This window comes from Cyrtonyx montezumae, unplaced genomic scaffold (assembly GCF_038088225.1).
Source record: "Cyrtonyx montezumae isolate F1298 unplaced genomic scaffold, pur_monq_1.0 scaffold_3, whole genome shotgun sequence".
Lineage (NCBI taxonomy): Eukaryota > Metazoa > Chordata > Aves > Galliformes > Odontophoridae > Cyrtonyx > Cyrtonyx montezumae.
This window is the reverse complement of record NW_027072034.1, coordinates 1,474,875-1,546,963: the sequence shown is the minus strand read 5'-3', so window position 1 is coordinate 1,546,963 and position 72,089 is coordinate 1,474,875. Positions and strand designations below refer to the sequence as shown.

Below are 72,089 nucleotides of genomic sequence, written 5' to 3'. Positions count from 1 at the left end.
CCACATAGAGGACTAAATGCCCAGGATTAGCACATCTCTTTCTGCTTTACAATCACAATGAGTTTTTTAATGTAGGCACAAGAAACAGCTTGTTTCAGTAAATTAAACAGTAACCAAGACAGTGTAAGAATATGTGTTGTTTGGGGATGTCTTCTTTTTTCTTCCCCCTGAATACACTGGCAGCAGTTACCAATGGAAATACAGTGTTGGACTGTCTGGGGCTTTGTCAAAATGGGATGTTTTCAATGCATTTGTTGTGTGCTTGTATGGTCCTCTTATCCACAAAAAGGTCAAGTTTAAGATATATATATCCGTTAAGTGTCATAGGTGGTACTTTTGGTTAAAAAAGACAACAGTAAGTGGATCACTGACAGCATGTACAAATGTCAGCCCTCTATCTTGATAGCCTCTTACTCTCTGTCCCTGTGTATGGGCTTGTGGAAGATATGAAATAACATGAACCTCAGGCATGTGCTTTCTTGCCATATGACAAATCCCAAAGCCTGAAAATTTTATTCCTGGTCCCCTTTTCAACATTTCTGCTCTTTTTTAAATTAAAATTCTGCCTATGCAGGACAGTGTTTCCATCCTACCTAACTAACCCTAGCAAACAGCCCTTACAGGAGTTTGGAGTGTATTTTTCAGAATTACACAGCCAAGTGCTTCCATGCAGCATAGTCGTGTATGATCATATAGATGCAAACCACACAATTTGATCATGAATTTACAAAAATGTCCTTTCAAGATATTCATAAACTCTAACTCTGCTGTTTTGTTGTTGTTGTTGTTGTTTTCCATAGGCTTCAAAGTACCAGAGACTGATGATATGTTAACAATTTGGAATAAATATTTTAATTTTTCAGAAGTCTTCAGAAGTAGTTGGTAGTTGGCTGACATTTGCACTGATAGATCAGCCCAAACCTCTGCTAAGTTCTTCAAAACAGCAGGAAAAATCTCATTTCCCAATTCTCAATCATCAGAACTTTGTGACTCCCTCATTAGAAGGCTAACCAAACTGGGTAAGAAGTTCTGAGATAAATGTGAAACTTAAGGAAGCAGGAAGACTTACCAGCTCATCATGGTCTTTGCTTTTGTCCGTTGTGTAAGAATATGGAAACAGTACCAGCTGGGAGTAAGAGTGCATTGTTATGTATGCTTTAATGATATCTTTGTGATCTCTGATAAAGCGAGCCACAGCTTTCACTTCGGGTTCAGACTCTGGATAAGGTCCACAATATGTCTCATAGCACTCATTGGGAGATGCTCCTCTACCTGTAACAAAAGAGTGTACAGACTAAATAGAAAGTCCTAAAGGAGAAGATGAAAGCGCCCCCTATTTCTTTAAATCCACAAGGTTATGAGATGACTGCTTGAAATCTAAAAGTACTGCAGGAACAAGATTCATAATTCTAAGTTTAATTATTTGATCATTATTTAATCCCAGGGAGGAAAGCCAACTGCTGATTGAAAGTTGAAGAAACACAAATCAAATTAAAAAATGGTGTAACAAATGTCAAAGAATGAATAAAACTATGCACTGGAAGGAGCTAACAAGAAGACAACTAGATTTCATCATTTTTTGTATTTATACAATAAGACCAAATTGGTTCCTGGAATTAGCCAGGATTATTTATTGTTAGATGTCAACATTTGTGTCTGAAAAAAATGTTTGTCACAGGTGGTAAGGAAGCATCTTTATTCCCAGTTTAGCAATGGACTAACAAACCTGTTAGTTTGAGATATCACTCAGATATTGCGCAGTTAAAAACATACTTTATTCTGGTAAAATAGGAATTGTGGGTAGAAACATTAGGAATGTTGTTCCTCTCTTGAGTTTAAAGATCAGAGAAAATTCAGCAGTCTCCACATGGAAGTTTTTAATCAGCTTGCTAGAGGTCATGCAGGACGTTAGTGACAATATTGAGCGAACCCAGATGCTGATCTATGTTTTAAGATAGCTGTTCTGCAGAGTATTAAAAACCTATCATGTACTGAAGTCCTTGTGGATAAGTAAAATGATATAGCCTTGATAACAAATGCTGAGAGCCAAGAAATCTTGGTCGGTTATGCATTACTGAAGGTCTGAGGTGACCCAGTTTGTACAGTACTGGTGGGGCAGTATGTAAGCTCTGAGTGACATGGTAAGAACCACCTCGTCTCTCTGTCCTCCTTTCCCACCATGACCTGCACTGCTTGTGTCATAGTCTGAAAAGTACCAACCGAGTTGATGGGTTGATGGTTGGACTAGGTGATTTTACTGGTCTCTTCCAGCATTAGCAACTCTATGATTCTATAAAAGAGTATCTCAAGTTGAGGAACCACTCGTCAGTTTGTAAATGTTATTTAGATTTCTTTTTACAAAAACTTCTTCAAAATTAGGAAATCTTTAAGCTAAAACTGAGGCAGGGGTACAACAGAAAGGAAGTGAGGGCATACCACACCATTTTGCATCAAAATTCCTGTTCATGTCAGTTCCAATGCAGCCACTGTTACTGTGTGATGAGCGGCTCTTTCTCCACAGCCGATTCTGTGAAAAGAGACAAATAAAGCTGGGAAAAGTAAGGGCAGCATCTCATTTAGCTAAGAGTGATAACTTCCTACTTGCATTTCTACAGAGGCCACATGACAATGGAAGGATAAGAGACCAAGGAAGAAAATCTGGTTGCCAGTGAAGCTTTATGATAAAAAGAAGTGTTGGGTAAAGTGAGAATCGGTCACATCTCAATGGATTGAGACTGTAGAAGAAGGGGAGAAGTCACACTTTTTGGCCAGGTATGAGTTTACACGCCCGAGTCTAATCTTTCTGTAGACTGTGGTAGCAACATGTATAAAGTTGGGAATGTGTGCATATGTGAACATGTATATGTGGGGCCATCCAAATATGAGCCAAACTGGGTTGAAGATCAAGAGTGAAATAACTTTTCTTTTTAATTTGAATTTAGAATCTATGAATTTAAATGACAACAAATCTCAATGATTTTCTAACCAGTGAGTTAACTCGGTGAGTTTCTAACCAATAAGCAAAATCCTGGACCAGATATTTTTGTTGTACTTTCTTGTATCTAAAACAAAATACTCTCAGAGGACCAAAGTATTGCACAGGAGAAGTGAGTGAACTACTGGCTGTGGTCTCTGATGCAGCATGCTATTCAGTTGTGCTGGATTTGCAGCCTTGCAAAGGTTTTGCCTGACATCTGAATGCTTTAAAATCCCAGGATAAGATTCAGTTGTTTCCAGACGCATTTCCAGCAGCTTGGAAGTTGCAAAGGTACTATGATTCACACGTCACTTAGTTTCAAGATTTGTTGTGGTTTAAATAGGGCAGAGATGCAGAAATTCCAAGTGCAGATTAAGAATTTGGGGCATGCAATTCTAGGATGGAAGTTGTGCCCTGGACACAGTAGTGATAGTTCCCATAAACAGCATGTCAGTGTGTTGCAGTCAGTCAGAAAATCTCTACATACAGAGGGTTTGCTCCAGGTGTACTCATAGCCATCCACATTCATCACGGGCATGACATAGAAATCAAAGTGCTCCAGAAGTGTTGTCATGATCTGATCTCTCTCACGCAAATGGATTGCCTATAAAACACAGAAAGACCTTATTAAAAACATTCATAATGTTGGCTGCAGGTGCAGGAAGGCACCTGAAGGCCTGTGTAAAATAATTGCAATTATCACACCCATCATTTACAGTGTAGTCTTTTATTATTAACAGATAGTTTCAAGATAAAGTTGGAGCCTATTAATAGGAAGGTTTGAGCTTTTGCTGCTTGTATAAATGCTAGGAACATCCCCACTCAAAATGTCACAAAGGTAGCAAAAAATAAAGCAAGCTGAAAAAGAGGAAATAGCATTTCAAGTGGCTGCTATACATAACATTATTTGCACTGGCTTCATTATGGGTTCATTGCACTTGTATGCAATGAGCAAGCTACATCGCTAGTTTTTCTTCACAGCCTATTTTGAAGGTTTTGCTTTGGTAATACCTAACCTGGTTGGTTGTCTGCTACCCAGGGATGAATTTTAATCTAGATAAGTGAGTTTTTTTAAACTGTTGGAATAAATTAAGTCCCTACCATATATATATATATATTTCATTCTTCGTGCCTTACTTAAAGCACATTCTTTCATTTTAAACCCTTCCCAATTTTCCTCAGGCAATGGACTTTCTCTGGCTCAAATGAGAAATGTCAATCTTTCTACAGTGTAACAACAAAATTAAATGATAAAGAGTGGAAACATTATAAAGAATGTCTAGTATTTTCAGAAGAGAGCTACTGATTTTAATGCATGTCCAGATGCGTATTAATGTCAAGTTTCAAAATATTACTTCATGAAGTGATGTAGAAATAAAATTTGAATTTAAACGTAAATCGGGTCAAGGGGATGGAGAAGCTCAATGTTCAGCTTGTTAATTGTGAAAAATGCTGCAGGGACATGTCATTGGCAAACTGACAGTATAGCTGGTAATTATTTGGAGCAGCATGAAAAGGGCAGATACATTTCTCTGTAAGGGATCCTTGAAGGCTGGGATTATGAGCAGTTCATAAGGTATGTTCAAATTTGCCCATCCCTAACTTCTGCAATCTCATTTAAAATGTTATTGTCATTGAGGTTTTATTGTTGTGGCTAAGAACAGAAATGAAGACATTTCTTCTTATTATTATCATCATCATGATTTAGTTCCATCATGGACGAACCATGATTCATATTTTAAGAACTCATCTTTGCTGTTACTCCGGCTACAGTGCTGGCGATGATGAAACCTCAGTCAGATTTGATCTATATTGATTGTGAACTTTGCTTTTATGAAAAATAACAATAGATAATGTTTCAGCACCATAAGTGAGCAACCTTGGCAATCTTGCCTTGGATGGAAGGACTTCAGAAGACTTTTTCTAGACCATACAAAGAAATGAGCCGTCAGTTCTGCATCACTAGTTGAGATGCCTCAGATTCAAAAATTAAGATCTGGGGTGCAAGCCATGGATCTGGTGTCTTTTGGCATACTTTTGTTTAGTATCCTGAGCAGTGTAGATATTAAAGATACTAAAGATCAGATGTGACTGTGGGTCTGGGGCTGTAAGTGAGGGCTGGTCTTGCTAAAACTACAGTGTAGTGTCATCCCATCATGAATAGGTGCTATGCATGTAGCTAAAAGTTGTTCATACTCTAAAGTGACAGTGTCCCTTAACAGGGATGATGGCTTCAGAAGAAGGTGTCTTGTGTGGCCTCTTTCTCTGAATGAGGAAGATTCAGAAAAAATCATGCATACAAGTAGAAAAGGGGAAGGAGCAGGTGTAGGAGGTGTAGTTGCAGAGGACACATCACAGCAAGTACCGGGCAGAAATGGCTGTGTGAATACTGGTGTGGAGCTATGCCATGCTTGGAGGAGGTAGGTGGGGTATCTGTCACTCTAGGGATGCATGTAGGGAAGAACAAGGGTTGTAGGACAGTTTGAGCTCATACTAGGTGCCCTCCAGTCACTACTGACACTATTCAGTGTCAGTAGGAGTCATGAACTTGAATTATGTGCTATGTGACCCAGAGTCAGTCAGGATCTTTCCTTGGATATATGTGGTGATATGGACAAAACCCTAGCAGATTATTACATACTTGCTTCTCCTGGCATGCCTGCTCTATCCTTGACCATTCCACAACTGTAAAAATCTGGTGAATTTGTTCCACGTACTTCAACAGTCATACCTTAAAATCTATCTGAACTGTTCCACATTTGATCCATATGTCTTTCTCTCACACGTACATATATACACACGTTCACTGCTACATGTACATCTTAGGCATAAAAGTCATATTGGTGCTGTGGAAGTAAATGGATGAAGATATTACAGAGCTTAGAGCACAAATGGCAAGAGAAGATCATTGGCATCAGGTTATTTTTCTTTGCTCTGAAAATGGTAATCAGGTACAATATCTACTCACATGGCCTATGAACCACAGACAGAAAGCAGGAGAAATCCATTCTCTAGCGTGGATACCACAGTCAATCCATATAGCACTCTTGGGGTTCCCCTGTCTTTTAGAAAGCTGACGAAAGAGAAACTATATTAAAATGTTGCTATTGTAAGTGTAGTACATAAAAGTAGGAGTGAAAAGGATGATGAAGGTGGAAAAAGAAGCCTATGTCTTATAGCTAGAGCTTAAATTGCTCCTGGGCAACTTACTGCTCTCATGTGTGTTCACATATGTGCAGAAGGCCATATTCAGACTGTCAGCAAGCTTCTGACATAGATACACAGACAGCACCAGGCCTTCTTGCCAAGAAATCAGATCACCAGCTATGCAGATCATTTTGGTTTTGTAGTCAACAGAGGAAGATTATGCACCATGCCAATATTTCATGCCTTTGGACGATGGCCTAGATGTGGTAATTTCTTTGTGACCCAACTTCTAAACAAGACAAACATTTACGCATTGTTGAAGTATGCTTTTAAGCATAGATTTAAGAAAATGTTTTGGCCAAAACCCATCACTTTCTTACATTAGTACCTCGAAAGATTTCTCACTAAAACGAAACTGTACCTTCAAAACATAAAGTGGCCGTTTTTCATATGATGATCCAATATAGATTTTCTCAAGTAGGTCAGAATGGACTCTCACTGTTTCTTCCATCCAGTGATAGATCTGCAAAGATGAAGTGGAACAAGTAGTAAATGGACCTTCTCAATGTCATCTTCCTTCAGTACTGAAAGTAGTCTGAACCTGAATTCATTCCTCCACTCCAAATCCTGCCTCTCCAGCTGATTGGAAAGAAAAACTAGCAATTCAGACCAATGACCTCCTGCCAGCTGCTACTCCTGAAACAAACAGTGAGACATAGCCACAACACTGTGTATGTATAGCCCTTAAATTTATATTCATTTTTATTTGGTTAACATATTATTCACTTCACATTTCAAAAATTTAAGTATGTGGTACTTTGCTGCTGCATTTTCCTTCTGAGTAGACTGCATTTTAGTGGTGGTTTGAGGTAATGCATGTATAATAGATTTTGTCTGTTGCTTTGTTCTTCCTTTATAAGAGTATCACACTAATTCCAGTTCTCAGTGGATGAGCAGTACAATGATCATTAGTTACCTGTTAATAGTTCCTTTCCCTGTCTTCTGTCTTAACCTTGAGACAAATTTCACCCCTTAAATGAATCTACAGAGGATTACGACAGTGTCTTACTTCTGTCATAGAATGGTAGTTTTCATAATACGATGAAGAACTGCGTGGATTGACTGTGTCATTGAGTGTCTGTTTTTCAATAAGTCCTTGGATATCTCTCATCAAAACTCTGAGAAAAAAAAAAGGAGAAACAAAAGAAAAAGCACAACCTCCTGTTCCAAGTGTTTCCAAGCAAGTTTCCTGAAACATTATTAACAAGAAATAAATACATACTTGTGTGCGATGGTCAGTTGCCTTAAACTAGCTTTTATGCTGTTTGTACTGGATGCATTGACGTAGAAATGGACTTCTTGATCCTTCTGGATGTTTTCAACCACAACAGGTTGCCAGAGAATGACCTGCAAAGTTTCCATGAACATTTTTTTTTACAAAGGAAAGAAAAAAATACTAGTGTTTAGTAAGTATTTTGAAAATAATCGAAGCATATGTTTTCAATTTAAGAGACTGCGTATAGAAAGCAGTTTAATGTGTTTTGAGTTATAGCATTCTGCTACTGCTGGAAATGAAATGTGTGTATTTAAGAAATTTTTATAATGACTTCTGCACATAAATTCGTAAATCAAGAACAAAGACAGGAACATAACCTTTACCGAGATAGCATTTCTAGGATAATAGATATGTTTAGCCAGTTATTATGTTACACATTCTCAAGTCTGCTGAGAGTTATTCTCCCTGAGGGTATTTGGAGAATTAATGAAGATTAGACCAGTCTTTGTAGTTATTGTGTTCACTGATTACTTTGATCAGGGAGGAAATAAATGCCAGAAGGGGTTTGAGTATAAGTCAAGATGAAGCAGCAATACAGAGATTAGAAACTGGAAGAAAATAAGAAAATGAGATTCTTCTTGACAAAATTAAATCTTATACAATAATAAAATCAGAAGCCAACATTAAATAAGAGAATGAAACTTTAGAAGCAATAATAGCAAAAGATCTAGGAGTGACAGTGAACATGAATTTACAATGTGAATTTACAATGTGAATTTACAATGTGAAAAAGGTCACCATCATTCTTGAACTTGTTTTTGAAGAGATGCAGCCTGGAATCACTAGACAGCAGGGTTTATTTTATTCCTTTCAATTGCACCAGTAATATAATGTTCCACTTGGGCCACTATGTTTTCAGGTCTATCTCAGCTGTCAGCTGTTTACCTCAATCTTTTTTCTGACAAAACCTATCTGCAAATCCATATAGAAAACTTTTCCATGTTTTCAATCAAGATTTTGGAGCAATAAATGGTATAACAATTGTGCCCAAGGTATATGACTGCTGCATGCCATATGTGTGGCTGAGCTAGTTTCAGTGTCATCAACTCCAGAGCCATCTCAGACATTATTGGCAGGGTATTGGCAGCATCACATAGCTCAGTGTTGCTTGGGAAAAGCATCCAAGAATCAAGAGGGATGCTTAGCTCACCAGCACCAATTTCCCTGTGGCCTGGGCTGGCATGACATTCATGTTCACATATATCACTGCAGATTTAGTTTCTCATTTATGTAGGCATTCTTTGAATTGAGAATGAGGAAGACTAAGGAACTTGAGACTGACAAAGCTGAGGTAGCAGAGGAGCAATGAATGGAAGTTACTGGGAAATTTTCCTAGTGCTTATGATGATTGGTTTCTTTAACCATCATCAGCAAAGGTCAATACTGCCCCAGGGGCAGCTACCAAAGACTGTTCAAGTGTTCCTGCATCTGTGTCTTCTGCCGAAAGCTACATGCAGCCTGTGAGCTGTTTTAAATTAAAATTGAATTAAGATTAAAATGTTTCCTTTGTTTTCGATGTTTGCTTTCCACCTTTTGCAGGAATACCACCTTCATTTAGCCTGATAATTCTTAGTGTAAGATGATAATTTTTTTTTCTTTTTTCATTTTTTCTTTTCTTTTTTTTTTTTTTCTGCCATACTGTAATCACTGATTTGTTGGGAGGCACCTTTTGTACCTCCCAATGAGTTGTCCACCCATCAAATCAAATTTTCTTCAATTTGTCAACTAGGATTTCATGCAGGGCAGTATCAAAACGCTTTGCACAAGTCTAGGTTGATGATGTCAGTTGCTCTTCCTTTATTCACTGGCGCTGTAACTCCATCATAAAAAGCCACTAGGTTTGTCAAGCATGACTGGCCCTTGGTGAAGCCATGTTGGTTACCACCAATCACATGATCTTTATTTCCCATGTGCCTTAGTAGGGCCTTCAGGAGGATCTGCTCCATGATCTTGTCAGGCACAGAGGTGAGACTGACTCACCTGTAGTTCCCTGGATCTTCTTTTTTTTCCATTCTTGAAGTTGAGGGTTATGTTTCCCCTTTTCCAGTCAATGAGGACTTTACCAGAGTGACATGACCTTTCAAATATGATAGATTATGACTAGGCAATTTCATCCACCTCTTCCCTCAGAATATGTGGATGAATCTCATCAAGTCCCATGGACTTGTGCACGTTCATGTTCTATTGGTAGTCTTGAACCCGATCTTCACTTACAGTGGGCAGATTTTTCTTCTACCAGTCCTTACTTTTGCTTTCTGCAAATTGGGCCATGTGGCTAGGGCCCTTGCAGGTGACAACTGAGACAAAGAAGTCATTGAGTACCTCAGCTTTCTTCATATCCCCTGTGACCAGGTGTCCAGTTTCCTTTCAGAGAGTGCCCACATCTTCCCTGACTTTCCTCTTATCTCTGATATACCTGTAGAATTTCTTCTTGTTCCCCTTCAATTCCCTGTCTAGATTTAATTATACCTGGGTTTTAGCTTTCCTAACCTGATCCCTTGCTGCTTGGACAACTTCTTTGTTGTCCTCCCAGGTAACCCATTCCTGCTTCCACTCCCTGTTGACTTTCTTTTTGTGATGAAACAAGTCCAGGAGCAACTTGTTGATCCACAGAGGACTCCTGGTATTCTTGCCCACATTCTTCTTTCTCAGAATGTACTGCTTCTGGGCTTGGAGGAGATGGTCCTTGTATACTGACCAGCTTTCTTGAGCCCCTCTTCCCTCCAGGGTTTTATCCCACGTCACCCTGCCAAACAGTCTCAAAAGAGGTCAAAGCCTGCTGTCCTGAAGTCCAGATTAGCATGCTTGTTCTCCACCCTCTTTGGTGCTTTAAGGATCTTGAACTCCACCATTTTGTGATCACTGCAGCCAAAGCTGCCCTTGAGCTTCATATTACTCACTAGTCCCTTCTCGTTGGTGAGAACAAGGTCCATCATAGCACCTTTTCTCATGGGTTTGTGTACCACTTGGTAGAGGAAGTTATCATCAACACATTTCAGGATCCCCTTTGATTGCTGGTGCCCTGCTGTGTTCTCCCTCCAAAAGATATCAGGATGGTTAAATTCCCCCATGCGGACTGTGTGCTGTGACTGTGTTTCCCCTACCCTTTTCCTTCCCCTTTCCTTTTCCCTCTCCCTTTCCTTTTCCCTCTCCTTGGTTTCTTGAGGCTCTTGTACATAAGGAAGTGGAGAATTACAGAACTGAGGAAAAGATGGAGGAGAGTTCTCTTTTGTTACAATCAAGGAGGTGAATATGTGAGTTCACCTGTGGAGGTGGAAAAGAGCAAAGTGGTATGAAAGTTTGTGTGAACTGAAGGGTATGATGCTAGGGCAGACAGCAGAGGACTGGTAGTAACTGGGGCGAATATAGAATGAATAAGAAATAGGAAAAACAGAGAAAGATGGGGCATAGACAGTGTCAAAACTCTCTATCATCTGAGACACATCCTCAGTCATCCTGAAAATTATGTTGGCTGAGGGAAACGTTGCACCTTCTGTTGTAAAGTGTTGGCTATTGGCTTCAAACTGTGAGGATGTGATTGGGGAAATGCTTTTCAAGAGGAAGAGATGCCTCATTTTAGCTAAATACTCTCTTATTCAGTGGAAGATTGAAATAAGAAAAATGTATTCCTTAACAGACTTTTATAATGTGAATAAGATGCTGCTTTAAGAAAACTAACATTTTGTATTGTAAATCCAATTTGGTCTTCAAATCCGTGCAAGTCACATAGGTCAAGATTGAACTAATGTGCTGAACTCTCCTAGCAAATATGTTTTCTACTTACTTTATTGTTCTGCTTTACCGATTTTGCAGTGTCTTAGTACACAAAATCAACTGCAGAAATCTGAGTTGATATGACACACTGCTATAATGTTATGAAGCGAACAATACAGTTTGTGGTAGAGATACCAGATTGACACTGGGAAACATTTACCTCGGTGGTATTCAGTAAATTCTGAAGGTCTTCAGCCTGTTTGTCTGTTTTTGGAAACGCCCACAAAACTTCATCTCTGAAAAACAAATTCATTTCAGTGAAGTACAAGCACTTGAATATAGAGCAAAGCTAAGGAAGCAGACTTAGTCTTTCTTGTCTTCCCTGACTTGTCTGCCATGAACTCAAAGAAGCTTCAGTAGTGAAGGTGCTGTGCCCCATTCCATTTTCTACCTCTGCCAGTCAGTTATATATATGCAAGAGCTGAGTGTTTGGTGCAGGATTTTGTCAGCCAGCACCTTCTGCAGGACTGACAACATTTCTGGAAGCTGGCACCAGCAATGCAGCTCAGAGCCCTTGCTAAACTGGAATGCAGCAGCACCAGTGTAAAACCAGCCTGAGCTAAGTTTTTCAGTCTTCACCATTGTTCAGCATAGACATGGGCCTCCCAGCTTGCTGTAGAAGCCCAACATGACATTTTGTAGATGTAAAGAGGGCAGTGCCATCGTAATTCCTACTCCAGTTTTCCTAATCTAGGTTCTCTCCCTCTGCCTGTTACCCATGGTCTAGGTGCTCTATACCACTGACTCTTTGCCTGGAAACTTACATTCCCAATTCTACTTGAAAGTGGTCCAGACACACTGTAAAGAGAGGTGGCCCTTCTCTTCTACCCTGTGCCTGACTCCACCACCGCTGGCAGAAGAGAAATAAGTGCACAGGATGGACAGATCAAAAGAAGAGCTTTCCATCCCTGTGCCAGTCCAGAGTAGTTGACATGTAAGCATTCACTTTGCAAGTGAGGGAGGAGAAGTACGTCATCTCTTTAAATAAATCTTTGTCATCTGAAAGCTATCGTAAGAAAAATACCAATTTGTATGATAAGTCCAGCCCTGATATTCAGCTCCCTGCAGGACATGTAGTTCAAAATTGCACTGTGATGTGAATAAAACAAAATAATTCAAGTGCACAGGGTAAGGAAGAGGAGACTCAGGGTAATGTTGGGCCTTTATTTTCATTTTTAGGTCTGGATGATTCTCATCCCTTGAGTCTCGTGGCACTGGTGGCAATGCATAAAGGAAGCCCTATGTGGCCACAAGCCCTGTCTGAAAAGACTGTTCTGAAAAAAAGAAAAAAAAGCAGACAGAGCTCCCAAAGCAAGCACTTTCAAGCTGCGTAACACGAATGTCACAACTCATTGTTGTGACTGATTTCAAGCTGAGACCTGACAGTGTCTGGCAACCAGGTGATTCATCTTTTCTACCTTTAGCTGGGCTCCACACAATCACTGCTGCTTCTCATGCGGAACCAACAATATGCCAGCCTTTTTTCTGCCTCAGCCATCATTTGACAGAGCGTCCAAAGGCAATCAGAGATAGGCAGGGGTGGCACGTCGCCTATTTCATTAAACAAGGGCACACCACACCTTGTGTTTAGGGCCTTGTTTCTTCTGTCTGGGAGAGACTTTTCACAGGGTAGGGAAAGGGATGTTGTGTGCAGTTTTGTGCTACAATTGCCATAGCCTGATGTAACAGAGAGTACCATGATGAAGAAACTGGTGTGCACCCATACCCCACAGTCTGTTACACAGGTAGTTCTCATGACTGTGGTACATGGCAGAGAAATGGCAGCCAGAAGGTTCCTCATAGCTCTTCTTGGTGGGACTTGAATGTACCAACCAAGCTGATCAAGTTCAGCGTGTGCTCTGATCCTCATGGTTAACATGGGGAATAGCTATTGCAATTGTGGTCATTGGTCAATTCCTCTGCTTCAGTTTGACATTATGCCCTCTAAATATATTATTCTTTGTTACACTATTATACTCTTAATACATTATATTCCCTTAATAAAGTAACTGAGGTTTTGGTTAAACAGAGTTAATTTAGATGTCTATACTAAACCAGAGTTGTTTGTATTGTGAACATGTACATTTCACTGTCTGCACAGGAATATGTCAACGACATGTTCAATAGTAGAATTATGCTGAAAGCCCTTATAGTTGGATGAATCACATCCAGGGGTCCTGGCCACCATCTTCCAAGCAGGCATAAACCAGTGCCAGCTATCTGCAGGCATCTCGGTGTCCTCACTCCTGTCCATGGCATTTCTTGATAGCTATGAAGGCTGTCAGCGTTGCTTATCCCACCAACCCATGAAAACAAAGGCTCAGCATGCACGTGTCTCCCCAGTGTCATAACATTGGCTCACCCAGGCTTTATCCAGATAGTCTTTCAGTCTGTTCTTTGCAAATGAGCAGCCCACTTACTTTGCTTCCAGCTGGAAGCCTTACTTTGGCTCTCAGCAGATAGGGCCACTAGAGGAATGCTGCTGGGATCTGATCTTTTCAGCCAGGTCTCTCTGACCTTGTCACATGCCACTTGTGTCCTCCTTCTATTTTGCAAGAGATATGTGCTAGTTTTCCCTTTGAAGTGCCTAGCCCCGCTCTCTGTGTCCTCCCTCACACTTATGTGCTCTGGCACTGGTGACCCCACTGTGCCAGCCTGTGCTCATGGCTCCCAGCATTTTCAAACAAGCACCTCTGTTGTGCACCTCGCGCAGTAGTAGGAGTTTGGGCACCTCATGCAGCTGTCAACCTCCTCTTGCAGGCTTCTTGCAGATACTTTCCGCTGTGGTGATGCCAGTCAAAAGTCATGGAACCATTTAAGTGGTTGGTCCACCCGGAGCACAGGTTGCTGCCTTTGGGCTCTCTTCTCCCACCTTTCTGGCTCTCATATAGCACCCAGCATTGCCCTTACCCTACAAGTGAGCTGGGTGCATTTCCAGGGTTTTGAGTTGTTTTGCAAGACTTCTTGTAAGAAAGACTTCGTATCAGAAAGCTCCATTAGCAGGAGCAGGGAGGTGATTGTCCCTCTGTACTCAGCTGCACCTTGAATACTGTGTTCAGCTTTGGGCCCCTCACTCCAAGAAAGACATTGAGGCCCTGGAGCATGTCCAGAGACAAGCAATAAAGCTGTGAAGGGTCTGGAGCACATATCTTATGGGGGTGGCTGAGGGAACTGGGATTACTCAGTCTGGAGAAGAGCAGTCTCAGGGAGACCTTATCACTCTCTACTGAAAGCCTGAAAGGAGGCTGTGGCAAGGTGGAAGTTGGCCTCTTTTCCTGTGTAACTAGCAATAGGATGAGAGAGAATGGCTTCAAGCTGCTTCAGAAAAGATTCATGTTGGTTATTAGGAAAAATTTCTTCTCAGAAAGAGTAGTCAGGTTTCAGAATGGGCTGCCCAGGGAGGTGGTTGAGGCACTGTCCCTGGAGGTATTCAAGAACCATTCAGATGTTGTAATAAGGGACGTGGTTTACTGGGGAAATATTGTTGGTAGGTGTACTGTTGGACTGGATGATCTTGGAGGTCTTTTCTAACCTTGGTGATTTTGTGATTCTGAACTTTTCTTAGAGGTCCAGGTGCAAAAATCATATCATAGCCTTGTGAAGATAAACTGTAATACCAGACCATTAATTCCTCCAGCACTGGCAGTCAAGTAAAAGTAAAAAAGTCAGATAAAATATATCACCTTTAAAATCTTGCTATTCTAGCCATTTTCATAACTGGAGCTGAGAGAGCTATCCTCATGCTTTCTAGTGGGAATTACCATACTCTTCTGTAAGGGTCAGGAATTCAGTGTATGATTCACATGTTTAATAAATGAGCCTCCAAGCACCACAGAGCAATACTGCTCCACTGAATTCACCTAGAAGCTCCCCTCTTATTTTAACCCCTCCACCTCCATAGCAGTCCACAACAAACTATTATTGCAACACAAAACAGAGATGAATGATCCTGCTTTTAAGGCACAATCTCAAGAGGTGTCTGCCTGTCACAGTTCTGCCACTGACTTGGGGTACAGAGCCACAGAAGGGATGCGAGTTCTACTTTGCTGTTATTTGTGTAGGTATTTGGGTTCTGAGAGCACACTGTATTTAATCACAATTCCTATAGGTTGCTCAGCTTGTTTAGTATCACCACTTATCTTTTTGGTTCTGCCTGTTAAGACATTGCAGGTTTTTAAACCACCTGCCCGTATAGAAAATAAAAGCACTTTGGCTGTCTTCATCTTTGACATACACTCTCATGTTTTAACAAACTATTTGGTTTCAGGGCATTTTGGAAGTTTATCGATAGGTAACAATAAGCTGCTTCTGAAACACTGTACAAATACAAAATGGTTATTCAAAAATGATTTATAACTGGAGAAACAGTCATAAAAGCTGCTTTAGAAAGCAAACAGATTGTTAGCACTTTCTGAAATGGTTTCTCTTTCTACCTCAAGAAGTAATTCATTTAAGGTCTTGTTTTAAGGCAAACAAAACAAATTATTTTTTCCCATTAAGTTTCAAATGCCCTTTATTGGCATTCAAAAGCACTGAATGAACTGAATTGATTTGCACTTAGACTGGAAAGAATAGTTTTAATATGATTAAAAACATAGGATTTATGGATGCAAAAAAGACTTGGAATAATTTCATTTCCTCCACCGTCTATATATTAAATTGAACCACAGATCCAATTACAAGAGCAATAAATAAATGTCAGCATTTGCCGAATGTTTTCTTTTGCAACTTGGAACTGCTTTGCCTCAATATTTTCCCTGTCCTACTCATCACACACTAAGAGCTCGGCAACCACAGCAGGTATTTACCTCGGAAGTGTGAAGGCATGCTTCTCTGGAATCCATATAAATAGAGTGAAAAAGAGCAAGTACATCATCTTCTTCGCAGCATCCATGATGAAACCCAATTCTGATGGACAGCCAAGGGTTCAGGACCCATATTATTGATTTTAAAAAGGTTATTTGAAGAGTGGTTAAAATTTAATGCAGTCTCTCACTCAACTCCAACCTCCTGGTAGCTAAGTCAATATGACAGAACTCCCTGGGCAGGTTTTGCTCATATTGAGGTCACCCAGCACAGAAAGGATAAGGTACATTTTGGGCATTTTCATGTTGACGAGTCACTTTGTCATCTGAGCCTTTGTTTTTTTCATCGTGGCCACAGGCCACAGACATAAGGAAGAACACCAAGCATAATGTTTTGTGATCCTGTCATATTTATCGAGGTCTAGCAGGATGCTTTGCATTCAGTACTCCTACAGCATATCACAGCTGAGCATGAAGCTGATTCAAGGAGAGGAAATGAGGTTATGAAGTCCAAATGATAAAATCCTAAACAGGAATGATTTTTTTGCTGGTATTTGCTAGAGAGGAATGAAGTGAGATGTTGTAACTTCTTGCTGTTGAGAGCCACTCCCATAGTTCTGGATGAAGAACCTTCACCTACATCTCCCACAGCTGGTTTCTGCCACTTTAGTAAACATCTGATCCATCCAAAGATTTCAACTTGCTTGTGTTGCTCCATATCCCCTTTTCTGTGACATCCTGACATCCAGTCCAGCTTGTGCTTTCCACATGTCACAGTGGGTTAGCTTTTCCAAGAAGAAGTACCACCAACTCTTCATCTCATTAATTTCGTATGCTCCAAGATTTGGCTCACATATTTCTATCCACGGTTGTCCAGACAGCGTGTGCCAAAAAGTTGAATGAATTTGACATGTCCAAAATGAACAATCTCCATATACATTCTGTGCTGTAAACCCACTTGACTGGGACACGGCAGACTTGTTATATGCTTGAAGTCCTCTTCTATCACATGCCCTGTGACAGCCTTATGCAGAGGAGAGATGCTTGTTTATGTCTCCAGCATTACGGTCCCTAGCCCTTGGCTATGCGTTATATTGGTGCAGAGAAAGGGAACAAATCCTGTAGTAGTTTCATTCATGCTGTCTTATGTAAAAGATTCTTCAGGTGAATGGTTTTGTTCTGTAGGATGTTCTTTACAGAAGAGGAACAGGGAGTGAATCCACATTCACCCTTAGGGAACACCAGGCAGCCAGCACCTGGGAGTGGCTTAGAAAACTAAATTATTTGATACTATAGGTGTAGCTTAAGATAATAACTCGGTAGATGTGAGAAAAATGCCCATGAGCAACCCTGAGTTAGACAACGTGGACTAGGTCGCACCCACCATCCACCTCTAGAGCAGTTCTGGAGTGGTCCTGATCAGAGCCAGTGCTTCAGTTCAGCACAGCTTCAGAGCTCAAATGCAGTCCTGGCTCTCTTTTATTTAGGTGGGCAGACATATCCTAGAAAGACAGACAGCAGAGTTTTAGATGGCTGAAGTGAGCAGAGGTGAATCACCTGGTGTTAATATCTCTACAAAAATATACAAACAGTGAAAATCACCAAACTGAAAACATTGGGTTGAGCTCAAACTGGACACCAAAAGGAAACAAACAAATATACAAAAAAGGCTTACAGAAAGATAAATCATTGACAGCTTACCTAGGTTTTGTAGTTCCTTCTTTATCTTTTCTAAATATTGTTCAAACAAACATGAAGTTTGGTTAAGTCACACAGGCCATTCCCAGCATGGGAAGTGGGCAACACTCTGCTGCAGTGGTTGATTTTTAAACTGATAGCTCAGATATTCTCCTCTCATCTAGGCAAAAAGAAGCTGCCTGCAAATTAGAAAACAGAGAAGACAAAACTTGGTCATCATTCCTACATCTGAAAACATCTGATGCACAAACATAAATTTAAAGAAAAAATAAATCTTCTGAGAAAGATGTAACAAAAGAAATTGAATAATGGAGTAGATTTGCAGGTAACAAAGAAAAGGATCATTTTCATATATATCTTAACATGCTAATTAAGTGGGAAAAAGGAATACTTTATCATATCTACCTGAGAAGGAAAATCTGGATCAGTGATAGAAATCAGACATTTGTGTATATTGATTGCTTTCCCAATGTGTTCTCCAGCTTGTCTGGAAAGAAGTGGCTCACACTATGTTTGAGAGGTACCATTTGCCTAGTCATTTAATGTTTTCTATTATTAATAATAATTATTATTAATAATTATTATTATTATTGTATTATTATTATTATATGTACTGGAAATATTTCACAAACACATGAAAAAAAGATACAATGGATGTTTGAAGAAATCAAAGGCACTTAATGAAATTCTGTGAGAGGGACACACCCAAGTCTCACGGTTCAAACACCACACACCAGAATGCAGTGAATAGAAAGGAAAATGTAAGATGAAATAAAAGAATAACCAATGGGAGATGTGACTGACCATGAGCGTACTCACCACTCTTACTTATCTGAAAGTCTCTTCAGGGCTCATGGCTCAAGGTAAGATGTGAAACCATTGCCTTTCAAACATGTGCTGGATGTTGCTTACTTGGATCATTTCTGATTTTTTTTCCTTCCTTTAGAACAACACAGACAGTATCCCTCCCTTCCCACCCCCAACACACACACACACACACACACACATACACACAGCCTGTCTCTGTAACAAAAGATGCAAAACCAGCATCACCAATTGCCTTGCTGGGGTCATTAAATGGTAGCTCTGTACTCACCACAGCCCTTGCCCCATGCCAGCATCAGCACCCCAGGAGCAGCACCCAACGGGAAGCCTATACTGAAGTTACTGGCCAGCAAGTACCTCAAGTGGGTTGAGGTATCTTCACAGAGATACCATGTGACATGCATTTCACACACAAAACAATTTCTGTGACAGTTCTGTCTATGAGTGGATCAGATTTCCTCTCCTGGTATGATTTATACTGTGTCACTGAGGTTTGCTCTGATGAGCAACCACCCATACACTGACTACCCTCAAAGATTTTTCATAAGTAAAAAAATCTGATGTGAGGGTTGGGAATATGTTTAGACACCAAACATAAGCATTAACTTCCTTGCTTTCACACAGCTGTTAGGAGTTATCATTTGTCCTTTGACTTCGGTTGACATTCCCACCATCCACTCATCTCATCCACTTAGATGAAGAGATTCAGTGCAGACTGTGACATCTGAGTGAGCCACCTTTTGCTGCTTTCACAGACACTGCAGAAAAATGAGCACTTTTCAGGGGGAATTTGTCTGACCAGCTGCAGACATCTTGTTTAGTGGCTAATTAATTGCCTGGTCCTGTTCATTCATGGCAAGAGAAGCTGGCATGACTTGCTTGGAGGTAGGAGGAGGGATTTGTTCCAGCAAACCCCATTAACTGTCTAGCTCTCTCCTTCAGATTGGGTATCTTGGGTGCTTGTTATGATTAGGAGCAATTGCTGCATTTCACCTGTTATTTGTTTTTGATTCAATTTCAAAGTGTTTTCATAGTTTTATTGACAATTTATAGGCTTTTTTTTTTTTTTTTGAGATCTGAAAGAAGAAAAATTGGATGTAGAAACTGTTGCAAGGGGAGATTTTAGCAGTTTGAAAGCTTCCTTTCTTGAACAAATACATTTTTCTCCAGTTGGGAGATTCATCAGAACCATTCCTTTCCAGAAAGCCCTTTTTGCTTCTGGTGAGTCTGTTGTGTTTCCCTGATGAGGAGTTGTTTGGTCAAAAGTTCCAGCTGAGTTCAAAGGTTTTGCTGTACCTGGATCAACTATTGCTGCTGCACTGAGCAGACTGTGGGCTATGCTGAAATGGTGCCTGTGTGTGTTAATGCAATAGATGAGACCCAAAGCCTTGCATTTATAGTGGATCGCTTGGTCTGTGCTGATTTCTGTTAACTTCTAGATGGACACAAGCTTTTGTTTAAAAAGGGATGATTGGGCCCTAGATTTTATAGCAGATAATGAACAAAACAGTCTCTTGATTTCTTTGTTCAGTACTACTGCTATTAGAATTAGAAGTATATACAGCCTCCTGGTGCCTTCGTTATATTGCTTTTTGAAGTATAATCACACTTCAAAGACAGTTCCAAAGAGATTTCCACTCCTTTGGCTGAACCTTCTGTTTCTCCCCTCCTTTTCCACATGTAGACGCATCAGCGTCCTTTGGATGTTGTGCTGGGGTCGCACTTCATACAGATCAGGCTTTGGCAAATCTTTTATTATGTGGTGGTTTAATATAGAAGGGCCACAGAGATGATCAGAGGGCTGGAGCACCTCCCCTATGAGTACAGGATGAGAGAGCTGGAGCTCTTCAGCCTGGAGAAGAGGGGGCTGTGAAGGCACCTCCCAGTACCTGAAAGGGGTCCACAGGAAAGCTGGGGAGGGACTTTTCATAAGGGCATGGAGCAACAGGACGAGAGGAAATGGCTTTGAACTGAAAAAGGGTAGATTTAGACTAGATATTAGGAAGAAATTGTTTACTGTGAGGATGGTGAGGCACTGGAACAGGTTGCCCAATGAGGTTGTGAATGCCTCCTTCCTGGAAGAATTCAAAGCCAGGCTGGATGGGGCTGTGAGCAACCTGGTTGTGAGGGAGGTGTCCCTGCCTACAGCAGAGGGGTTGGAACAAGACAACCTTAAAGGTCCCACACCAACCCAAATCATTCTATGATATCAGTGCCCAGAAATGTATAGCAGAGGAAGCCAGCACTCTTGTCCCAGCCATATCAGGGTGTCACTACTCAAGCACCCTGTGGGCCTGCACCTCTTGCTAGACTGGGCCTGGGCCTCCTGCTGGGCTACTGCACCTGTACTTGCTGCAGATGGAGAGCCAGAATGTGATCAGATAAAGCACACTGAAGAAAGAGCTGCTCGAACTGCTGCAGCTGGATGGTCTTGAGCAGTTGGAGCCACCTCCAGTGACTCCCATTAGCAGCACCCTCAGCTTCCAGCAGCCAAGTGTCAGATCAGAGCTCTGAGTTTCAGTATGTGCCAGGCCGGTGCTGCCTGTTGGTACCAGCAAATCTGTCAATGAGCAGGCAGAAGGATCAGGAGGAGGGCAAGTCAGTTGTTGTCAGTAGCCACATCCCTCAGATCATTCTCCCGATCTGGGATTACCATATTCTGCCACTGCTGTCATCCCTCTGACTCTTCTTGCTTCGTTAATCAGTAACAAGTCCCTCCAGGGATGGGCACCCAATGGGTCTGTGTGACTGAAGCAGAACACAAGAGCCAAGTGGGTCCGTGTTTTTCCTCTTTATTCTTTTAATTCAGGTTCAAGTGCAAAATTAATATCCTGAAAAATATTTACAGGCTTTTGCTCTTTTTTTTGGTTCATTATCACTGTTGATGAGGCCAAAGGTAAACAGCTAGCATCCTTACATGGGGCAAAGGATGACTAAAATCTAACTAAACTCTGATCCCCATGGCTTGCAGCTGAGCGCTGCTGCTCGTGAGCCACACGAGGATGCAATTAGTTTAACAGCCCTTTATTACGAATGCAGCAAAACAGAATTAGAACTCAATTTACAAGGCTCCCTTTCAAACCCATTCAGCTGTTAAGGCCACATCATCTTTCAGCTTTCCAAGGCATATAATTGATAAATGATTTCGCCCTGCACACCTCAGCTCCTCATCTTTATTCATGAACCAATTAATCTCCGTAGGACACTGTGATCATTTACATACATGGCCAATGTCACCAACCTCTGTCATTTCAGTCTGGAAACAGTTTTGCAGAGCAAAAAACCACCAGGATGGCAAATTGTGGTTTATCTCCAACTGCCTGTGCTTCTGGCACTTCTCCCTCATGTCAGCCCGAAATATAAAAGTCAAATTCTACCTGCGTTAGAAAAATGATGAGTTAACTTGGCAGAAAATGAACCTCTCAGCCCTGCGTGGTGCTGGTGTGTGACTGCTAGATATAAACAGAACCTGAAAATACAAGTTCAGTTTGTGGTTTTGAGTACTCACAAGTAGCCCCCCCACCTATTTCATTCATTTTTATCCTTCCGTTGCTGTTTAGTTTTTCAGGTCAGCAAAGAACATGCTGTAGTTCAATTCAGCAGCAAATTGCGTATGCAGAATGAGGAGGTGAGGATGTGTCAGTCCTGGCTGAACGCTTTCCTCACGAGCTCCATTTCCAGTAGGGCTGTTATCAGCTTCTACCCAAACAGTGTGTTCCCCAGGTGACTCATGTTTTTGTGCTGTCAGTAGATACTGATTTATTTGCCAGTATCTCAATAGCTGGCACTTGAAGTGTGACATTGTTAAACAGAGGATATCAAGGGGAATCACAGGGACACTTGCGGAAGGTGCTGTATGCACCATGTGAGGTGAGCGTGCTTGGCTGAAGTGCAAGTGGATGGATAGATGTACCAGCAGAAAGTCTGTAAAAAAAAATCTGGTAAAAAAATCTGTAAAAAAATCTGGTACAAAAATCTGCACCAGCAGAGATGACCCATTGTCAGAGTCACTGAAATGCTCCACCCATCACCTCACTGTTTATCCACTCATCACATCCACTGTTTGATCTCCATAAATGTTCACTAAGTGTTGATGAGTGTCAATGGGTGCAATTTTTTTCCAGATGGAGGAATTCAGTGATACATCTCAGCTTCATATGCACTTCTATGTCATACATCATTTTGTCAGGGTGCCCCTCTGCTGCCATCTGTCACACAGCAACAAAATGTAATGGGATATTGTTGGGAAAGTTCAACTTCTACTGCCATACCACCAACATCTGCTTCTGACACTGCGGGCCAAGATCATAAAATAGAAGACGTTACTTTCACACACCTTTTCTCTGTGTACATACATGTATCCATACATATGCATATATATAATTGAGGATTGGAAATAGCCCTGGAGAAGTGATCCACATCCCTGAATGCATCAGCAGTGTTTGTTGCTCTTCCTGCACTGCTTGAACCTACTCACGTTGCCTACAAGGTGGCTGGCAGAGGTTAGAAGAGTGAGCCTTTCCACCAGGCTTCTGAGGGATGCCAGGACGTGCTTGAGATTGATTTCTGTTTACAGTATGGTTTCCAAGCCTTTATCACAGGAGATCACAGCAACCTACAGAGGAATTTCTGTCATAGTGCTATGTATCTCCCTGCCCAGACCTTGTCTGAGAAGTGCAGACTAAAATAACCTTATGAGAACTGGTCCCTCTGCTAAACCCACTATCACCAGCTGCCCCGGCCAGCTGCCACCAGTTCTTGCTGACACCAAACCTGTAACAGTAGCCTTATCCCATGAGTTGTAAAGCTTAGCAAGGCAAGAAAGTTTATGACAGAAGCATGAGCACTGTTCATGGACCCTACAATTAGCAGAACCTATAATCTCAGCAAAGAGGCATTTATGTCTTCTGCAAGGTCTATTCACCCTGTGCCCAGTGTTGGACTGGGAAGGATCATGACTGAGGCAATATGGGGCACAGCAGCCACATTCCCCAATACGAAATACAGTTTGAGAGTGCAGCAAGCTGCAGGGACAGGGTTAGTGGTGAGGGCCAACATCATTCCTGGGATGTTTCACTAGCACACAACCATATGTGGGTCTTGAGAAGGTCTGGAGGGTTTGAGGCACATGGTACACATCCACCACCTCTTGCACATGTTCTGCTCCATGGTGGCAAAAGCAAGTGGGGGCATCCTTCTGAGGATGAAGACATGAACAGGATTGGTCAGGAGACATCTACCTGAGCCAGAACAGGCTGCCAGGGGTGATTGGCAATGAGATATTGTTTTTCTGCCTGCGTGAAACAAATCAGCACCATGCGTGTCACTCACCTGCTATGGAGTTTCCCGAGTAGATATGGGGGGTTTCTCTCCATGCTTTGTGTTGGCAGATATTCCTTGCTGCATTCTTTCAGATCCTTAACTGTGCACTAAATGAGTGCCCACCCTGGGGGAGCTCAGTGCTTCCGTGCATGATCAGTTCTGTGGCTTTCTGCCCTTTACACAAATTTCAGATGTATTTTTACTGGTGAGCAGACGGCCTATGGGAATTCAGGCATTTTTAGGCTTTGGATGATTTATTATGGATCTGTGATGTACTTTCCGAGCAATAATAACTTGCACTCTGGAAGGAAATTAGATTTTCTGTAAGCCTGTATTGCCATTTAAAAGTGATCAGTGCACAAAAAGTAAATGAAGTGAAATTAGAAAAAAAAAAAAGGTTTAAAAATAGTTATTTTACTTGAGGAAAACGAAGACTCACAGCTGTGTGTTCCTGAGCAGTGCAGGAGCTGAGAATGATGTGATTTTCATGGCGGCAGAAGAGGACTGATCTGCATTAAAATATGAAGAAAATAAGAATTTAACCAAATATTGATCCTAATTAATAGAATCATAGAATCACAGAATAGTTCGGGTTGGAAAGGATCTCAAAGATCATCTAGTTCCAACCCCTGCCGTGGGCATGGCAAATTTGCTTACCCTAAGGTATATAGGGTCCACAGATATCACCTTAGATTGGCAGTGGTGGACACCAGCACCTGAAGTTGTGCTCCTCCCTTGGAGGAAGGAGTGATGCCCGTTCGTTCCCATCCCTGGAGGAAATAGAAACATGACTTCCTCTGTACGAGAGCACATGCTGTTGGTATCCCCTTTCTAAAAGTAGCCATGAGAGATGATTTACAGCAAGGTGTAAAATCCTCATCATGTGCCTAATTATGCTCTACTACACTACGGGGGGATATTTCTTTCTGAGTCCATCTGGTGATGAGGCCGTACCCTGAAGCATGTGGATTGATTGCCCTCGTGGTTTTATTCTCATGGCGAGTGTAAGTGCTGATGCTTTACTTTTATTCATTATAACTAAGCCTTTTTGAAGCTTTGAAAATTATGATTAATTGTGAAAGGAAAATCAATAATGGAACTGCTTACAAAGCTAGCTTGATTTGGGAATGATCCCAAAGACAGCTGCTTTCTCTGAGAGTGATTGGAGAAAAGCAACAGTATAAAAATTCCAGACCCTTCCCCTCCTTTTTTATTTTTTATTTTTTGGGGATTAACTCTTTCTTTCAGGAGTAAGCAGGAGCTTTATTACAGGCTACTATTACCACAGAAGCAAAACCTCAAGTCGGTTAAAAAAAACAACCCCAAACCAACCCAAGAATATTAGTTATATTAGTTATTAGTTATATTAGTTATATTACAGAGGTGATAAGTGAAAATATTGATACATCCTTACCAGAATATAATTATTCCCACACATCTGTGTCCGTGACGGCTTTATTTTTCACAGGAGATGAGAGATAGGGATGAAGAACTGGTTAGGCATTCAGCATCTCTGCCCACAGATCTTATTCCCTTTTGCATGCTGACGGGTGCCAGCACTTTGCCTAGGGTTAAATATCCCAATTTTTCTCCATTTCCCAAAGGAGAGCATTGACAGAGCTCACATGTGGCAGACTCTAAACCTCCTGCTAAGCGATGCCATCTCGCGGCTAGCTGGCACTGCTGCACCGGTGCCAGGGCTCACAGCAAATCCACAGCAGTGCTTTGTTAAATTTGTCCCACTTTCAGCTATGCTGTGTGCACTTCCCCATCAGCACACGCCCCGCTTGCAGCAAAGACCACACGTTTGGCTTTGTAGAACATTTTATTTGGAGAGGCTTCTCATATTGTTAGATATCGGCTCTTTATTAAGGCAATTCTGAAGGGGCTAGATTGGGGAGGTGGGGGGAGGGAAACCGAGACTGTATCGACAGGATCACATTAAGGCAAAATTCCCTCCTTCTGCATTTCACCACAGCAAAATTCATTTGAAGGCCAGGACAGAAAACGACTCTTGCCAAGGAAGAGATTCAGTGCAAACACCTGCTGACCATCCACGGACAGGGTGAGGTCCTCAGCTGGGGCAAGAGCCCTGGGAGCTGCTCAGCTGAGGATCCTGGCCTGGGTTCAGGGAAGCACTGAAATGTGTGTTTTGTTTGTAAGCACACATTTAAATGCTCTTCTGAATCACGGCCACAGCCCTTTGAGCGCAAGTCTGTACGGTTCACCGTTTAATTTTAACTCAGTACATAAATACATTGTTCTGTGTCCCTTTGGTTAACTTCTTACCTCTGGTTTCTTATTGCTACTAACTGAGCGCACCGCCTTTCGTTTCCTTAACACGCTTTTCATTTCTATCATGCTTCTCAAACTCCTTAAGTTTTACGTGTATTATGGCATGAAAGTGAATTATCCTTTGGGGAGCATTCCTTGCAGAGGCTGCAGAGCTGCTCCTGGAGGACCGGGGTACAGTGTGGTGCCGTGAGCACTAATGTAGTCGGTGAGTAGCGCCAGTGATGGCGGAGGCAGAGCTTGCAGGGAAAGATACTGCACAGATCCCATACCAGCAGCACACAGCAGACCCAAACACCCCTCTCTTTCCATCAGCATTTCCTAAGAGGATTCTACTGTTCCAAAAATATAGTCACTAATATTTGCATTGGTCGAGGAAACCCGTTTTGCAACCCCTGGTGCAAACTGAAGGAAGTACGGCAGCAACACTGCCAGAAGCGTGAAGACATTTTCAGGCAAAAGCACTATACAACATTTCATACTCCTAAAAGCCATCTATATGTCCACAAAGATCTCCAGGTGACCTCTGCCATATAATCCTGGTGCCCATTGCTTGGAGGTTATGTATAGGCCACCTGGAAAACTTATTCAGGAGTGTGAAATGGTTATATCTAGCAAAGTGGAAAGTAAGGCAAAGAAATCAAGCATATATTTCTGTTTGAAAGAAAACATTTTCTGGATACACGACTTTTGTATGATCTGGCACCATGTATAATATTCATGCCTTACAAGCATGAGCACCCTGCATGTTTCCTTGATACAGAGAAGAGCATCCAGTTTGAGGGAATCAGAAGGGTGAATACCAGGCATCAGTGCAAGTCTCTTGTGCTTTAAACTTTCTTCATTCCTTTCCCCATAAGGCAAGCAAACACTGTCATAACCATTTTGGGTTTTACTTCAACCAGGTCTTCTGGAAGGGCATAGACCCTTGCTCCAATTTTTCTTGCCATGGAGATGGCATATCTGCATTGCAAGTGGAGAAAAAAAAACAACAACAACACAAAGAAATAAATAAGTGTAGTAGTGTTAATATTCCCTTTGTTAAGAAGATTTTTCATGATCAGTACCAGAGTAGGTTGGGAACTTTCTTAGTGGTTCACCAAAATCAAACCGTTCTATAGGAATATGAGATCCATGTTTGTAAAACACTAAATATCTTGTAATAAGATAGTGTGAGCACCTGATCTAACTGTAGGTGCCCCTGTTGATGGCAGGGGAGTTGGACTAGATGGCCTTTGAGGGTCCATTACAACTCAAATCAGTCTATGATTTCTATGATTCTAATGTTCTCTCATGGTTAGAGCACTGATTACCTGCAGTACAGGTTAAACTTGTCTGCAATACATTTAGTCTCTCAGATCTTGAAAGATTATCCTAACAACACTGGCCTTGCTCCTTCTCTTGCTGCTGCTCAATCTTTTTACATAAATAAACTCACAAGGAAGGAAAGCACGAGGCTGGTGGTGATAGACATCAGTGTTGTTGGAAATCAGTGTTCAAGGACTTCTGCTTGAGTCCTACCCAAAATTTGTGATCTGACCTTTCTATCCCCTGTTCAGTGTGCCACTGCAGGACTACTGGCTCATCTCCTGTGGGTATGTATCTTCTCTCCATCTTTTCCAGAAAAATGCTAGAAAAATCTCGGGTTTTTTCCAATGCAGAGCACATACATCTGTGAAATCCCCTTACAAACACTGAGTAACACTCATGGGGGAAAGAAAGGTGGGAAAAAAATCAGAGGAAAAAATGAGCTGAGGGATGAAAAAATGGAGTACAGGGAGGATCACATAGAGGACAGCAAGAAAGGAACAGATGGTAGGGAACGAGAGAATAAAAGAACAGTGGGAAAAGTCTGTATAATAAATATTTGCAGCTGTGATTGCCTTGCAGTTATCCTTTTCTCTTTTGTAGCTGCCACATAGCAAAGGAGAAGCTAAACTGCTAAGAGGATAGGAGGTGATCCACGTAACTCTGAATGGACAGGGGATGATGCTCTCAAGATGGCTTCCTGCTAGGAAATCATTTGCACTCCAGAAAGACTGCTGTTTTGGGGGCATGAATCCTGTCTCCCCTCCTTTCTGCCTTAAATATGTCCTTATACCACCTGCATTTGACTAACAAGGTATCATGACATCTAGTTACTGGTTTTCCTGGCTTAGGACTGTAGGCCTTATTCCCTATCTCCAAAAGAGTTTTAAATGTAATAAGCCAAAATAGGAGCTTGGGAAGCCAAGTGATCTTGATCCCATGAAATGAATTATAAAGCAGGAACTGTGACATTATACACTTCATTTCCAATGATAGCCTTTTTTACTGCCTAACTTCTAGCCTTCATGCTTTTAACTCTGGAGGTTTTCAGCAGAGGATGTGCAAGATGAGAATGATAGCAGAGTGGTTTCAGGCAAGGCTGAGCACAGAGTTAATGGAGTTGTGTCACTTGGCATAAACATACTTAGCATTATTTAGCTTCTCCTCATCGTTAAGGTCCTCTGTTTTCAGGAGGTCGTATTTGATTGATCCAGGTTGAATTGCATCAATGAGGTCAAGGACTGGCATGCTGGTGCTGATTTTGCCATCCTGCATGAATGAAAAACACAATTAGATTCAAGAACAGGAAAACTTATCTCTTACAAAGCCAGAGTTTGGGCTCCAGAGCAATGGCAGCTCATTTACCATTGAGATCTTTACAAAGTGCTGCTCAGCATGATTTTTCATCTAAGGCAGACTCAGAAACCTTTCACTGTTGTTTGTTTGTTTGTGAATATACGAGACAGTATTAAATCACAAGATGGTGTTCTGGGTTTGCTGGGTGGAAACCTCATGATGCAAATCTGCTCATGGGGAGTGACAGGGGGCTTCAGCTGGTGCAGACTTATAGTTTACATCCATTGCATGCTTTCCAGCTTGGGCAGTGAGAATATATTAAGGAAACTGGAAGCTCTCTGGAATTGGAGTATCTCCGTGTACCTTGCAAAACAGATCTCCAATCCTGAACGGTACTACCAGATTGGAAATGTACTGCTGTTTTTAACACTGTCATTTCTAACTGTTGTTGTTTAATAGTCAACTACACAGTAGTTCTTGCCTAATTCCAGTTATCATCCCTGCTCCATACTTTGATGTTACCTTTTCATAACCAAGGCCCTTGAATAAAATCTACATATCTGAAAATGCCTTTAAAAGGGACTGAAAAGTAACTAAACACTGTACTCAACTGTATCACAATGCAGTGTGTGAGTATATGCATACAGATGCCTGTATTCACACCACGTGTATAACACACACAGACACACTGCCTAACAGATTCCTGAGCACAAACTTCTAACAAAAATCTGTACCTTGAAACTGGAGATGGTTGAATCCTTGCCGGCTGCAGTCAGCGTTTCATTGACCCAGCTGACAATGATTTCATCATTCACCTTTTCTCCACCACCAATATCTTCCAGGATACTCAGAGTGTACCTTAAGAGGAAAGCCAGAATATCCACTTTTGTTCTAAGTCTACCATAACCTCAGAACCATTCTGTACATGCGTAGCCTGACTTGGACAAACCCAATAGATCTCTTAGACCCAATATCTCCCCACTCCCCACACACTCAGAAAATATATGTATTACATTATAACATGCTAATTAATCTAATGGTTCTCATTCACCCCCAATTCCCTAATCATTGCTTTGGGAGCGTCAAAAGATTTTGATTCTTAAAATGCCTGAAAGGTCCCTCTCCTGAGATCTCAATGCAAGTGACTCAGTCTCTTATTGTTTTGAAAAATTATCACTGACTTTATAGGCAGAAGATAGTTGTTCTCTTATAAAATTGACCTTCTGCATAAACACAGACCTGAAACGTTTTGCTTATATGACAGCATACATGCTGGAAAGACATTCCAAACTGATGGCAAGTAATCATCACCTCCCTGTATTGATCACCTGATAAACTTACAAGTTGCAGAATGTAGTCTGTATTCAGCTCCTAGCCATCAGGTCACTTCACACCTTATTATGGAGTTTTAAACACAGACACACAGAAGTTAAAGTGGGAAGAGCTACAGAGCTGCATCTGCTCCAGGTAGTGATCATAAAATTTCTGCATCAGTTCTTTGTTTCCAGGACATTCTTTCCAGCACCAGAGATGTTTCATCTTGTTTTTCTCTCTTCCATGCCATGAACATTCATTCATGCTATATGGATAGTGACAATCTTCCGCATGAATTGAAGGTAATGGCCTTGGCCACAAGATAATGTGCTTCATGATCACGTCCCTAACTAGGTTACTCTGTCTCTGCATCTATGTGTAAACAGATGAAAGAAAAAGCTGTAGCCTGTAAATCATTCTTGTTAATAGCATCTGGAAACTACTACTATGCCAGTGGTGTATACACTCCTTAGCTTGCATTTGACTGCCATACCTCCTCATCAACTGCCAGATCAAGGCCAATGTAAGTGTACGGTTTCCTTCATTCAGATCTTGTCCAGCAATGCCAACAAGGGAGAATTTGGCTTGGTTTTTTCCAAGTTCAACTGCGTAGTTGCAATTTTCAAGCTGTTAATGACAGAGTCAGTTAATATGTCTCAAAAATATGGAAAGAAAGAAGTGGCTGACAAGACATCCACTGCTACTGTACATTCTTTGGATCACTTAGCCCATATCCTCCTGGGCAAACTGGTTTCTCCTTTCTGACAGATAATACAGATAATATAGATAATATTTGACTACCAGCGGCCAGCACCATCCCAAAGATACTTAGATAAGAGTCAGCCTAGAAGGAAATGTTATACTTCATCATCAGGGCTCATAAAACATATTACCCTGGGAAATGTGAATCTGTAGCTTGTAAGTACCTCCAGCGACATGGCACTGCACTGAGACAAAGGATCAATGTCCCTGCCAATATTTCAGGTCGATTAATCACCCTGCCCTAACTGGATGGAGGTATTCATCCAGACAGCTGGGAGAAAGCTGTGTATTTAGCAGCAACTCTGTAATCGGCTCTTGAGGCACCTGGTCAAGAATGCTCATCATCACTGTCTTCATTTGATGTAGAGGGCAGTGGTCCAGACAGCAGCAATTAAGCTGGTGCCACATGACTCATGCTGAAGATACATTATAGTTGGTGACTAAAGCAGTAGCAAAAGTGGTCTGCAAATACAGTTTTCAAATATTGATACAAAAGGTGTCACGTCTTTTTGATGTTAGCAATCCTATTCACTTGTCAACGGAGCTAATGTGAGTCAAACACATTTCCTTTTCAGGATGAAAAATTATTCAGACACTGACTAGACAAAATCAGGTGATGTGCTGTACTTGGGATTTGAGAGCAACATGAGTGCTGCTATTGTTGCTTGAAATACTGCAGATATTCTTTGAGGGTAAGGCGTTGCTGCTGAAGCTATTCCTGCTTTCTGTACCTTTTTCATGTTGCCACCCAGTTTAGGATATGGTGGTTTGTTCACTCTGTTCCAGTCTACTGGCACTTTGATCTTCTCATAGAGCTGGAAGATAACCAAGGCATCTGACAGGTCGCTGAAAACAACAAAAAAGACAGATCACTGACCAAAGAAATAAAGAAAGGTAACCAGCTGAACCATTAGTAAACTTGGTTTCCTATATATATGTGTGTATATACACACTTTTGGACCGTACATGCATATTCTTATAAAGTCTAAAAGTTCTTTTATGTTCTCTGTAAACAATTTCCTGGCTGCATTTATTGTCTGAAGAAAGTGCAAGTGCCTCTCCTTACCTATATAAGTGATTTACACGTGGTGTAACACCCAGCGAGTTCATCCAGTTCCTGAAAGTCCTCTCTTCCCTTGTCTCACCTAAAACAACAGATCTATCAATCAACAGGCCTGCACACCACAACACTCCAGTAAGATAAGTGTATTGTGATGAAACAGTAACTCAGAATTTACAGTGCTCTGAACCATAAGCAGAATGAGACACTGGCTGACAAGAGAAATAAGAGAGCACAGTGCACGTAATATTTCTTTGGGCCCTAGATATTATAGTGTTTGGGTAGATTGGCCTTGAAATGCCTTCAAGAATTCAACAGCCTGTGCTCTAGCATGCACAATTTCATTATGAAGCATTTGAGAAATTTAAAAATAATTGAAAATATGGATTTATTCTGAGTATCTCTTTGTAAGAGCAACAGATGGTGAATAAATAACAGACAGAGCACTTCCATTCATTCCAGCGTTTAAGTACATGCTCAACCAATCATTATTCTGGTCCCACTGACCTCATAGACACCATGTATTTTCTTAGATGATTAAGTACTTTGCCAATTCGCACTGTAAAGCTTAGAATCTCAAAAGATTAACAGTCTTGAACTGTTTTGGACAGGTTTTTTATTTGCTGTACACAATTACACAACTGATTGACTAGATACACTGCACACAAAAACAAATAGTGGGCTGCCTTCTCCTAAAATCTTTGAACAACTGTTGTGCAGAGAGAATTAGACCTCCCCAGAAACAATTTAGATATTTTCAATTCAGGTTTTTGTGCGCTATCTCTGAGCACCAAAGGAAAATAAATAAACAAAAAAATTTAAACAGTGACAAAAAGTAAGGAAAAATACACTTCCTGATGCCTTGTTTAATGATGGGGCTATGGATGATGCCTCAGAAGATTAGAAGTTGAAAGCTTTCATTGAGCAGCATCTTTAAGAGGGTTTAGAACATGAGAGCTGAGAGAGGAATTTTCAAGTGATTATTCTTCAAGAATCACCACCTCCCTCAGAGCCAAAGTACTGCAAGAAGTGAGGCTGTTGGGACTCCAGATCCAGAGCACAGGGCAAACAGAAGGTTATGAAGCTCAGCAAATGGTATACACATTGATGGTCCTGACCCCAGCCCTGAGCGGGCAGGTATTAGGTTTATATAAGATCAGATTCTTAAATTATGACCTGAATTATGACCTGAACCCCGGATCAACTATAATTTCACGCTAAGAAGCATTCTCAATAGTCCATGGAGATTCAGACATCCCACAGACAGTTTCATCTTTAACGTATCGTGCACTCAGATCTGGGGATACTGTGGCATAGATGGCCGGAAGCATTCTTCATGTGCATTTTCCTTACCTTCTATGGAGCTCCAGTCGATGTCCTGGTTCTCTGGCTTATGCAGGGCAGGGTACTTGTTAAACAAGTTGGCAATGAATGCCAAGTTTAGCTTTGGGTTCCCCCGAACAACATCAGTGGCTGTAACGAACTGCCGGCATCCCAGCCGCTCTGCCTGCTGCAGCATGCACTCCGCACGCTGCACATCGTCCTTCTCCTGTACCAGATAAAAACAGAGATGGAGCCAATCAGCATTACCCTACAGCCCAGAACTGTGTGTAGACCAAAGCTTCAGATGTGCTTTACCTACAATCTAGCCATCTTGCCATGTTTATTTTAGTTATACGTAACATGAAAGGGGAAGGGTTGGATGAATTCCCAAGTAAATCCATTTAAATATACTTGCTACGTGTTAGTAGTTTATCCATTGTGGTTCAAGGGATGCTGGATGGGGCTTTGAGCAATTTGCCCTAGCAGGAGGTGTCTTGCCCGTGGCATTATGGCTGAACTAGATGATCTTTAAGTTCTTTTCCAACCCAAACTGTTCCCTGATTCCCTGAATATCTAATGAAAAGCAAAACACGTCATTTATTTATTCAGATTTGATTTCTGAAACATACAACCATGTTGCTACACTGAGTTTTCTTGTTCTGTTATCTTGGCACAACTTTGTGTTGACCAGCAATGCAAGTAGCAGACGGAAAATATTGGCATTCACTCTGAACTCATCTCATCTTACCCTTAATCCTGACATGTCAATAGTAATAGCTGGAATGCCTTCTTCATCTCCCTTGGGGGCAACTTGGTTCAGCAAATGGTAATAAGCTCTTGAGTCCTGTGACAGACAGAGAAATTAAAGGGAGAAAAATTACATCTAAAGCCCAGATTTTGCGTGCCAGCGCTCTTTCGAACAATGTGCACACATGCTTCTTTTTTTTACATCAATCATTGGACTACATAATTAAATTACTAAAGCTAGAAGCACTTAACAATCCCCATTTAATGCTGTGTTTGCCAGATCCACTTCTTCCCTAAGTCAATATGCTTACACTACCGAAAGGTAAAAGCATGAGGCAAAATGCTATGTTGCACTTATAAAAAGGACAGCAACAATAGATGTAAGAATTGACTCAATATGAACATCAAATTAGAGATAAGAAAATGTATACCTTTATAATGCTGTAGAAGTCAGGCTGATGAGCATTTAATAAAAGAAAATGCAGAAGGAGAAAGCAGAGGTTTAAAGCAGATTTCAAAGAAACGCTGGAACAGTTATAGAAGAGAAAGCATAACTTTCTAGGACAAAAGTTGAAAACAACAGAATCAGCATTTTTTTAAGGCAAAAGGGCAGGGACAAGACAAGAAATTAACATGTTTTTGTGAAAGTTGTATCCATGTGTGGAAAATATTAACCTAATTCTAAAAATAACTCAAAGAACTGGAAACAAGACTTCATGTTAGTGTAGAAGGACTTGAGTGCTTAATCAAACAAATTTTCCACAAAAATGTAAAGTACGTGACCTCATTTTCTTTTAATTTTTATTACTTATTGTATGACAAATACCATTTATTGCCTATTCTATCCCCAAAACTTCTTTATACCCACTGTATCTGGAAGGTGGGTGTTTATACCAGAATTGAAGTGGAGGGACACACTTAATTCAAGAATGACCATAGAGACTCAACTCTTGGCCTCCAAGAGGAAAATGTGTACCTTATTTTCCAACTGTAAACATGGCAAGTGTAGCTTATCTTTAATTAGTATTTAGTTGCTCTCTCAGGCAGCCTACAGAAAGATGAAAAAGAATCCACACTCTTCCCTTTCCACTGGTATTCTAAGATTACCATCATTCCACTGCACCAATAATCTTTTACAATAGAAAATTATAAAGCTGTGTCACTCTCAAACTCTCCTGTTGTCTTCCCTGGTGCTTTTTTCTGCATGTCCTTTAAGTCATGCTAAGTGACTTTTCCTATGTTGTACTAAAAGAAATGGAGGAATGGGAAGATCTCCATCCTCTTCCCCACACCCAGTTATACCTCTGGGTAGGATAGTCTGGATAGCCTTCTCCAAACCAAAATCTAGAGTAATTTAGGGACATGTAGTGAGTACACAATCCTTCTTTGGGTGACATGGCTTTAGGTGTGGAGCAACTGTTCTGCAGTTGGTCAGTGTTCTTCATACCTTGATATCTGAGCTGAAGTTGTTGACCTTGTTGCATCCCGCATTCTCCAGGTGATAGTTTGCCCACCTCAGCAGCAGTTCCTCTGGAGACAACCTCATCAGATCTTCCAGACTCTCTCCTTCTCTCAGAAGAGCAATCAAGGCTAAGTAGGTACAAAAAAAAAAGAAGAAGAAAAAAAAAAGAGAATGCCACACACTGCATTATTTGCTTGTTCACTGTATACCTTAAAAAACAAGCAAACAGACAAAACAGACCACCAGGATGATAGGCAACAGGCAAATGTTGTAACAGGAAAATTCTGATTAGATATGAGGAAAAGATAATTTGCTACAGAATGAGATCAAGACTGGAGCAGGCTCCTCAGATAAAGAAGCCAGCTGAAGGAGGGATTATCATTGTGTTGATCATAGACTAATTTTTGGATTAATGTTTTCTTCTTTTTTTTTCACATACACTAGCAATGTGCAAAAAAAAAGATGATGATGTTCACTAGGTGGCATAGTACAGTGCATAATGAGGAAGTCAGACAGGAAGAACGGGATGGTACTCAGTAACAAAAATGAAGTGAAATTCAATAGTTCCCTGTTGAAAGACACTCACTGGGGAATTAATATGAATACCTGCTATTAGCTAGAAGCTTCTTATTACTAACAGAGGATGAGAACAACCTGAGTGTATTAGATGTCTTCTGAACTAATCTGAACTACCATGTGACACGAGCAAGGGAAAAACAAACGTGATATTAGTCCATCCCAGGTATTTCCCATAGAAGTTGGGATGTGTTACTAACTTGATACTATCTGGTCATGAGAGCTCTCTGGGAATACAGTGTCCATATTTAAAAAGGAGAAATTTCACCTGGAACAGCTGTGGAGGAAGGCTATCAAAGAAAGAGAGAGCCTGAAAAAGAAATCAAAATGATAACGGCCTGTCTACCCTGACAAAATGAAGTCTGAGATGAGAAATAAAGGAAAATATACCATTATGGGAAGGGAGCCACTAAGCCCTGTAAGGTGACCAGCTTCACCATCATCGTTCCACAACAAAGGAATGGGAACTGGGAATTCTAGAAATTGACCTTTCTGGTTATGAAAGGGTTAGAAGGTACAAGGGGTGAAGCAGTGAAGGTGAAATCTGCATGGTAACAGGAGGAAAGTAGTGCCACTTCAGGCTGAGCAAGCTATCAAACACAGCATCAAGAAGAGATGCTGCGTGGACTGCATCCACAAATGCAAGGCCTCCCAATGAAGCAAGTTCATGGATAACTTTGGTACTGGTGAGACACATCTTAGTACTGTGTGCACAGTACAAGAGACAACGATGACTGCAGTGAGTTAAACAGAAAGACACCAGCCAAGATGGTGGCTGGAGTACATGATACATTAGAATAGGTTGAGAAAACTGGGTTTGTTCAGCCTGGAAGCTGCCAAAGAGGGGAAGCAGTCTTTAACAATCCCAGAGGGGATGAAGCTGTAGTTTCCCCATCTGTACAGGGACAAGCAAGAAGACAAGAAGCTGCAGTCACAAGTTGGAGGGAGGGAAATTCTGATCAGATTTAAGAAAAAATAAAACACAAAACACTACAGTGAGAGTGACTAAGAACTGTAATAGGTTGCCCACATAGCATCAGAAAACACCTTCAGCAGTTTTATCAACCTTGAGGCTGGTCCTGCTGTAAGCAGGTGGTTGGATGGCCAGACCAAAGGACCTCCAGACAGAATTATTCCATGACTATATAAACCAAGTTTTCCAAAGAAAAGAAGATGTTTGGTACTGATTTCACCAAAAGAATGAAATGCAGTGTAGCATTTCCCTGATCCCAGGTTTAGAGAGGATTAATTTTGTGTTGACTGAAGTGCCAAAACACTCATACACCTGGATGTGGACCATCATTCCCAACCCAGTGAGCATGAAATTGGCTCTGCAAAAACAACCCTACACACAGCCTTGGAGTTTGGAGTGACAGAACTTGTGGAGAGCAAGGGAAAAGAAAGCAGTCAAGAAGACAGGAGACAATGGCATAAATAAAATATTGAGTTAAGACAGTTTTTAAAATAGTTGTGCTGAGAAGACTGCTTCATGATAACAACAGAGCACTGAAACCCAAAGCCACACATACCTTCATTCCTGCTGATTTCAATGTCAGCAAAGAGTCCAATTTTGATGACTTGCCATAAAAGGCCCAAAACCAGATAAGGTTTGCCTTCCTTTAAGTCTTCAGCTCCAATGTTAACAACATGGCACCCAATGGCTGAAGCAGAGTTCAGGGCCAGGTTCAGATTTTCCTAGGGAAGAAAACTTCTGAATGATGTAATAATGGAGAGCTGAGGGTACAGGAACACAACTCTATGGAAAAGCCCTAATACCCAACCTACAAATAAATTGCTAGTTGGCAAAGCATACAAAAAGCATATGGTCAGAGAAATCAGTATTAATAAACCTGTTGTATTTTTAACTTTCCGATTCAACCATGGACAGAACTGTTCAGGCCTCATTATTTTCTTTTTGAGCACTGGGGTGTGGAATCCAGGGCTGGGAGTGTTCAGGGGAAGCAAAGGGTTTATGTAATTCACAGTGAGGGGCAGGAAAAAAAGTGATATTTCAGGTATGTTATACTCCTTCACCATTTCCTTCTCATTTAAAACAAAGGATGTATGTAAACCTGAGCCATAAGTCCACAATTACTCAAAAAGGAGGCTTGATAAACAGGGCAAGTAAAACAGATGAAAAAGCCTGGCAAATACCATTTTTCACACAGATCTGCAATTTTCAAATTTCACTGCTGCTGGCGTGACAGATAGATTTGATTAGATATAAAACACAGGGAGAGACACGGTGTAAATTCTCGTAAGCTGGAAAAATTGGAGCATTTCAAATTAATTATCTTTTCTCCACCAGACAGCTGTAAAAGGGTTAAGTTAAAGTGGAAGCTGTATTGATCAAATCATGTCTACATGTGACAGGGATTGATCTGGGCTGCATCACTAAGCGATGCTGCTGACCAAAACGATTATAACTGAAAAATGTGGTATACAGCATAAAAATCCAATTTAATGGCTTCTGAGCTTACTTGAGCCTGGCTAATGTTCCATCTAATCAGAGTAGCTGAGGACTAAACTGGGTTAGGTTCACATCCATTCCATATATCTATTTATATTCTGTACCCAGTTATATAGATGTTGTTCATATAAAAGTATATCTCTACGTACTGCTGTGTGAGAAACGTAATAAACTTTAAATAGGTGAAAGATTATTTTCTGTCCATTTTTTAAATCATATATATTTGCAGATGATAGAAATAAAGAAAGGAGTCAGTTTTCAAGGTGAAAAAACACAGATTGTAAAGGACAAGCAAAAGCTCTTGTTTCATCTCAGGCACATTGCACTCCACAGTGCTGCCTGGATCACAGCTGATATTTGGGTGAGGACATCAGACTACAACACAGCAGTTGGGAATTCAGCTTCAGTGTCTGGGTGACCTGGGAGGATGGGTTGCAGCTTTCTGAGAGTTGCTTCACCTAGAATTTTTCACCATATCTAGTTGCTCTTGCATTCATATGGTATCTACCATAAAGTCATCCCAAGCTTTGACCTGGTAAACATTTATACACTGGTTTAAGTGCAAATACAACATTTGATTAGTCCAATTACTCAAACACTTAAGAAGAAACAGAAATATAAATCTTCTTGACCACGTGAATCTGAGCATTTAAGTTTGCCACAAACGACTTTGGCTGATTGTGCTGGGCAGAATGAAGTACAGCCTTTGCTCAAAGCATTTATATTGGAGCATCCTATATGTGGAAAAGCAAGGAATCCCGTTACATTTTTGTACCTGTATGGTGAAGGGTGTGAGTTTCTTCTTGTTGATGGTTCTCTCATCAATGGTATCTGGGACTGAAAAGTTGATCATCTTACTGAAAATAAAACAAAATACAACAAGAGATAGACTAGTAATGACATGTAGCAGATAGAGCTTTTGTCACTACATTGCATGAAAAGTCCAAGGGCTGGAGGGTTACTAAGCAAACACAGTCATTCTTTGTCTTTTACATGTGCACTCATACACACAATATTTGTGTAATTATTTTGCATCACATGCCAAACACACTATAAACGTGGGGCAAAAATACCATCATGTAAAGTTGTACAAGAAGTTTACTTTGTGGAAATTCCCATGAAAGCATTCATTATCTTACTCTGATTCATATGAAACCCCAAAGTCCATGAAAAAAAGTAGAAAAAAGTAACTACTGAGGGCAAATTTCACTGACTTTCTTTCATTGGCAAGGTCTGGAGACAAGGAAAAATTCTCATTGAACGTGAAAGAAGCGTTAACTTTTTAAAGAGAATTATTATTTACCAAAGCACTATGCCATCACCGACTGCCTGGAAGAGATCATCTGTTTCTGGGTTCATTGGGACCACATGTTTACAGTCAGGGTCCTTCTCAAGGGCTTTATTAATCCAGTTGACAAAGGCATACTTCTCTTCCTCTGTGGACACAAAAACAAACCCATCCATTTGCCATGTAACAAATTTACCATCATTTTACTTACAAATGTTAATGGGGAAAAGACTCTACAAAAGCAATTGTTTTCAGATTTACAGATGGAGACATTGACTGGTTGTTACCAGCACGGAATCCCTGTATTTACCTGAGTAAGAGTGCTGTGTGCCAGCACTGGACTGCTCTGATGTCCCACCAATAGCACAGATCCCCTCCTTTTTGTTGATTTGTTTTCGGAATGATTTAGCAACATCGTCGCTCTTCAGGTTTTGGAAAATCTTTCAAGCAGAAGAGAAAATTTTATATTTTCAGAGAATTAAAGCAAGCTAAAACCATGAGCTCTTTGGCCATGAGACACGTCCTCTCTTTTACATGGGGAGAAGTACAGCTTGTGTGTTATTTCGTGGGTAAGGGGTAAGTTTGTGTACTTGCTCTGATATGTTCAAAGCCATGAACAAAGACCAGTTCAATAACAGAAATATCTATGGCATGAAACCATGGAGATGAAGTCTGCAGGAGGAGCACCTTTGAAAGTTTCAGTTTGAGAAAAAGGCAAGCAAAAATCTGTTTCTCCACCCCAACAGAAATCCCACTATTTTAGCATTTTGTCCCAGTTCAGACCAGAGAAAGAAACAGTTATTGAAATTTCTTATAGACATCTAGCCATAGCATTTTTTCACAACTTAATAACCAAAACATTTCATCCTGCTGCATTAACCAAACTGAAAGATATTAAGTCTATGCAATACGCAGCTACGCTCATTTAATGTGTCCCAGTTAACTACAGGGTTTCTAGTTCAGTTACATCTTGCTCTCGTCTTTACCACTGGGGAACACCTTGGTGAAATGATGTGATCATGGCTCTCCTGTGCCCCAGGGACCGCCATTATCTGAGCATCACAGATAAGGAGAACATATTTGGGAAAAACAAATATTCACCGACAGAAAAGGCTATTTCTGTGGAAATGATACACTCTGAAGATATAATGAATTAAAAAATCCCAACTGCTTCTATTTCTTAAGATATTGGTATGCTGGTATGCTTTTTATTTTCTTCTGTATTTATTTTCTGAAATAACATTCCACTTACTGAAATAAATTCATCAAAACTGATCCTGCCATCCTCTGTGGTTGTCAAATTCTGAACGAGCTCTCTGGCCTTATATCCTGGGAGAGGGAGGTTGGCTGCCTTCAACACATCCGTTAAATCATTGGCGCTGATGAAGCCATTCCCACTGATATCTGCAAAGGTTAAAATGAACATTTAAGATTTTCCATCACTTGAATGAAATGTTCTGCACACGAGGACTGCTGTTTATATTTCACCTGAGGAAATGTACGTTACATAAAAAGATCTGTTATTCAGAAGTACATTATTTTCAACCACTGTGGTGGCATTTACACCCCACAAAAAATTACAGTCACCATTTAACAAACAAAAATTCACAGTGATGAGTTTACATGTTTTAGACATGTAATAGTATCATAACGAAGCTATGATTAGATATATACAGTTGACATACAGACAGACATGTAAAGGATCTATGGAAAGACTATCCTGTCTAGAGAGCAGTGAAGAAAATGGATTTGATGCAATATTGAGTCTGCCTGTGTTCATGTTTAGATATTGTTCTAAGGGTCATGGTTTAGGGGGGGAAATACTGGTGATAGGGATGGTTGGACGGGATGATCTTGGAGGTCTCTAACAACCTTGGTGATTCTATGATTCTATGGTTCTATACACCTTACACCTGCATATATTCAGAAGTGTAACTTGTGATTTTTGCCTCTTTTTACATCTAATGTCAGAAGTCATGAGTTTAGAGACATGGAAATACACATGGTCATGCTTAAACATGCATGTTCCTCTGGGACAGTGCTGACATGGACAGGGGAGGATTGTAGGAGTAACATGGTTTAAATAGCTCTTTCTTCCCTACCAGTTTGTGAAAATGTCCACAAATAAGAAGAGAAACTGATTCTATTGAATGGAGATCTTCTGTTATAAAGCAATATTTATATATAGTATTACATGCATATCATTCTAAATGGTTACTTTTTTTTTGTATTCACTTTGTATAGATCTGTGAGTTTCTTGTTCTGCAGTCTCTTTCCCCGGAGCAGAGGATAAGGTGATTTCAAAGAAACGGGCGTCAATTTCCTGCGTGGTGAGCCAGCCACCACTTGCTGCATGCTGCAAAAAGGGCTGAGCTCAGATTAATACAGGTTGCAGAAAGCATCTGATATCTCTGAAGTCATGAAAAGAGTCCGGATTTGGAGAGGGAAACATCTGGAAGAGGAATAAGAGCATCCTTCCAGCCTTTGTTTTGGGCACACCCCATGCCCCAGTGTTTCAGGTTCCCAGCCTGGACTGCCGTGTGCTCAGAAATGAAAGCATCACTGCCTGAAGCAGGAAGGACAACTAGTCAACATGCAGCCCAGCGAGGCTGACAGATCTGATGGTAAAAGTAAGTGAGCAGTGAGAAACATGAGGCCTTCTTAGAATTTGGATGTGCAGTGTCAGATCTGCATGACTTTAAGAGAAAAAAAGCAGAGGAGACTTTCAAACCTTGCAAAGGAAACACATTTTTTGAAAAATAACCAGGGCTTAAGAGGTCACAGGGAAGGGATTACAAATTTTGTAGCCATTTGCATGATTTCCTTTCCAGGCCTCTCCTCCCCAGAAGTGGTACTCAATTTGCATTTCAATAAAAATCTATTCCCTTCCCAATCATTCTTCCGTAGTAAGCAGTCCTGCAGGGCAGGCAGGACTCTCTGTGGTTTGTGACACAGCAGATCAGCACCGCTGGGAGCTCGTTTCACCACAGCCAGTCAGCTTACCAGCAAAAAGCCACCAGAGAGTTTCACACTCGTGGCCTCTCGCACTCACCCGCTTTGCTGAAGGCCTCGCGGAGCTCCGCCATCTCCTCCTCTGAGAAGTGTGCTGTCGACTCCATGCTTCGTCTCTCTGAGGTGCAGGTCTGCAAGAGGAAAGCACGTGTGCTCATGGGGTGCTTCCTTGGGCTTGGAAGCATCACAAAAAAAGAGGGATTTTCATTATGGAAAAATCTTTTTTTTTTTTTCCTGAGTTAGCAGTTTGGATCAGAATTCTCAGAGCAGTTCTCCATAGCCGAAAACCTCTCTGCATCCTGAAACTGAGCAATGGATTAAAGCCCTGACTATCTGAGACATAAACTCATGCCACTGCTGTTGTTTTGCCAAGCCCTGCTCAAAATCCCAACTGCTTTTTTTATAACCACTTCAATGGAATTCAATCCTGCCCCTAACTTTTCTTTGTCATGGAAAAAAGTGAACAAAGTTATGCTGTTCCTTGTAATTCTCCCTTTGGAAACATGATTTGCCACAGCTTGAGTGCTCCCTCAACCTACTCCTAAAGCTCTGGCGTTCAGCTGACCCTTGCTCTGGCTGTGGGGAGAGTATAGGGACTTGCCCATTGAGGTGTCCAAGGTTGGCATTGCTTCAAGAACACATGGCGGGAGAAAAATGTCATGTCTTTCCCTGCCTTGAAGCCAGGATGAAGGATGAGATTGGACTTATTTTGGTTGTTAAAAATGGCACCTGGAAATTTAAAGTTTGCTTCTGTTTGTCACATTCTTCACCACACTGCCAGAAGATGCACACTATACCTACCCAACTACTTTTTACTTCACCTACCATCCCTCACATCACAGAGAAAACCTTTCAGGAGACAGACAGTTCTGCGTTTGTGAGAGTGACTCTAGTGTCCTATGTCTCTTTAAGTATTAATTAACCAAGCAACTATTTAAATAGAATGCAATGGAAACATGAGCTAATCTTGGAAATGACTGGCTGTAGTTGCAGTGTTTAAATAAAATAAAATAAAATCAGAAAAGAAATTCAAAAATACCACAGTGCCAGATTGAAAACACCAATGCATTCTGGCTGCCAGGTTCCAGGCTTTATAGAAAGATTTTTGTGGAAGAATTAAAAAGTGACAGATTTGCTGAAGCCCTCTACAAACACACAGAGCTGTGCACAGCATATATGACCTTCAGATTTAATACTCTTGAACTTGTGCACTGATTCCTTCTGAGTGAAGAATACTATGAAAGTGTGTTTGAAATTGCCCAAAGGCAATTTCACGTAGTTGTCCTTTTGTCTACTGTATACCCTGTAGTATCATGCTTTAGCTGCCTCAACTTTGTGATTTTAGATACAGCTCCCAGATAAATATCTGTTTATTCAGAGCAACTTCTATAAGTATAGATATGCATTATAATCCAAGGCAATTGCTTGCAGGGCCCTCAAGTGTCTGTGAAGTTTTCAGCACAATGAATGTGACTGATGATTGCTATTGTAATACTTATTGGAAGCGATTATAACAACCATATTTTCAATGACTATCTTGAAGTTCTTTGCCTCAGTCTTCAATGGCAGTCAGGCTCTACATGTCTCTTATGTCCCTGGACCTCCACATGGGAGTTTGGGGAGCAAAATCCTTCCCACTCTAAGATAAGAGCAAGTTTAAGACCACCTGATGAGGCTGAATCTGTACTAGTCAGAGGACTAGGTGGAGGCTGATGACTGGTGACAACATGGGTCCATCCTGGGTCTAGTGTTTTTTCATATCTTTGTCAGTGACATAGACAGTGGAATTGAGTGCACTCTCAGCAAGTTTGTAGATTACATCAAGCTGCGTGGGCCCATAAAACTCAACAAAGCCAAGTGCAAAGTGCTTCATTTGGATTGAGGGAATCCCAGGTATGTGTACAGACTGGGAGAAGAACTCATTGAGAGCACTACTGAAGGAAAGGACTTGGGTATTCTGTCGGATGAAAAGCTTGAAACATGCCAGCAGTGTGCACTTGTAGCCCGGAATGCCAACTGCATCCTGAGCTGAATCAAAAGAGGGGTGGCTAGCAGGGAGAGAGAAGAGATTGTCTCCTACTCTACACTTGTGAGACTGCATCTGGAGTACTGCATCCAGGTCTGGAAAAAAAGGATGGGGAGTTGTTGGAGCAGGTCCAGGAAAGGGACAGGAAGATGATCAGAGGGCTTGTCTCACTCCAACCAGTAGGAAGGAAAGGAGGTTCTTTTGAGATATGCATATCCAACAGTGAGATTAAGACACAAAGGGTTAAATGTTAGTCTGAACAGTTTATTATAAATTCTAGTTTCTTAGTGAGATGGGAAAGGGAAGATGGGTGATAGAAAAGAGATAGGAAAAAAAAGCAAGGATTCTTTGTAGAAAGCAAGAGAGATAGCCACCACAGGGATTCCAACATAGCTCATCAGATGCTGATTTCCAGTAGTTATACGTCATTGGGTCATTGGAGGTTGTGTTGTTTGGTTGACGATTACTTCTTCTTTTCATACTTCTTAACAACAGTACAAAATTATAGTCCAAAGTGGTGAAGTCAGCTCTTTTTGGAGTGACAACTCTGGCTTCTGGATCTCAGCAGAAATTTCTTTGTACCCGTCTTCCGGGCCTTGCAAGCAGATAAGAGGGATCAGGGAGATGTCTAATTGTATCTTGCCTTCACAGGGTACAGTGGTATTATCCCACCATCTCCCATACTAGTTATTTGGTCACAGGCCAGATCTTCCACCAGTAAATACTCCTGAGCACTCCCTTTCAAAGGCAAACACCTCCAAAGAAATGCTTTCAAATGTAAAACTGTACAGGAAGTGATGCCTGCCACCACATGGTGACACCAACCACTCCCTTCCTAGATAACTCAGAGCCATACTGCAAATAATGCCTCAGAAAGTAAGCACTGAGCCATGAGAAAAAAAACAATTGTTGTCTTTCACAGGGCTGCAGCTCCTCTCCTATGAAGAATGGTTGAGGGAATTTGGCTTGTTCAGTATGGGGAAGAGAAGGCTCTGGTGAGACCTATTTGTGGCCTTCCAGTTTTTGAAGGGAGCCTACAAGCTCCCTTCCAACTCCCTTCCAAGCTCCCTTCCAGATGGACCAACTTTATATACAATCTGATAATTGACAGGAGAAGGGGGAATGGCTTTAAGCTAAAGGGAAGGACATTTAGGTTAGATGTTAGGCAGAAATTCTCTACTCAGAGAGTGGTGTGGCACTGGTACAGGCTTCCCAGAAAAGCACTGGATGCGTTGTCCTTGAGGAATTCAAGGCCAGGAGCCCTGGGCAGTCTGAACTGCTGGGTGGCAGCCGTGCCTGCAGCAAAGGGATTGATCCCTTTCAACCCAAACTAAATGGCTTTATTTTGTCCTATTTTCCAATGAGAAACTCTTGTGGTCCACTGGTAATGTGGTTTATATATATGTGATCAACTTGAGATCCATAGTCTTCCTCCTTCACTTCGCTGATCACTTTCCTGTCTTTTTTTCCTCTCTACTAGTTTTTTATGTACATGTTTTTGCTGTATTTGGACTGGATAAGAAGCACCTGGATACATGCAAATACTGCAGTGCTATCAGCAAGAAAATCCATATTCCACTGCAAGATGACCAGTCATTTTATCAAGCAGTACAATTTGCAGTGTAATTTTTAATAGTGCCAAGACTGTCATGTAGTGTACTAGGTAAGAAGGACCACAGGATGATGACAACTGCTTTTGCAGAGTTTTATAACCTATAGCTAAAATGATCACTGACATAATAACCTGGAATTTTCTTGATTATATTTGATCTGTTTAATAGAGAATTCTAATAGTAGCATGTATTTTTACATCTGTTTATACTAATAATATACAGCAGGATGAGGGTTTTTGCTGCAGTGAGCCCTTCTGATATCCTTTTTAGGCTAATATGGCCCACTCTCTTGCAAACGAGACTACATTTAGCAGGAATTGAATGACTCTGATCTCAAGAGCAGAACTTGTTTCACATCACCCACAGATTAGTTGTACTTGGGTGATGGAGGTGCCACAACTGTCTGTTCCAAAGCACAATTGAGTTATACAAAATTAAAATTAAAATTGAACACCATCATTACTGAAGGTGTTCAAGCAGTAAACCATAACAAACACAAATCAAGAAAGAAAAGGAGCTATAAAATCCAAAGCATTAAACAGTGACAGAAAATGAGCAAATACATTTTTAAAAAGCTTCCTTACTGCATGTAAGCTGTGTACCTTGCTTAGATCATTACAAGTAAATCATATTTGTGCACACAGAAATGTAAAATGCTTCTCAAAAACTGTGTGGGAGATCAGGTGCAATATTTTCCTTCTCATTTTATCTGCCAAGTGCAGGGTAATTTGCTTCTAGAGGTCAAACACTTTCAGCACCTCACTGTCCTCAGTGCAAACTGAAATCTCTTGGGCACCTCATCAAGAGGGCTCTAGGTAAATGACCCAGTTACTGGTAATCCACAAGGTACTGCAAGAAGATGGTACACATCTCTGATCCAAACAGTTTGCAAAATCAGTGCAAGACAGATGCAGAGAAAAAATGCAGAGAATAATATAAAATCGAAGGAGAATATGTGGATATGAAGAGCAATATGAACAAGCTGGAACAGCTTCTTTGTAGGGAAGAGCTGTTGAGGAGCTAAGAGAGGAGCAAAAGTAATATTGGAGGATGAAAACTGGGTGATGTTCCTATTTGCCGGACAGCATAAGCCCACTATTGCAGCATTACATTTCACAAACATAGACTTAAGTACTCAGAATCAACATACCTGTGATTTTTGTGCTTTATTTTGTTAATGCACTAGTACTTTGTTAATAATACAATCCCTCCTAAGCAGCTGGAGAGTGATCAGATAAAAGATTATGTATGTTTCCCCTTCCACAGAATTTCCCTTCTTGTTCTGCCTTCATTTCTTCAAACTTATTTTTGACATTGATGTAACACCAAGAATTTTGCTCTTGCAAAATACAGCTGTTAGAATTGTATGGGGAAGCAGAAGATCACGCTCTCCCCAACTCCCATGCTCAAAATTGTGTAATTTACCTTACTGCAGCTCAAAGCTCCAGCTCCAGCCCTTTTCCTTGCCCCATCCACAAATTCAGCTTCCAAATGTCTGGCCTTCCATAAGGGTTGCAGAGTGCTTTCCCAGCTCTTGCTTTTACAGCCAATTTCAGAGGCGTGACCAGTAACCTTCTCATGTACAGCCCACCCTGAACAATGCCAAAAGCAGGTACAAATAAAAGATGTACCCCTAGAGCTGCCCAGAAGCTCAAGATAGATCTGAAGCACCAGATCTAAGGAAATAGGGACTATCTTGAACATATTTGTTATTGGTCCTGTTCTTGCATCTTTAAGACACTTCTCATTCCTATTTGCTCAGGGGAATGTTACCAATTTGACATGCCTCACAGAAATATTTCCCTCTATCTTTTTCTCATGAGGTTCTGCACACAGGTCCATACATCCCCTGACACTGCTACCATCCCTTTTTATGCATTTTTGTTCAAATCATGTATCTCAGTCACTGTGTCTTCTACAGTATGGAAGGACCAAGGAGGAGACAAGAGATTTATGAGTTAGGCTCTTCTAAATGTTTTTCTTCTGGAGAAAAGTGTTGACATCTTTGGCCTCATTAGGGAGTGAGAAAAAGAGAAATTACTCAGTGGATCTCACGCTGAAAGAAGAATCAATGTTATAACAACAACAGCATTGCCTGGAACTTCCTCAATTTTAAAGTTTCCTCTTGCATTCACTGGCCAAAAAGAACCCCTACAACTAAAATGACAGAAGCAAAACCATATTGTTGACAATCAACAAAACATTTTCTTTTGCATAATTCAAAAGAGTTTTTCCTTCAGTGTAGCTTCGTGTTCTTTGTATGTGTTATTATCATGCGTGTTTATCATATATTTGTTAGTACCTATCATTATAGTTAAAGCTCTGATTAAAACAAAGTGCTTGTATCCCTGCACCAGCAGGGTGATCCATAATACATCCACAGTCAAGTAGCACAGCAGTGTTACCACTAAATTTCTCCAGAATTACTGCCAGTTTGGAGTTGTGATTATTTATGGTAGCAACTCTAGCTTAAAAAAGCAGTCCCATTGGTGTCTTCTACTGTAGACCGGAGTTACAGCATCCAGCCAGATTGCCTAGAATTTATTTGAGACAGTTTTTTCTCAGCTAGTGATGTATGATAAAAACCAGAATCAGCAACTCTCTGCACTTCCTTCCTTACTTCTCAGTTATTCAACTTGTCAGCTACTCCCCGTGATGGATAGCATCAGCAAACACCATCAGGTTTTGAACTAGGTACCATTTAGATGCATTTCTTACATACCAACAAGAATTGTGATATATTTGAAGAGCTGAGGGGGGTCATTAAAAAAGTTAATTTTTCAAATCATTCACTTAGTGTCTATTTAAATAGATTCATAGAATTACAGAATCATTAAGGTTGGAAAAGACCACTGAGATCATCAAGTCCACCTACCACCAGTACTGCCCACTACACCATGTTCCTAAGTATCCATTTCCTGAACATTCCAGGAATAGTGAAGTAGCTATAGATTAAAACATATATAAGAGGTTTTTTTTCAGTTTCCTGAACAATGCTGAACTAAATTACAAATCCTAAGGTAAAAACATACTTCAGTATAATTTATTCAGTATAGTTTATTCAAGTTTTCACAGTGGTTTCAATCAGGATAAGGTTTTACTGTTTAAATCGCCATTTGGAATACAAACAGGAATTATTCTGAAGCTGTAGGAAATACTTGACAAAATAACAAATATCCCTGATATTTGTTAGGAATTCACAATTCAGCCCACAATAAATGACAATCTCTGCCTCAAAGGTATTTAAAAAAATGAGCACCTACAACAGCAAATTCACCTGTGTATACAGGTGCTGGGATTGTTGGGCTTCAAATATTTTATTTCACACCGAATTTGAAGAAGCACAGAGAAAAGACATTTATCAGTGTTTAGAAAGAAACTCGGTGATGCTCCATGAGTTATTGTCTTAATGTTCTGTTTTATAAAGTGCCTGAATCCTAAATCAAATATGAACCAACATGCCTTAGGAAGGAAAAATCCACAGGGCTTGTAGAGGAACAGAGAACTCCTCCCAGTATGTCACCCAGCAGTAGGGAGTGCTCGTCCTTCATGGAAATTAAGGCATGAGGACACTGAGCTGTGAATCCATAAATGCTGTCCTTCTGTGTCACTCCAGGGAGATGCAATATATGTGTATGTTTTCTACATCAGAGCCTGCAGATTTTTTCTTAAAAATAAAAATGTTGATCTAGAAGATTTTACATTTTTTCGTTAGTCACTTGTCTTTTCTATCCCTTTGCCAACACAGCCTAGCTATCTTATAAGTAAAAACAAAACACCCATAAAAATAGGAACATTCTGACTCCTGAAAGCTCTGTGGGATTCTTTTCTTCCCTTTTTCTTTTTTCTTTTTTCCCCAAAGCTTTTTTTAACCCAAGCTATGCTGAGAAACAACTTCAGTCATTCAGCAGATTTCCTATTTGTCATGGAAAGCCCTGATCTGCCTGGCCTCACCTTCACCCACTATGCCAGGTACAAGGAGTTACCTTATGCCTGCCCACCATGACCAGGGTGTCAGACAAGGCACAAAACCGTGGAGCAGTTACAAGCCTCTCTTCCTGCTCCTGTAAGGTAGTCATACCACAAACCCACGACAGAAGGTCTGGTCACAAAGTCCTGACTCAGTTCCAGATGGCCTGCAAGAGCTGCGTCTGACACAAGACAAGGAGACCACAGCTGGTATTTCCAGCTCACTGGCAGGAAAGCAGTTCCTCTGTGCAAGGAAAATATTAAAAATACATTCCCGTTGTGAAAAGTAAATGTATATCTTATTTTAGATACAAATTACCAATATGTATCTGGATCTGACTGATTCCACCTGAATTTACTGAGCATGCATCTGCAGCAGCAAGTGGAGCAGATGGAAGCAGACTCCTCTTGTGTCCATTCCCTCTGAACTATATCTTATCATGAAACCATAGAATCATTAAGGTTGGAAAGACATATAAAACCATCTAATCCAACATTCTACCTACAACCCATATTGTCCACTAAATCATGTACCTCAGTGCCAAATCTACATGGTTCTTGAATTCCTCGAGGGTTGGTGACTCTACCACCTCCCTGGGCAGCCTGTGCCAGTGTCTGATCACTCTTTCTGAGAAGAAATTTTTCTAATATCCAGTCTGAACTTTCCCTTGGCTTTTTGTTGTGCTCCCTGAGTCCCTAGCACCCTCCACTCATCTCACTCATTCCTTCATATGGGCTCTGCCTCTGCACTGGAAGCTCCACTCATTGATAATTAACACTTGCCAGTAGCCCATCACAATGAGCAACTTCCAAACAGTCTGAGCTCAACCAGTGCAATCTCCCACGCAATTTGTTCTTTGTTCTGCATCTTTCCCCTTTGGTGACTGAAAAGATACACAGAGCAACCAACGCACCCTACAGCATAGCTGAATTCAGGATTCTGGATGCATTTCAAATTTTCTTCATACATATTTTTCATTTTGATAAGCATTTTACATTTTGTATCAGCATTTTACTGCAGTCTGCTGCTTTGCATAAAGGGATAAGAGTATGAAAATCAGCTACATTTCTGAATGTACTTGATCTCTTCCCCTTCACATGACTCAATTTCTTTCTGAAGTTCTTTCATACTTAAAAAATGTTTTTACTATAGGAGCTCTATAAAGTTAGCTCTGCTTCACAAAGCTGAGTTTTAGGTTGCTCATAACTGTAATCAGAAGGTAGTAGGATTAAAAAAAATGGTGGCATAATACGATGCGATGGCATGGTTAATAGGTTTTGTGAGCAGGGAGGAAGAACAAATACCACTAGACTTGTTCAAATATCACAAGTTGTACAGAGGACATTATTAATAATAACTGTAGCGGTATTCAGTCCAAACCCACTAGATTCAACTGAGGAAACAGATTTAAAAAACACAGCATAACACAACCCCTGCTCCTTTTTCTGACCTAACATGTGAGCATTTTCCTTAAAAAAATAAAGCCAGACCTCGGAGTCAGGACCGAAACAGAAATCCCCGCTGCAGCTACCAGCAGGCAGGCAGGTACTTCCCAGTCCCTCCTGGCTCTAGCATTCACATCTTGTTGGAGTTTCCCATCACGGAGGGGACTTCCCCTCCTCCTGTCTGCCCAGGAGAGCCACATCCCCAGGCCCCCACAGCCTTTCTGAAGCCATCTTGGAAGGATGAATTGCTTCATATTGGACTTTCTCCAAACAAGAGGCATCAAGGCGTGGCCTATTTCTATCAAGGCAATCCAACTGCCATTTGCGGAGCACTCTCTCCACCTCTGGCCATACTGTCTCATCTTCCATTTACTGGAGGTAATCTTCACTCAGTATCTGCAGCAGTGAAGGGTCACTCAACCAATGGAACCATCTAAGTTAACAAAGAAATGTCCCGTTTGTTTGAACTGTTCAGCTGCTCACATTTGTTTGAAAAGTCAAGTTGCTCACAGGCTTAAGGGTCAGTTTACAGCGTTCAGATTGTTCATACTGAGGAACCAGACAAAAACACAAGTCTACAGCTCTTACAGAGCAAAAATATAAGCCCAAATGTTTCTGTTCTCAATAGCACTTCTGTAGACACTTTCAAGTCAAAGTTTGTCTACTGCCCAAGCTGCCCAGAGAAGTCACAAGACAAGTCTGACCAACTTCAACAATCAAGATATTAAAAGGCAGATACATTGTCAGGATCACTCCATATTACTGGTTTTTTTGTTTTTTTTTTTTTTTTAAGCAGAAATCCCTAATACAGTCAGGCTCCGAATTCATTTATCAGTTTGATTTATTCTCTGGAGAGCAAAATTACATTTGTAACAGCCTGTAATGGATGTTCTCACAGGCAGCAGAGTACAGTGTAAACAAAACCAGCTGAAATACGCTAGGTTTATGAACTGGTGTTCTTCATCTCTGGAATTAGAATTACCCTTTTAAAGGGATCCGTTAAAACAGCTTACTCCTTCCCATCCTACCAACTAATCCCACCAAACTATGTTCAAAGACAACCACCCTACTCAAAAACTACTCAACTATACCCACCCAATATCCTGAAGGTTCTTATAAAGGCTCTGAGCAAGACAACTGGAAAATGCTTCATACTCAAACCAAACTCATACTTCTTCATGGCAACCACAATTTCCTGTTCAGTTCAACTGCTTGCACATTCAGTGAGGACAGCTTGTTGAAAAACAGCAGGTGCTGTGATCTTACCTCCAAGGCTCACGCTGTGGGTCCCAACTACTGAAGCAAGTGCTCGTCAGCTGCAAGTCCAATGGAAAGGGAAGAACGTCTTAAAAAAATAAAACGTACTGTGGGATGGTAAAAACTGCAAATAGTATGTTGAAACGGGTTGCTGCGCACCTAGAAAATCTGCAGAGCAACTTGAGCCCAAGACTGCAAGCCCAAGACTGAACCCTGTGGGGGAAGTGGTTGGTAACAAAACGTCATAGATGAAATAGATGATTTTGTCTTTATAAGGAAATTTAGCATTCTCTGGTCTCCCTCACCACCTTCTCATAATTTCTTTTACTTCTCAGTTCCTTTCTCTCTCACTGACTGCACGCATTCACACACAATTTTACACCTTCTTTCACAATAAAATCAGACACGTTTTAGCTTTAGCCTCTGCAATTCTAATGCCTACAATCAGAGCAGTATTGGCTGTAAAGCAACTAGCAATAGGACAAGAGGGAATGGCCACAAGGAGAGATTCATGTTGGATGTAAGGAAAAATTTATTCCCTGAAAGAGTGATCAGGCACTGGCACACGTTGCCCAGGGAGGTGGTGGAGTCACCATTCCTGGAGGTGTTCAAGAAACCTTTAGATGTACTAAGGGACAGTGGTTTAGTGGGGAAATACTGGTAGGTGGATGGTGTGACTGGATGATCTTGGAGGTCTTTTCCAAACTTGGTGATTCTATGATTCTATGGCAATTTCTCCAAGGATGAAGACTCCTCAGCACCTCTAGGCAACCTCTACCAACATTTGACTGCACTTGCTGTGAACAATTTTTTCCTTGCATGCAGTTGGAATTTCCCTTGTTGCAGCTTGTTGCCTTTGTCTCTCATTTTACACTTCTAAAATAAAGTGTTCCAGTCTTCTCTATAAGCTCCAATTAAGTAGGTACAAAAAAGTGCCTCCCATCCTTCTCCTTGAACAAGACTTCTCCATCTCTCCTCATACCTCTCATGCTGCAGCCCATGGCCATCCTGGTGTCTAAAGATCTTGTACTGGGGCGCCTCAGATAGAACACAGCACTCACTGAGCTCACAACTGGCACCAACTTCAAAGACACATAGATCAGGTGCAGAGAGAGTCAAACAAAAAACTGAATATGGGTGCAAACACAAGTTGTCTTTCAACACTGATGACAAAGCACTGCAGAACCTTAAGAGAACTGAAAATATAACATCAAAAGACAAGAGTGATTCATCAACCCCATGGGGATTTTAAGAAGTGTTCAGGCTTAACAGAAAAATTCCCACTACTTTCCACAGGCTGAAGAATCATCCTTCACCTTTTTTCTTAACTTCTGTTCTGACTTTAACTTTTGCAAATACACATCTGAATCCCCATATTTTAGATCCCATACGTGAAGCATGCACAGATTTTACTGTATTAAGAATAACACTGAAAAATATATTGAAGGAATTTTTGATAACAGAAAACTTCTTTCCATTAGAAAAGGAAATGCCCAGTTATCCCTTTGGTATTCTCACAGTGATTCTGTGCAGAAATCACTTGTAGATTTTCCATAGTTTCTTCTGTCCCTGAACACTTCTGTTAAAACGTACAACAAAACCTTACAATCAGCATGAGAAGGATTTCCATGATGTAACTATGAAGACTGGGAATGGTGTTTTAAATTGGCTTTCAACGTAATACAACATCTCTTTGGCCTTTTGTTATTAGACAAAGAGATGTTCCTACTCTATGTCCCCTATAGCATTTCACTATTTGACAGACTGTGCCACAGCTCCTTTTCCTTTGTTTTCTAGGGGTTTTAACACCAGCCTGGTAAAGATTTCTCCCATTTTTAAAGACTTTTTAAAAGTCCTTAATTATTTCTGCTGCTCTCCACAACATCTTCTTGAGTGCTACAACCCCTTTTCTGGCACAGGGAAGAGGGCACCAAATTCCACGCTATTATTTGGTGCTTTAAATGTAACATCTTAATTGTACAGGAAAACCAGAGGTAGTTGTTTCCTTATCAGAGATGTTTGCAACATCCTGTCTTGGGTTGTTAGAGTTTATGTAGAAGGTAGGTAAGAAATCCAGATTTTCCACTTGAATGAGTGTAAGTTTATATTAATCTTAGAATGCACTCAGTTCTGTCTGACCAGTGCACAGCACTGATTAATACCAATGTGTACCCCAGTATTCACCACGTGCCCTAAAACAATGCTCAGATATGCGAGTTCAGTGGGGAAAAGATTTAGAAGGAAGTATAAAATAAAGATTTTGAGGCACTTGTCTTGTGGACAATTAATCCTTTTCCTTTTTTATGCCTTATTCCAAGGCCTGCTGGAGTGTCTCCATGTACTCCCAATAATGCTGTCTCACCAAGCATCATCAAACTTAAATATTCTTTGCACACAACTCCAGCTGAAGTCCTTGCACAATACCTTATATAAATTCTGCACTGTGAGCCACCAGACAAATAAGAATTTCAGTGGGGAATTACATGTAGCTGGGAGGATGCGGTGATCAAATCCAGCCTGCAACTAGTTAACTCATACCCATTTGATGTTCACTTGTGATACTGAGGACAATGTACAACAGTGGACAGGGTATGACAAAAGGGTCTCTAGTGTAATTTCTTACACAGAGCAGAATGCTGTGACAATCATTGTAGAATCAATTTTAGAAGAGTTATTAATCATAACTCTTCAATATAAGTAGCTTGTATTTCGTAATAAGGCATGCTTATGGTAAGCAAGACAAGCTGGTGTCACAATAGGATGTGCTGCAATTCTGAGTTAAATGCCCATTGCTGTCCTACCATAAAAAGCAAAATACAGCTGATCAACATCTACACTTTGTGGGAAGAAGCATCCCCAGCAGAGGATTGAGCAGGGGTCTGCCATAGACAACAATTCCTTGTGGGAATTAAGAAAGGATATTCCTGCACTGACCTTTTCTGCCATCACCAAAAACCTTTGCCTTTTTCCAGTCTGCTTCTTATTCATGGAATGAGTTTCTCCTGAAGTCATACTTTTCCAAATCACGTGTTCAGTGCCTTCCTCGCCTCTGCTGACGCAGTCATGCATTGTGTACACACTGTCCATGCAATAAAATGTACAAGATGGGAAGTATGTGGTGAAGACCAGAGTGGGAATCAGCACACAGATATTCCCAGATGTAAATAGAAGGCTCTCATGGACCTGCAAAATGTCTTTGTTTGAATGACAACACAATTTTAAATGAACACTTTTAGCAGATCCTCATTGTCTGTGAGAAAATAGGGCGAATCAAAATTAAAGGAAATTATTTAATGAGTGATCTCATTTAGAGAAGCATTATCTTACTCTTATAAAAATACAAAGAACCCAATCCAATTCCCACTGTAGTTCAGTGCAATCTAAGTCACAGCTTTGTTCAGTGTGACCCTGTTCTTGTCCCTGTTAAAGTTTGTGACACTTCCTGCAGCCACTAGTGATTACAGCACTGACATGTCTGCTCGTTTCTGAAAGCAGACTCTAAGAACTCAAATGCTGTTGAAAGGTAAATGCGTCCTTGTGAAGCCAGAGTCATTACTCCAATGGCATGCACTTAGGTGAAGACAAGTAATTCGATCTGCAATATTTGTCAGGGCAGATGCCCTGCAACTGGGACTGCACATTTCAGCAACACACCCTGAAATGCCACATGTGATCTCTGCAGGAGAAACTGCTATAGACTGTGGGCCATTCGGAATGCATGTGAAAATAATACATTTCATGCTGTATACACACTGTATTCCATCTGCTAGAAAAAGCCCTGAGAAGTCAAAGTAATGATGGATGAATCCATTGAATCTGTCACAATATGGATCCTGAGAGTCTTTTGAGGGGGTATATCATGAGATCACAAAATCTCTGTTGGTGCAATAACAGCATCTCACTCTGTCTCAACTCGTTCATGTAGCAATGAGTAGGGCAGAGCTGTCTTGAAGAAGCCACTTCAACTCCAGATGGAGCATGCCATCACAGCTCCCTTCCCTGAGATACACGATCTCAAATACCTCTGTGCCAGGACCCACCCACACCCATGGCCCAGACGTAACAGCCAAGAAACAGCAGTGCCATGCTGCATGGAGCCACATCTAGGCTTGTGCACTGGGCCATGTAGAGATGGAAGCACATAAAAACAAGTTGCCCAATACAGAGAAGGGCATTTTTGGTGGGGTCATTCCAGGAATCAGCAGATCTCTAGATTTTACTCTTTTCCCTGACCACAGAAGTGACCGTGATGATTTTGCATGTTTGTACAGCTTCCAGTTTCCAAACTCCTAACTCTGAAATCTGGCTTTTAGTCTTCCAAGGAAGTCTTTACTTTGGTTTCACTGATAAGTTGCACTCTTTGGTAATCCAAGTGAGCTACACAGATCAAAGATACTATAGGTAGTGGGAGTACAACTAACCTAGAAAGACTTGCATTCCCCCAGACTTATGTGGGGGACCTAGAAGAGAATACTGTCTGTTGGCAGAAATGCAGGTCATGCAGTTATCAATCATGAGGAAGCAGGTTGCTCCCACAACAGAAGTAAGCAAACATAGCTGTGAAACACACACACACACACACAAAAAAAAAAAACCCAACAGATGTCTCTGAGGCTAGGGGTGAAATTTGAGCTGTCACTCTTGGTACCGAAGTCTCAAAATTATTTGCTCCAAAGAGATCTCCTACACTGAAGGAGGAGACGTGTCTGAAGGTTTTAATGGCCCAACGTCAGGCACTTGCACTAAGAGCTCAGCCTTACTTACAAGGCACAAAGAACAAGATTGATTTCCCACAGGCAGTCTGAACTTTGAGCGAGAGGCATTTATGCGAGTGAAAAATGAAGTAGCAAAGAAAAAAACTCCTGTAAAATGAAAGCAATAATAAATAAGTAACATGAAAGTGTACACCCCAATACAAATTTTATAGGCTACACCCAGCCATGAATTATTGATCAGAACTATCCATTTGTTGCAATAGGGAGTACTAGTGAAATATTAATAACAGTGTATAAGCTAATCTTGGGTATTACTTGGTGTGGGAGAAAGAACAGGTCAGAAAGTCTGGCCACTATTAATGCAAAAAAGAGCATTCAGGACAGCAGTTTGTCATGGATTTGAAGTGGAAGTTCCTCAGTCTGTCATGGAAAAATGCTGGATCCCTATGTCTTGAACAGGGATAGACAGTGATTCTACAAGGTGATAAACCCAGCTCCAGAAGATATGGGTTCCCAAGTGGCATTCCCAAACACTATCAAACAATACTGGCTTTCATTATTCTGTTTTCACTCCTCTGAAAGGCAGAGTATCAGCTAGATCCCGACTCAGCTGGTTTCCAAGCTGTTGTGTTTCTCTTCCGGGAAATATTTCATCTTCATCATTGAGAGAAAACTGTGAAATGGACTTCAGTGGCTCAGAGACTTGCAGACGTAAAAAACATGGATAATAGAAGGAAAACAAATGCTCTATTTTAAATTATAATTATTGTGACAGTTGTTTTGTAAAGCTAGGAGGAAATAATGCCATGATTTTTAAGCACCTGGACCACACAAGCTGTCTCATAGTTAACTGACCTTCTCTATTTGTTAGACTTCTAGTCTCAATGTCACCTCCCAGTGGCTTTGGCACTGCAGCACCATGGGCTTCCCTACACGCCCTCCCTTTCTTGTGCTGGGAGCAGAGGCAATTCCACCGCCAGAATTCACAGTACCTACTTTATGCTGCAAACTGCTGCAAAGATGGGAAGAAAAAAACACAATTACAGATGAATCTGCTCTCCAGAACAAGTTCTCCACACGCAGCTTTTTTCCAAGGGTCTTAGAGAAGAGTGATTTGGTTTGCTTTGGACCCAGAAGGAAACCTTCACACCAACACCTGCACAACTGGACAAAATGTTTTGTGCACACAGGCATGCTCGCATATATACCTTCATATATACTCTGTCATTACACTGTGATTTTAAATATTTTTAAATGTTGGAAAACTCAATTTCATAAGCTGTTTGCCTTGCTGTTATCTTGTTTTTTCTGGTTGTTTTTTTTTTTTCTGCTCAGCTTCTTTAAAAGTCATATTCCCATATTTCTTCCTCTTTTGTTTTACACATTTCTCTTTATTCTCTCATTTTCCCTTGGCCCATTTTCTGTATTTTTTTTTATTCTCTCTCTTCCTCCTGCCATTTCCTCACACCTCCTGATTCTTACCGTATAAGTTCCTATTTGCTTGCTCCCACACCATGTTCTTCTCACTATTTCTTTGAGCGCTCAGTTCACTTCTTACAAGCTTTTTCCAATTCCGGGGTCACTATCCCCAAATTCTGCACTGAAACTGCCACACACTGCTCCTCAGAAACCCCTCAATGCAGTTATTAGTTCCTTGTCTGTAGAGGAAGTTTGCCTCCCCCAGGAGGAACTTGCTGTGTTTCTCCAGTATGTATCAAAAAAAAAAAGGCCAACTCCTACAGAATCTGGAAAACAAATGCCCGACCCATGGGGTTTCATTTCCAGTCTCATTCCAGTTGTGTTAAGAGCAGGCTCTGCTCCCAGCACTGCATCAGCAGCTCACCACCCTTCTGTGGGGGAAGGATGAAGGTCACTGCAAGGATGAAGCTGCAGGATGACACAAATATTGATGAATCCAACAGACTTGTATCTGGTGCATCACTATTTTTGGAAAAATATCATCCTCTTACCTGACAAGTCTGGTCCCAGTAATTTTTTTTATGGTGTTTAAGAAAACCTGAGTTACAGTTTATATTTGGTATGTATCCCTTCCACTCCCTACTCTGGGGGTGCTGGTCAATGCTTAGCTAAACACAAGCTAGCAGTGTGCCCAGGTAGCCAAGAAGGCCAATGGTATCTTGACTGGTATCAGCAATAGTGCAGCTAGCAGGAGCAGGGAGGTGATTGTCTGACTATATTCAGCACTGGAGAGGCCACACTTCAAGTAGGATGTTCAGTTTTGTGCCCCTCACTATAAGAAAGATTGAGGCTATGGAGTGAACAGACAAACAGGGAAGCTTTGAAGGATCTGGAGCACAAGTCTTATGAGGAGCAGCTGAGGGAAATGGGATTGTTGAGCCTAGAGCAGAGGACGCTCAGGGGAGAACTTACCATTCTCTACAGTTGCCTGAACAGAGGTTGTGCTGAGGTGGGGGTTGGCCTCCTCTCCCAGGTGACAGTGATAGGATGAGAGTGAATGGCCTTAAATTGCACCAGGGCAGATTCAGGTTGGATACCAGGAAGAATTTCTCCTCAGAAAGAGTGGTGAGGTGTTGGAACAGGCGCTGAGGGAGGTGGTGGAGTCATCATCCCTGGAAATGTTTAAAAAAATGTGTAGACATGGCACTGAGGGACACAGTATAGTAAACAATATTTATGTTGGGTGGATGGTTGGATTCAATGATCCTAGAGGTCTTTTCCAACTCTTATGATTCCAAGATTCTGAGATAAATATGAAGGCAAAACACCTGGGAGGAAGGAGACATTTATGCATCTCTTTTTGTGCTAGTAATCATGATTACCAATTACAGCTGGTCTTGGCTGTTCTGATTGTTCATCTTGTTCATCAAGTAAGAAATCAGGGAAAGGTAGCAACAGGCTTGCATGGATGAGCAAGGAACTTACGGATAAACTAAGCTGAATGAAGAAGTTATATGAACATGGAAAAAGGACTTAGCCACCTGGGAAGGATATAGGAATGTTTTCAGGGCCTGTAGGGATGCAACGAGTAAGACTAAGGCCTTCTTGGAGTTAAACCCTGCAAAGGATGTAAAGGATAACAAAAGAGATTTTTTTAAGTGTGGCAACAGTAAAAGGACGTCTAGAGAAAATGTGGGTCCCTTACAAAATGAGGTGGGTAGCCTGATAACAAGGAATGCTGAGAAGGCAGAGATTCTGAATACCTTCTTTGTTTCAATCCTTAATGAGAAGACCAGCCCTCAGGAATCCCAGACCCTGAAGACAAGAGAGAGCGTCTGGGAAAAGGAAGACTTTCCTTTGGGTGAAGAGCATCTGGTCAGAGGATGTCAAGCCAAAATCAACATACACAAATCCATGGGCCCTGATGGGATGCACCCACGTGTGTGATGAGAGAACTGGCAGAGGTGAGCCTGAAGACTGGAGGATAGCCAATTAGGCTACAAGGAAATAGGTTATCAGGAGTAGTCAACATGGATTCACCACAGGGAAAACATGCTTGAAAGCCTGGTAGCCTTCTATAGTGTCATCACCAGCTGGGTAGATGGGTGGACAGCAGTAGACCTTGTGTACCTTGACTTCAGCAAGGCATTTTACACTGTCTCCCACAACATCCTTGTTGAAAATGTGGGATAGAAGAGCGGATGGTGAGGTGGACTGACAACTGGCTGACTGGCAGAGCTCAGAGAGTTGTAGTCAGTAGCACAGAGTCTGGTTGGAGGCTTGTAGTTACAAGTAGTGGTGTTCCCCAGCGGTCAGTGCTGGATCTGATCTTGTTCAACACCTTCATCAGTGACCTGGATGAAGGGATAGAATATACCCTCAGCAAGACTGCTGATGATATGAAGCTAGGAGGAGTGGCTGACACACCTGAAAGCTTCAACAAGACAGAATGGAGAGTTGGGCAGGAAGGAACCTGATGAGGTTTAACGAGACGAAGTGTAGAGTCTTGCACCTAGGGAGGAATAATGGTATGCATCGATACACGTCAGTACTGCTGTAGAGGAGCTCTACAGAGTAGGACCTGGGTGTTCTCATGGACAAAAGGTTGGGCTTGAGCCAGCAGTATGACCTTGTGGCTAAGAAGGCCAATGGTATCGTGGGGTGAATTAAAAGGAGCATGGCCAGCAAGTTAAGAGAGGTGATCCTCTGCCTCTACTCGGCCCTGGCAAGGCCAAATTTGGAATACTGTGCCTAGTTCTGGGCTCTACAGTTCCAAAAGACAGGGATCTCCTAGAAAGAATCCAGCAGAAGGACACAAATATGATAAAGGGCCTGGAGCGTTTTCCCTATGAGGAAAGGCTGAGTAACCTGGGTCTGTTCAGCCTGGGGAAGAAAAGACTGAGAGGGGATCTGATTATAAAATGTCTAAAGAGAGGCAGGAGGCTCTTCAGGGTGGTGCGCAGTGACAGAACAAGGAGTAATAGCCTAAAACCTGAACATAGGAAGTTCCATACTAACATATGGAAAAACTTCTTTACAGTAATGATGATGGAGCACTGGAACAGGTTGCCCAGAGGTTGTGGAGTCTCCTTCAATGGAAATATTCAAGACCTGTCTGGATGCCTACTTGTGTGACCTATTGTAGGGTACCTGCTTTAGCAGAGAGATTGGTCACAGTGATCTCTTGAGGTTCCTTCCAAATCCTGCAATTCTGTGATTCTGTGAAACTGCTTCCTGTCCCAAAAATTGGCATTAACACCTGTTGGAAGTTCATCTAAAGAGATGTGGACATCCTCTGGAATGTAACTGAAAGGAACCAGCCTTGTTTCTCCTGTTCTGGAAGTCTACATGGAGAGTAGCCAGGTTTTGGCAGCACCAAGATTACAAATACCTAAAGTATGGTTCAAAATAATCTTTATATTTGGATAGCAATTAAGCTAGCAATGTCACAAAATGTACATGACGTGAAAAAGAAAACTGGACTTTATTTTTGCTGCCTTCTTAGAGTGCAGCACCTGTGAGAGAACATACAGAAACGGAAGATATGCCACTCAAAAGCAAATACTGGGAGTGAAGTGCCAGGCACATACCAGGTGGTTTGGGTTTGCTTGCATACATGCTGCTTTTGTTGCTACAAATGAATGTCATACAGGAATGCCTGCACAGCTGGAAAATGGGCATAGTAGTTCTTCAGACAAACTGAGCAGTTTCTCTTCTCTGCCTTCACACTTTGTTGCTCCATTTTCTGTGCCACTGTGACCAACGCACACCAAAAAGTAATGAGACAAAGTCTCACACAGAAGTACTCAAAATTCAGACCATAGTCCTGAGAGTGTTGTCTAAATACTTACTGAGTTCTGCTGGTCACCATAGAGAAGAACTCAGTGTTGCCCCTTAGCTCCCCATGAGGAGCTGGAGACCACCATGAGGCCTACCCTCAGTTCCTCTGCTCTGGGCTGAACACACCAGTGGACCTCAGCCATTCCTCATATATCTTCCACTCTAGATCTTTCACCATCTTTGTAGCTCCCCTCTGTATGCCCTCTTTATGCTTTATCTCTTTCTTGTCTTGTGACATCCAAAACTGCTTCAGGCAAGGCCACACCAATTCAGAGCAGAGAAGAGCAGAGCGGGATAATCACTTCCCTAGAAATGCTCTTAACAGATCTCACAGAGAAGTAAGACCCACTGTGCTCTCATTCAGCACACCAATACAGTAATAACGTCCTTAGCCACATGCTGGAGACTCTCTCTGACTTGCAAATTGTGCTTGAACAAGAGGGTCTGCCCCCCATGCAAAGGCTAGATTTAGCCTGTCAGCCTGTTTACAGTTCCTCAGTAGTTTCAGCTGCATGTTGTAATCTCCACTTCCTGAAGAGCTGCTGGCTTTCATTTTAAAAATAAGTGCACATCCACACACCAGCAAGACGCAAGTACTCTGAGCTTCTTTCCTTAAAGCTCAGGGACACCTTTGTAAGTACAGTTCTGGCAGTGGCTGCGTGAATGAGGCACCATGAGGACAACTGGCATGTGAACCACAATTCTCCAGCTACTCTGTGCCCAAGGGTATGTCCTTGCAATGACGCTGACTTATGAATGAAAGGGAAGTAAATTACTGTACATGTACTAAGATCCTGTGTGCCAGCTGCTCTGCAGCCTCACTGCAAAGCTTTGCAGCCTCCCTTCCCAGCATGTGGGTATCTGCAGCCACAAGTCCCAGCTTTTCCTAAAGGCCATCTTTCCAACAGGTTGTCCAAGCAGCACTTGCAAAATTAGTAAGCACTTAAGGAAAGGCTGCACTCTTCTGTCCACTACTTCTTGGAAATATCCCTGCTACATCAGTAATGTGCACCTAGGCAAATGTGGGAGTCTTCAAATCCCACCTTTAACAAACTAGTTCAACTGCTGGTAGAAACCTAGCTGTAGTTGACTAATGCATTTTATTTCTATTATATAAAAAATATACATATTATATATATACATACTTGTACATATGTGTAAGAGTGATCTCTCAAGGTTTGTAATGCTGGTTTAGCCATTGGACATTCCATCCTCCCCCAAAATTTCACTTGCCCAAAACTCTCCACCTGTCTGTGTGGGACCTGTAATTGTGAAAGTAGATCTTGATGAAGCCTGGGTATTGGGATGCAAATGAGAACTACACACAAAGGCAAATGTGTAGCTGTGCAGCAGAGCTAGACAGGAAGGTTGTCTGAAAATCAGTGTGAAATGCCATTCCTTGTTAGAGGGATGTTTTTAAGTTGGCTTGAAAAAGGAATGTATGTAGTATCATTGGTGATAAATGAAATGAAAAGAAGGCAGGAGATGGTAGTCCTTAAAATATTTTGATTCCTTCTGGTACCAGAAAGCCTATAAAAATGTGTCAGTTACGCAGTTATTTACAGGAGATAGAAGGTGAGTCTAAAGAATCTTTAGTACAAACATTTTCCTTCTCTGACTATAACCCTTTCTAATTTTCTGCCAACTACCTCTTTCTGACATAGCAATTTGTCTGAGGTAAGCAGAAGATAAAAGAACTTTATTTGTAGCATAAAAATAACAAATCTGACTACTGTCCCATCCTGTAAAATGGTTACCATCGTAAAGAAGTAAAATACACAGAACATTATTTTCCCTTTGCAGGACTTTTAATTATTTGTCCCAAAAATCCTGTATATATTGACACCTTCAGTATGACGTAAAAGCCAGCAGCTTTTGCGAATATCAGGCATCCTAGAGACATGCATATCTGAAGACAGTTTCTTTTTAAAGAGTTTATGGTTGGTGCTACTTCTGAAGAACAATATTTGATGAGAACAGGCGACCTGCAGAGGATGACAACCCCATATCATCAGGAAGGGAGGAGCACACTGTTAATTCCTCTGCCCTGATGTCCCCTCACACCATCTATCTCACACTGGGGTCCAACTACTGTATGTGCTTAAAGGCAGAAAATGCCCCAGAGTCATCATTTGATGGCACCTAAGGTCCCCCATCAGATAAAAAGGAAGAGCTCTTATGCAAGACTAACCTCACCAGCCCACTTGTTAAAGCATTTGGCTTTGGGTCACCAGTGAGGAGGATGTTTTCCACTGATTTTAGACATTTAGCAAGGAAAGTGCATTCAGTGGTTTTGCCCAAATCCATTCAAACTGTGTAGACACAGTCTACAACGTAGCACCTTAGTCCTAGGAGTGACAGCCTAGTGTTTCAAGAAAGCGACTGGCAAGGATGAACCAATCCTAACAAGCAGAGCCCAAGCAACTTACAGAGCACACCCAGAAATGGCAAACTGGGTGCATTTTAACACAGAACTGATATGAGAAACAGGTTGAGTTTTTTTTTTTCCCCCAAAGGAACACTCAAACTACTTCATCAGTAAAAATACATGTTCTGAGATTGCAGCCCATTGCTCATCCTTGCTCACACTCCTGGTATTAATCACAGCTCTGATTACTTTGTTCATTAAAACCAAGCTGATCAAGTCACAAAGATGCAAATGACCTTTCTGTACCTGCAAAACTTAATTCAAGCACCTTGTGTGATCTTTGCCGTTTACTTTAATCCTGAGTGAACACTCAAACATTGAAGTTGAGATATGGAGACTTAAGGAAAGAGACTTCCAGAAAGCCTGAATGCATTTTGTTCTCTGGGGCCTTACGGAGTACAGCTTTCTGACAGCAACTAATCAGCATTTTCCAGAGACTTCTCCATTTTTACTTCCCTGTCTGTAACTGGGTACTCTGAAACCCATGATTTGTTTTGAAAACTCTGACCTGGGTACACAAGTGAAAAAAAAATAAGGCCAGAAAAAAACCAACTATATGTGGCAGGGAAGAATCAACAATAGTTTGCCAAACTTAACCAATTAGTACCAGTTAAATTTTCAAGCATTTGTCCTGCATGAGTAAAATATCACAATCTGTACTTAATGTTTCTCCTTACAGCACCTCAGCAAGTCAGGATGGTATACAACCAGGCATAAATGCTATAAAATTTTACTGACACGCAGGAGCACAGATGCTTTCAAATTCAAAAGTAGGGAAAAGGTTATAAAGCTTAAATTGACATTTCAACATATGGCTTAAATGATTTATTTTCTTGCAAACGCTAACAAGCATTTGCCTACAAGATCCACTGGAACCTCATCTTGCAGTTTCCTCTCACAAGAAGAAAAACTATAGTGACAACTTCCTAGTCATCCAGAAACTTCTGTTTATACAAAAATTGGAGAATGTTCTCATGTAGCTTTTAATAATCTTGAAACAAAGAAGAAAAAGAAGTACCTAATCTTAGATACATGTCTTTGATAACTCAACTTGAAACTTATGCATAACAGAAGATACTTGCTTCTTTTTACATCTTTGTTATTTAACATGATAAGCATATAAAACTATGAAAACAAAACAGAAAACAGCACCTATTGCACTTCTTCAGCTACATGCTTTCCTCAGTACAAAATAATATCACTCAGTTCCACTCTTACACAGCACACTGGCTCCCTGATATCAGCATATGCAAGAAATTGAACTCTCTCCTATATGTATATATGCCACTGACAGGGATAGGCAATTCCATTCCAGTATAGCAGTGCTTGTTAAGAAAAAGAAAAAGAAAAAAAAAGAATAAATTATGCATTTAGAGAAGTTTAGAAAACTGCTTTATTTCCAGATTAAGCAGCATAACAGGAAGACGACAGGAACTGTACTGAGGGAAGAAAATCCTCTGATAGGAAATACAGCTATTTCTGTTTACAGGAACAAAACTATTTTGTAAAATACTGAAGTCTTTGGAACAATTATTTTTTTCACTGCAGTTTTACTGTGCTTTACCTTTGGGAAAGTCAATTCCAGAAATCATACTGACCTTTTTTCCAAAAATTTACAGGCTCACTGACTTCAGTGTCACTTAGAAGGTATGTGCTGCTGTTCTGCTGTCCTAAAGACGTTTACACAAGTTTTAACCACACCTTTCCATCCTAGAGTACCCAGCATAAACAGACTGAGAAGTGACCTCAGGAGTTACTTGCCCACATCTCCTGCTCAGTGGATGGTGTGAAATTGAAATGTTGTTCCCTGTCAAAATGATAGAATCACAGAATACCCTGAGTTGGAAGGGACCCACAGGGACCATCTAGTCCAACTCCTAGCTCCACACAGGATCACCTATAATAATCAGCACTCTGCAGGATAACAGCTTGTAAAGACGGTTTTTTTTGTTTGTTTGTTTGCAGAAGAAAACCCTATGAAACTACGTCCATGGTTTCTTGAAACAGTAGTTGTCAAAGTTGCACATTCACAGTCTAGAAACAGTCTACTAATGCTAATATATCAGGGAAGGAAAATACTGAAGGTTCAATAATGAAAATGAATAAATACAAATAAATTTGAGCTTGGAAAATGTTAACTCGGGAAATACGTAAAGTATAGATGCAGAATAAAAACTCAAAAAAAAAAAAAAAACCTCAAAAAACCCAACAACAAAAAAAGGAAGTATAAGGATAATCACAATAAGAACACATTTAATATGGCTGAAGTAGATTGAAACATTAATATGGTTCAAAATACTGATTATGTGAACTAGCTGTCTGCCAGCAGCAGAGGAGGAAATGAATGCACTGTAAATCACAGAATCGTTTGGGTCAGAAGAGACCTCAAAGCCCATCCAATCCCAACCCCTGGCCATAGGCAGTGCTGCCACCCACCGGCTCAGGCTGCCCAGGGCCCTATCCAGCCTGGCTTTGAATGCCTCCATGAATGGGGCATCCACAACTTCTCTGGGCAGCTGAGCCAATGTATCACTGCCCTCTGATTAAAAAAATATTCCCCTAGAATCTGATCTAAACCACCCCTCTTTTAGTTTATAACCATAATCCTTGTCCTATCGCTATCAGATTGTGTATAAAGTTCAGTCCCTCTCCTGCTTATAAGCTCCCTTTAAGTACTGGAAGACTGCCACAAGGTCTTCCTGGAGCCTTCTCCAAGCTTGACAAACCCAACTCCTTAACCTTTCCTCAGAGGAGAGGTGCTCCAGCCCTCTGGTCATCATTATGGCCCTTTTCTGAACCCACTCCAACAGTTCCATATCCATCCTTTGCTGAGGGCCCCAGGCCTGGACACAGTATGGAAGATGAGGCCTCATGAGGGCAATTTAGAGAGGGACAATCTCCTCCCACTCTCTGCTGACCAACCCTCTCTTGATGTAGCCCAGGATACTGTCATTCCAAGCCACAAGTGTACATTGTTGGCTTGTGTCAAGCATGGCAAATATTAAGGGTCACCAGATCAAAGATGAGGTAAAGGAAAAGAGAAAGCCTACATATGGCAGATATTTCCACTCTCTAACACTCAGCTCCTCAAGCAGGACCAAATTCAGGGCTCCCCAGGCATGGCTAGGATGTGCTTCTGTTGACAGGCAACCCAGGGAGAGCTTGTGAAAAGCAAAGTACAAAGAGAAAAGCAGTAAGTGTTTTCATTGCATTACATCAACAATTTATAAAACCATCCCTCATGATGACCTTGTAATGCTATTACCAATTTGTGAATTTTGTGTTCCTTATGACTCCAACACTGAAGGTCATTCAAGTCTAATATCTTCTCTGATAATATCATTCTGTTTAGGTAACACACACCGCTACGATTGGTACTTATCTCACCCAGCCTCAAAACTGAGATGTGGGTTCTGAAGTAACAAGGAAAAGAATGTAATTTCTGATGAAGGACTGTATGTTCAAGAGATAAAACTGGTGGTTATCTGTGATGATCATTATGGAGGCACCTAACAGACGCCATCCAACCAACCATCCACCTGCGATGACTAGCAACCTGCCCAATAGGTCCTATACAGCTAGAGCCTCACTAGGCCACACTGCCATCATCACCTGCGCCATTGGTTTACCTCCACAGCACCTCAGCTGAAGAAAAAGTATACATTTTAGCACAAGTTTGTTTGATTACACCTCCTGCTGCTCACCAATACAAGGGGAAGACCACAACCCAGTGTCACATTGTCAACAGTACCAACACAAACAGAAGGTTTCAGTAGGAGGACTCTGGTCTCCTTGTTATGCTGCTCGATTTCCCCAGGGGCATCACTTTCATGGATTCCCAATCCCAGGTGCCTGCTCTGGTCCTACTTGACCCAAAGGCACCATCAGTCAGAGCAGGGAGATGGAGCTGAAGGGGGTTCCCATCAGTCACCCTTAGACCTTGGTAGCCACACCCCCATGGGGGACATCAGTGCCACCACCATGCAGAGATGGTGACACTGCAGGTCTGGCCCCAGTCAGCTCACAGCCCAGCGTGGGAGGGCTGATGGTGAGGATGTCAGAAGTATCTCTGAGCTGTGATGCTCTGTTTTTAATCTTGCAATGTTTAGCATGGGAACAAATGATCAAATGCATCACTCGGGCACAGTATTGATCCTTGAGTGATGATTACATAAAATGAATGTAAATGCCTCAGTGCCTTACATAAATAATTCCCCGCTGGCGTCTGCTATGTGGGTTGTGGCCGTACCTTTAATTTCATTTACACGGTTTCCTTTGCAGAAGGAAATCCGAATTTTTTCCCCTCATCCCATGCCCCTCACTGACCTTTACCCATAGACAAGGGAGGAGCAGAAGCAGAGGGAGTACAGGGAGGGACATTGATCGCTGCCATTCTGGGAAGAAAGCATTATAACCTTGCAGGCAGGAGACAAACAGCAGAGTCATCTGCAACACAAATCTCTCCACTTTCACAGCGAGTCAAAGAAGTGACCTTCAGATATCCCCCAAACTATCACTACTTATGAAAGAGTTGCCTTTTGGGGGGGGGGACTCTGTGGAGAGAAAGGAACGTAAAGAACAGACTAACTAAGATTTAAAAGTATCGGTGAGGCGGTTTGGGACACAGACTGATGACACTACAAGAGCGTACTCATCACTCCCCAGACCCACTCCCGTCCGAGAGAGCTGCCAGCACCGTGTGCCCTCAGCCCACATCTCCGTGTCCCCTCGCAGCTGAGTCTACCACCGGGTCCGGTCGCCTTCATCCCCCGGATCGCACCGCCACCGCACACCGCACCCGCTGCGGGGCCGAGCCCCAAGCCGTGCCGCCCGGTCCCGGTCCCCGCACGCTCATGGCTACCCCGCACCGAGCCGCCCGGATCCGGCAGCGGCTCCTACCCGTGCAAGCGGCCGCAGCTCGCTTTTTTATTTAATTCTTTATCTATCCCGTGGGAAATATATATATCGTTTTTAATTACGATAATAAATCAAAAGAAACCAGCGGCGCGAGGATAATTACCAGCGAGGAGGCACACTGCAACAGGCGGTGCCGGTACCCGGCGCGGGGCGGGCGGGATGCCGCAGCACCACCGCCTGCAGCCACCCGCTCCGCGCCGGGCCGCGCCACGTGCGCCCCGCCCTTCTCCCCTTGGCCACGCCCCAAACCGCTGTAACCACGCCCTACATCGTCCTGGTCACGCCCCTCTACGAGTAGCTCCGCCTTCAAATAGCTCTGACCACGCTCACACACCCTGCTGGCCCCGCCCCTCCCGGCGCTGCTCGCAGTGAGGGCGGTTGGCGGGAGCGGTGTGAGGGGAGTAGGGGATTCATAGATTCATAGATTCATAGATACATTAGGTTGGAAAGGACCTACAAGATCATCTAGTCCAACCATCCCTACCCACTAAACTATCACCATCCCTACCCACTAAACTACTAAATCATGCTGCTCAGTGGGATGGGGTGTGATGCTCCTAGGGAGGCAGAGGGGTAAGAGGGCACCTCAGTGTCAGAGCTGGGAGCCTGAGTGTTGACAGGGTGAGGTGTGACTGCTATTTGACCGTGTTAGAGCAGGACCCCTGACCTCCGCTCTGCTCTTGCCTCCGCCGGGCTGAATTTCTGCAGCTTATCTGCTTGTTCCCTTCTCCAGCCTGTTGGTTCAGCTTCCCTGTGTCTGGTAGCTAAGCTAGGCATCCAGTTGTGACCACAACCCTGTCGTTGTGGCTGCAGCCTTTAGACCTCTTGTTTCACTTTAATTTTTACCTAGAATCTCAATAACTATAATAGCTTTATCTCATGGGAAAATCTTGCTTGCTTTTATCCTTCCTGTCTCTAGCAGCAGGAACAACACTTATACCCTGTCGGAAACACTAGGGTTTCTTGTTTGTGCTGCGCTTCCTCCACTGCTCCCATCCCTTTCTTCATATCCATCCTGCTCATCTTCAGACTTCAGGGTTTCTTCTGGGGCTTTCACCCTGGGCCAGCTGCTTGCACTCACTGTTGGCCTTCATTTCTGTTCAGTCTGTTCTACCTCTGGTGGTTTGCAGGCAGTGCTCCTCAAGGTATTGGTGAAAAGTCATGGCTGTCTCTGGTGACTGGAAAAAAAAGGCAATTTCACACCCATGTTTAAGTAGGATAGGAAGGATGACCCAGGGAACAACAGATCTGTCAGCCTCACCTCAGTGCTGGGAAAGATCTTAGAGTAGATCCTGGAAGCTACAGTAAGGCACGTAGAAGTCAGAGAGGTGATATGGAATAACCAGCACAGCTTCACCTGCCTGACAAAACTTGTCGCTTTTACTGGTGCTCTTTAACATCTTCATCAGTGACTCTGACAGTGGGATTGAGTGCAACCTAAGCAAGTTTGTGGGTGACACTATAAGCTGTGTGGTGCAGTCAACATGCTTGAGGGATTGGATGCCATCCAGCAGGACTAGAGCAGAGGGCCTAGATGAACTTTATGAGGTTCAACAAAGCCTGGGTAGTGGCTACCCTCACTATCAGTACAAGCTGGGGGATGTAAGGATAGAGCACAGCCCTGGTGAAAAGGACCTGGGGGTACCAGTGGATGGTAAGCTGGAC

General features: G+C 41.6%; 2 protein-coding genes across 2 annotated transcripts in view; both read right to left on the bottom strand.

Moving 5' to 3' along the window:
• CPB2 (carboxypeptidase B2) overlaps positions 1 to 16,129 on the bottom strand; it is a 16,938-nt gene extending 809 nt beyond the window's left edge. Inside the window, exons 1-9 of the mRNA XM_065743945.1 lie at positions 16,043 to 16,129; positions 11,395 to 11,470; positions 7,407 to 7,531; positions 7,194 to 7,302; positions 6,546 to 6,647; positions 5,946 to 6,050; positions 3,465 to 3,581; positions 2,437 to 2,527; positions 1,070 to 1,272 (exon numbers count right to left, since the gene is read on the bottom strand). Coding sequence (XP_065600017.1) covers positions 1,070 to 1,272; positions 2,437 to 2,527; positions 3,465 to 3,581; positions 5,946 to 6,050; positions 6,546 to 6,647; positions 7,194 to 7,302; positions 7,407 to 7,531; positions 11,395 to 11,470; positions 16,043 to 16,128 — 1,014 coding nt within the window. The 5' untranslated portion in view covers position 16,129. The remainder of the gene's footprint in view (positions 1 to 1,069; positions 1,273 to 2,436; positions 2,528 to 3,464; positions 3,582 to 5,945; positions 6,051 to 6,545; positions 6,648 to 7,193; positions 7,303 to 7,406; positions 7,532 to 11,394; positions 11,471 to 16,042) is intronic.
• Positions 16,130 to 26,803: 10,674 nt separating this feature from the next.
• On the bottom strand, positions 26,804 to 53,304 carry LCP1 (lymphocyte cytosolic protein 1). The gene is made up of 16 exons (XM_065743932.1): positions 53,115 to 53,304; positions 42,835 to 42,925; positions 41,035 to 41,186; positions 40,093 to 40,222; positions 39,798 to 39,930; positions 39,270 to 39,351; positions 37,554 to 37,719; positions 35,434 to 35,576; positions 33,988 to 34,083; positions 33,270 to 33,465; positions 31,923 to 32,001; positions 31,588 to 31,702; positions 30,588 to 30,721; positions 29,515 to 29,638; positions 28,629 to 28,753; positions 26,804 to 27,139 (listed from the first exon to the last, which is right to left on the bottom strand). Exons 2-16 carry the CDS (start codon positions 42,899 to 42,901, stop codon positions 27,007 to 27,009), a joined length of 1,875 nt encoding a protein of 624 aa, XP_065600004.1. The 5' UTR covers positions 42,902 to 42,925; positions 53,115 to 53,304; the 3' UTR covers positions 26,804 to 27,006.
• Positions 53,305 to 72,089: the final 18,785 nt, after the last annotated feature.

Bases quoted from the DNA above. Each gene is read 5' to 3' on its own strand.
- LCP1 (XM_065743932.1), bottom strand. From the start codon at position 42,901: ATGGAGTCGACAGCACACTTCTCAGAGGAGGAGATGGCGGAGCTCCGC. The intron at 30,722-31,587 runs GTACAGAAAGCA...TGTCATTAACAG, and splicing joins TGGGTGGCAACATGAAAAAG to CTTGAAAATTGCAACTACGC. The intron at 29,639-30,587 runs GTATGGCAGTCA...TTTCCTCTTAAG, and splicing joins ATCTGGCAGTTGATGAGGAG to GTACACTCTGAGTATCCTGG.